The sequence below is a fragment of the Antedon mediterranea genome, chromosome 9 (assembly GCF_964355755.1).
Source record: "Antedon mediterranea chromosome 9, ecAntMedi1.1, whole genome shotgun sequence".
Taxonomy (NCBI): Eukaryota; Metazoa; Echinodermata; class Crinoidea; order Comatulida; family Antedonidae; genus Antedon; species Antedon mediterranea.
The window spans coordinates 19070038-19127394 of NC_092678.1; the positions used below are offsets into that span (position 1 = coordinate 19070038).

Sequence of the window (57357 nt, forward strand, 5' to 3'; positions counted from 1 at the left end):
ACACTTTTTGCTGTATACTGTGGTTACATGCTACATAGTGTATGTTAAATGCTACATACTGCATGTTACATGCTACATATTGCAGGTAAAATGCGAAATAATGTACTGTAGATTATATGCTACATACTATGGTTATATGCTAAATACTATACTATGTTACATGCTACAAAATATATATGTTACATGCTACATACTGTATGTTGCATGCTACATATAAAGTTACGAAAAGAAGGAAAGTATGTAAAAAGAATGGGATTTAAACCTCCAAAGAGTAAGACAACTGAAGATATATGTATTTACAGTGCACTAGTTGCATGATATGGGGCTACGTGCTATAAATGAATCATCACTATCAGCATCGGATGTTTGGTTAGTTTTCCTACTATCACTGGCCGTCCTTAAAATAGGGGTAGTTACAAAGGTCTATTGAAGATGTAAACACACATTCGGATCTTCCGGGTGCATTTTATACAAACAGTTGTTTTATCATTTGGCAAACAAATTAGGTAATACTACTTCTATATTTGGTAATACAGTTTTAGAAGGCCCAATACTTCCATCCATATTTGGTAATACTGCTTCTATATTTGATAAAGGCCTACTGTTCTCTTCAGTCGGTAGTGCTTCCTTATTTGGTAATTCGTCTTCTCTATTCTCTAAAGGTTATTTTTTTAATTAGTAAAAATAATTCTCTAGTAGAATAGATTTCTTAGGGCAGATGGTCTGTCTTAGCCAGTAGGGCTTACCTATGGTCGCGGGACGCTTTCTGTGGCAGTTCCAGCATTGTTGAATCCTTCATATAAATTTCAATGGCCGTGTGAAGTGACTCAGCTGAAGATTTTCTTTTTCCAACAAGCTTTTTTATTTATCTAAAAAAATGCCGGATTTCCTATTTTACTACACGCATTGAGAGCTTGCTTATAATTAAAATGCGCTATTATAAAAAAAAAAAACTCTTTATTTACAATTCTGAGTAAAAAATGATCAGGTATAATTTTGTATTGATACAGTACCTAATAAAGTATTACGTGTCGATTGTATAATTAATAATCAATAATTATAATTGTTATTGTTAATTTCATCTTTATTTTCCTTTTTTCAAATTATTAATCTAAAAATCTGGTTGAAAATGCATACTATGGGGCGCCGAAAGCAGCAAAGGTGTATGTGCGTTAAATGTGAAAATGGGTAGCCTATTATGCCTATTAGTAAAAATGTTATATAGGCTAGAATGCGATTGTGTTTTTTAAAGTATGTACATGCGTACATTTAAATATTTTATTTAGATATGCCTATGGGTTTGGTGTCCATCCCCATTGCGTCTATTGCTCAAGTTACGTGATATACAGTGTAGCCTAGAACTACTATTAAATGGACACCTTTCGACACAAGTGTCCTTTAGTATGGGTGTCCCCTGAATGAATGTTCCAATCTAACAATGCACACATCAAATATTGAGTTGTCACTTTTAGTTATAATGCAAAGATGTCTACTACGGTATAGCTTTAAATAATTAGTTTATAGGCTCTTCTGGAAATCTAAATATGCAAATGAATATTAAAATTGTTCTATGCCAAACTACAATATATCATTCATCATCATTTTGCAATATGTATTTTTGTGTTTTATTGCAAGAAAATGTACAATTTAAAAAAGAGCTAACATTCGACTGTATCAAAGGAAAGCTTACTGCAGAGAAAATAAAAGCAATGAGAGAGGTGAGGTAAAGTTCAATATTGACACTGATGACACATCATAGAGAGATTATGATTTATACTCTGTTTGAATGTCAAATGTTTTGTCATATCGAAACACCGAAACACCCTTTAAAACACCATATTAGGAGACACTTGCTTGGTTCCGAAGTGTGCGTTTAGTGGTTTTATCTATTCTATACTGTAGGCCACAAATTTGCGCTGATTGCTAGCTGCATTTGAGTGTGTTTCCATACGCGTTCGATAAATAAAAAATGAACGGAATATAATAATAATATGGCGAAGCGCTTAGAAACAAAGAAACTCGCAATTCTGAATGTGAATCTAGCTAGTGTGCAATAAGCGTCATTAGGCCTAAGAACGTGATTATTATTAAATAAATTCATCTGGTTCTGAATATAATTAACTGTGAAAATATTACTTTAATGTTGAACCAAAAGATATACACAAATGGTATAAATATCTTTAGTGACGTTTCGTTGAGAAGTGTCAACGAAACGTCACTAAAGGTATTTACACCAATATTGTGTATGTCTTTTTTGGATCAACATTAAAGTAATTTTTCCCAGTTAACGTATATTATTGTTTATAAGTATTACATAACTGAGCATCAGCTTTTTATCATTCGGTCTACAAGAAGGCTTCGGACAGAAAATAATAAAGAATGAATGCATAGGTCTACATCAACTAGCAAATAACAGTGACGAACAGATTTCCACCACCCAGATTAGTTTTTAAAACCAAGAGACTAAAAACCCAATTATTTTTTTTTTAATTACATTTGTTTTCTGTAATTCTGGCGAATGGGTTGTGTTGTCTAAGCTTACCGTTGATAAATCAACCAATTAAATTTGTTTTATGTTGTAGGCCTAGGTCTATAGGCCTACTAGGCCTATTCTAAAAAGAGGTTGATGTTGTATTTTGTTGATTCTTGCCAATGATACATCGTAAGCCTACGACATACTGTAGCTGTGATTTGATCTTCAGAAATTACTGAAACGCAAGTTTACCGTCTTAGATTTGCAAAATCAACAGTTTTTGTAATTAAAAATAGTCGCCAAAAAGAATTCTAAGTAAATCTTTAGAAAACACCTTTTCTATTGTTTTATTCAAATTGACACTCATGAATACCAGGTTCTGCATCATTGATTTGAAATAGCCGCGTAAACCACTGATTGAGTTAACGTCGGAAATCTGTACATATTATTCCAGTTATATGTATGATTTGTTGGTATTTTCTTTGTTTTGATTTAGCTGTAGAATGAGATAATATGAATGTCGATGTATTGTGGAATAACTTATAACATATTAAACTGAAGAATATATAAAATAAACAAACAGTAGGCAGAAGGACAGTGTTCCGTAGGCCTAACTGTCGGCCATCCATCGGAATTTCTAAACGTAATATTACGTCTTGTGGTAACTCGGAATACCTCATGTTATTGTGGAATTTCTGAACGTCTTGTGGAATGAATGCCTTCTCTAAAGGGAAAATGGAAAAGAGTTTTGTAGGCCCTATTAGGCCTAAGTAGATCAACTATTATTGATATACGGTCTCGGAAGCCTCCTGTGCAAGGTAGGATTGTTTGTTTGTTTATGCCGCCTCTGTAACGGACGTAACCGGTAAAAACAACATGCTCGTCATTTGAAATAATGTGTTCAATGTAGGCCTAGATGATTCTACTAGTCCATAGTTCACACTACCGTCCATATCGCTATCTATGATTGATAGTATTATTAATTTCAGTATTGTTTTCCGTATAAATACAGAATCTGCTCAAAATGATCGTCATTAGGCATATCTTATATTTGTGTTGCTGTTCAATCGTTCGTTTTCCCACTTTCTCCGTATAGTAAGCTGATAGTATTATTAATTTCGGAATTGTTTTTCGTTTCAATCTTTTATTTCGGAATCTCTGGTCAATAGAAAAGTTCGAACAAATAGCCTACAAGTGACCGAATACAGTATTTGTTGCTCTCATCTCAGAATACTATAATTATTATTCCCTCTGGAGAGATTTACATTGTCTAAAAAAACCTGTTAGTGGCGGTAATTTATAGCGCTATTGGTTTCGATTGAATAAAAATAAAAATAAAAATTTATATTGATCATACATTCCAATAATTATTGATCTATAGTTTGCCCTATGTTTCATAATTTTTGGGATTTTATTTGTGTCACACGAGCTTGTTGAAAATAAGCACTTATCAGTTCAAATTACACAGTAAAATCTCTATTCTTTTGTACACAAATTTTGTATATAGAAAGGCATTTTAAAAAGCTATGAAAAATAAACGGTGTGGTAAACAGTGTTATCAGATGACTAAATTTATTCAGCTTCAGATTTTTATTTTCATGCTATAGCAAAAATTATCCACCGTATATCCACCATCTTTTTTCACCTTCTAGGGAGTCACCAGACATATTAGGTTAAACTACTTAACTACTGAAAACAAGTTTTCCTGGTGTTTATGGCAGAATTTTGCCAAATTTTGTAGGCCTATTTGACCATATTAAGGGAAATTCATGTTTTTTCGTCTTGATTTCTTTTACAAATATTTGATTTATGTACAATTAACCAGATATTATATTTAAAATTCATGCCTGTATCTGAACTTTATTACATCTGGGTGTGGCATTTTTACGTCGAAAAAAAACTTAATTTCACCTTTCACTTTGATCTTTATTATTTAATGGAATTATTTCTGAAATAGTCGGCCTAATTCTATTGTTCTGTCTACACTATCAAACTAGTTTGACAAAAAAAGTGTGATGTGTCCAAATATGGTAGTGATATGACATCATCATGATGTGCATATAGGCACATAACATTTTTTGTCACATAAATTTCAGCCGATTCTCGGTACAATAGCTATGCCTACTACTTACAGTAGGTCTATTCCCGATTTGTCATAGGAATATTTGGTAAATACTGCATCCCATGTGTTTCACGTGTATTTAGTTCTAACCTAACCATAAACCTTACCTACTACAGGCACCACATGTGATATAAATGAGATGTTGTGTTGCAAAATATTCCTATGATACTTCGGAAATAGATAGTATGTGGAGATACAGCACTGGGAATCGACAGTGTAGACAGAGCTGTAAAAAGTAGGCCTACACGTTTATTTAATGCTATATGAACTGATTCTGAACAAGTAGACCTATTGCGCATCTATATATAAATTTACGTAAGGGCAAACTTCGGTAAATTGCGCCTTACTTCTAGAATTTGTACTCGATGGTATATAAAGTTGGTTCGTACTTTCGGTACTGATTTTAACCACCTGATGTAACCCTGTTTACTAATTAAATTAAGTTAGATAATTAGTTATTGACGATTAAAACGAATTTAGGTTCAACGATTTGCCCCAAATAGAGGTGTTTTCCGATCGTGGTATACACTGTCTAATGGATGTCCATCTTGAAAAATACCCGCCACAAAAATGCGAGGAGGCTTCGCATTTTCCTATCTCCTCCTACGATAATTGTTTTTAATAGCTGAAAACCGGTTGAACAGCTAGAGTACACCATCATAATGTTGAAGACAGGCCGATTTTCTTAAAAAAATACTATTTTGATAGATTTAATATACGTTTATACAAATGTATTGATTTGCGATGAATGGAACATCCCAATCTCTCAGTCTGCCAGAGTTTGGTTTAACACAAGTAGGTAAATTTATGAGCCCCTGGTTTAACACATACGGTAGGTAAATATATGGGCCCTTTGAGAATAAACTTGCAATACTTTGACAATACTGTAAATACCTCATTTGAATCGAAAATTTCTTACTGTGAATGTTCGTACTGTTAGATGTAATATAAAAATATATACAAATAAACTTTATTACTGAGATTGTGGATAGGCTGTACTGTTAGATATATAAACACATTATTATATACAAATAAACTTTATATTATACTGACAGTTCCTTCTCAACGTTTGTATTAATTAATAATTACCAAAAATATAAACGTCGTAGTGGTGTATCGTGACATGTACTTTAATATTTCAATCGATTATGACAGTGACAGTTTTAACAAAGTATTATTTATTAAATCTCAAATGTTTTACTGTATTTAGAGGTATAGTATTTATAGGCCTATAAAACAAGAACAAAATATTTCGTTACTGAGTTGATAAAGAATATATTTAAAAATTATTCCTCTTTGTACCTATCCGCTTTCCCATCCCTCAACCCTAATGTTACATACAAAACACAAATTGGGTTTCTTTAAATGAGGCCAAATCAAAAATTTGGACTCATTTTGATAAGTTTCTCCTTCGGAAGTAATTCACAGGGTGCTAATTTTAGTTGACTACATAAATCATCGTGTCTATTTATTCGTTTCTGTAAACGACAATGTATTATAGTCCTGCGGTACGTACATTTGAAATCACCAGTTTTGCTACGCTGAAATTACTGTTTATTCGAGAACCATCTGTGGGCACGACCTAGATGGTACGCGAGCGAAGCGAGCGTACCATCTAGTACATTAAATGAAGCTTTGAACTCAGAGTCCCAATTGCCGAAATAATTAATAATCATAAGGCGTTATTAATTCTTTCCATATATTTTTTAGGAATTTATGAATTAAAATACATCATGATTTTACTTTTGTACGCGTCCGATTTGTCAGTTGGGTCTAGATTGCCTCCCATGTGGTTAGGATATAACATTCATCATCTCCTTGTACGTGTTCATCCAACTTTCAAGTTTAGGCCTCGGTAGCATTTAGCATTAGTTCAATTCCCTTGCGGATAGTGGCTCAAATAGTTGATATTGTACTAGATAGTGACTCATGACAAGGCACTAGGCTACTAAGTAATATCCATATTAATACATTAGAATAGTGGTCTGCACCTGGGTATTTTTCTTGAGTCATCACGATAAAAAAAAAATTGACCCCAACAGTATCCGTCAAAATATTTAACTTATAAGCATCAAATTGTACAATTATTTCTAGTAATTCTAATACAAAAATTATTTAAAAACCGCTTCATCAAAAAAAAAAACACATGTCATTCTAACTGTTACGTAACCATAATTACTTTCTTTTGGGGTGGGGAGGGGGGTTGGGTGTGGGTGAGGGAGAGGGGGTGGGGGCTTAGGCCTACATATGTACAAATTTGAACTTCAAATCGTATAGGCCTAGACCTACTTTTAGAATATATAGGGTTTAGTGGGCCTCTACAACAAGGATATGAGTTTGATTGAATGCTTTTTTACAGAGAGAGGTCATAATTGTCTAATGCATTATGTTGAGGTGACGCTATGAGTCTTACATACAAATAATGCTATAACAAGGGCACCTACATTACATTGAACGTGCAATTAGTGCATATTTGAGCCAAAAATAAATTAGTTTCAATAAAGAAATTGCCATTGAAAAAGTTCAAGAACAAGTCGTTCGTTTAAAAGCTGCTTAAAAAAAGTTTATTGAGTATAATTATTATGCAAATTATACTCGTTAGCATATTATGTAAAATCCAGGGTAGCATTATGTAAAATCCAGGGTTAGCATTATGTAAAATCCAGGGTAGAATTAAATAAGTTAAATAAATGGTACCTAGATTGAAATATATTATCACGTAGGCCTATGCCTACATAAAAAAATAAGGCAAAAGCCTTATAAAAAAAAGCTTTTTCATACAATCATTCTACTTTCTACGCTTAATAGCCTTATGTTTTATTTGTAAATTAAACTAATGTTGAACGACTGAAACGGTTGAAAGAGACAGGTATGTGAGTTTAGGCCTAAATAAAGTTAAAAGCCAGAGCTCTTTCAGTATCTTCCTCTTAGGTTTCTCTTCTTTTTAACAAAACTTGGCTTCAAATGATGTGCACTTTATATTTTGCAGTATGCATTTCAGATTCGATATTTTTTCGAAATTTGAATTAGGAATAACAAAAGAAAAATCTCACAGAAATAAAAAATTAAACATTATTTTATAAAGAATATTTCATTTATTTTTGCAAGACACTTTTAAAACAGTCACTAACGTACTTTTTATACGGGACTGTACTTTTCATGCATAAGCTACCATACAGATATTTCATTACGATGTTATGTCTACACTTTCAAAAGCAAAATAATAACAGTGGTTTAACCATACTACAATGTAGTTAAGTGTACAAGTAGGCCTATGCCTAAATAGATCATCATGTGCACTTCTGGACCTGTTCTTGTGTTGCGTCGCTAGTGAAGTGAAAACTAGCTTTGTTTTTGCATCTGCCATCTCAGTGGCAACACATTTTTAAAAGGTGGTAGGCTACAAGTGAGGATTTTCTAAGAAATCACATTCCCATTTACATGGCCTTACAACATATGCATTTACAGTAATACTTTGTTTAAGTTACATAACATTTTACATACAAATCATCAACCAGTGATAGTGTAAATTAAGTACAACCATCAATATTTCATTTCATTTGTATTTAATATTAATTTTTTATTTTACTGTACAATGCATTGTAATAATAATACGAATTGTAAAATAGGGAGATAGCGGTCCGCGGACGGGTCTATTATCAAATAGGGGTGCTAATTTCTAAATAAATGAGTCCTTTCTTTGGAGAGAGAGGGCTATTTTTGGTTTATCCAGGAAATTGGCACGCATATACTACAAACTCTACCGTAATTTAATAGCAATATATTGTTTCATATTTGAAAAAAGTAATTAAGTTATCAGGAAAAATGCAAAAATATTTGTAGGCCTACATCCTTTACCGAGTTTAGATAATGTAACAACAGTACTTAAATAAAAGCGAACTTAAAAAAGAGAAGGAAAAAATAATATAAGTTATGTCCCCACCATTCCTTGAATGGATATTATAGATCTATAAATTAAAAGTACTGTTAAGCTTAAACGAAAATAAAAAGTACCACCCTCACCACCCTCCGAAACAATAAACGACAACACATATAAACGAAATATGATATGTTTTTATCGGTGTATATTTAAGAAATTAACTATTTCAACTATTTAAAAAAAAATAATTTTCTACTGTATCTCCACTCTGTCTGAAAAGTACCATTGGGAGTTATTACTACAGATATTCGTAATTGAGGAAGTATTTAGTCACTTAGTATTTATTCAAATCGTATATATGCCCGTTATACCAACAGAAATTAGAAGACAAAAAATGATGTATTGTAAATTAATTATTGCCTATCAAACTAATATGGTTTTTTGTAGGTCACATGTGAATAAGTCTCAAGAAATTAGTATAGCTTTTTGGAGGTCGATTATGTGAGTAAGTCTCAAGTTATAGGAAAGAACCTAATCATTATTAATCACTATTGCCGTATATTCCTCAATACTCTAGTTTGATTGCTCACGTATAAAGTTACAGTTAAATATTTTACATAATTTTATTTATTTATTTAATGAAAATGTAACGACTAATTATACATTGTAAACGTAAATTAGTTTGTTAGTTTATTTTGTGCCTAATCTACCTGGATAAACCGATATAGGCCGTTTCCATTCTGAGGAGGGGTAACACCACCCTACACGACAATGGTTTCGCCCTTGAGCAGCGACTCGTATAGACATACATTCCTCACGATTTAAAACGTAAATTGGCTTAGTAATCCATGGTATAACATGGTAAATTAATGAATATAATATATTTTAAAAATTGTTTATATAATATATAGTAAAACAAATCTCTGATTTACAGCAATCAAATCTGATGTAAACTATTTATACATAGCAAAACGAATATGTACCATATTTATTTTAAAATAACATTATTTTTAAAAATAAAATTTAATTGCATTTTCTGTATAGTTTAAACAATATTCTGATTTACAGTTATATATGACTTTTTACATATTTACAAAATATATATATACAGCAATTTTAAACAAGGTGAATATTCTACAGAAATACAATTTTATAGTTACTTACTGTATACATACTTTAGAATTATTAATCGTAGCATTAATGTTTGCTCATAACTTACTTGGATAAACAAAAAATGGCCTATTTTGTCTGATGAGTTACGATTACAAAAATAAAACTACCCTATCTATAAATGGTATACACTGTCATAAATCGATTAACATATCAATGAAATGTAGTAACAGTAGTATATAATAAAAAGGTTTGCATTCGATATGAGAGTGTTTGGGATCAGAAAGTATTACTGAATCTCATTGCTTATCTCAAAATCTATGACTCACAAACTCTTAGAGGGGACCTTGTTATTTTCCTTGATATATGATATAGTTCAAGAATGACCTAGCTTCAACTGACCTCAACCACTAAGAACATACATGATTCATGTTTGGGAACATTTTTTAAACCATGAATGCTAGATAGTTTCTGTGAATATTGTATTTTTAATATTGCAACTTTCCAACTGTTTGGAGCTTAGTATTTTTATAATTGCAAATTCTTTCTGTTTTAATAATAAAGATCCTCTGTTAACAATTATATCCTTGATAATTTAAATGTTAAGGCTCGACGATTTTCTATGTATTATTTTGGTCCCAAACTTTGGACTTCACTCTCAAATGAACTTTAAACAGAAATCTTCCTTTTCTAGTTTTAAATCTGATTTAAAACACAAAATGGTGTCAGAATATGCTACATAATTTTTCGCCGATCTTTTATCCTTATTTATTTGGTGGTGATACATGGCATTAAATCCTTCACCCTGGTATTCAATAATCTTCGCTACATTGTATCGTTATACTTGTTATTATACCATATTTAATTATATTTCATATTGTACTCTAATTGTTATCATTATCCCTTTTATCATTATATTATATAATTGCCTGGTTTATCTTAACTTCTATAATTTAAATTTTTTATTTTTTTTTTTATTTTATGTACTTTCACTATTATATATTCATATTTTAGTCTACTGTAGCAATGTTAGTATACTCATAGGCATACGGGAGTCACAACTTCAAGTTCAGTGAACTTACTGTGACTTCCATCTACCCACATTTAATATATGTTATGTAAATGTAAATGATATATATATATATATATAAGTGAGTGGAAAAAAATAAATAAACGAATAAAAAAACGAAAACAAGTTTAACAACTGCTTGTATAGCAATGATTATCCCATTGATACCAGCCTAGATATTATTGCACTGCCAAACAAGATCTATAATCGGGTGCTGCAGTAGTTTCGAACTTCAAGGTAGGCCAACTTTTGCAGAAAATCAGTTGGTGTCACTCTTTTTAGAGATGGTTCCCAGCTAGAAATTACTATATATTGGAAAACATGGTATCATTTTATGCAAGATCTTGTTTTAATTTGTAACATGATGATATTTTTAATTGTAAATTGGTTTCAATGAAGTAACATAATTTTGCGTGTCATTGTCAAAATGAAAATATTGTCATTGTTGATGAACCTTTACCTTTCTTTCACTTTCTATCAATTATGACAAACTCATAAAACGTAACATATCCTGAATGTTGTATAAACATTCATTTGGAAATGTGCCAAAATAAAAGACAAAAGTTTTGAACAAGTAATGTGCCACCCTTAAACTTTCAATTTCAATGACAAACGTTTCACAATAATTTCCATTTCCTTCAAACTACAATATGCTTTACTCATTCAAACAGTATAATTTGCATAATTTGCACATGATGAATTTTAATGAGCTATAAGCTAAGTGCCTGATCATAACCAAAAGTGTGTTCTTTGTTACTTCAAACGTTGTGATAAATATTACCATGATTAATTTAAGTTCTATTGCACATTTTTATATAATAATTAATATTCATTTTTTTTTATCATAAGAGTTTATGGCCTAAACAAAAAATTCTTTCTTCCAGTTATCTTGTTTTTTGTCTTTTTCAATAAACAATTTCAAAGAACGTAACTTGTGATTGACTTAAGGACAGAAATAATAAATTAATTAAATAAATGAAAAAGATAATAATATAATTATAAACCAGTTCTTCAGGCTATTTGTTTTCTAAAAATAATTTTGGAACTATTTTGTGCCTAGCTTTGTGGACTATCCCATTTCCAGATAGGGATATTTCAATTAAACATTTTTTTTGTTCTCTCACTTTTTGGGCTAATGTCAGTTTATCCAGCCATGTGGGACGCTTCCAACCCTACTGGTTGGTTTGTGAGATTTTCCTAGAAAGGCTTCAGCATTAGAAGGTATACAGAGTGCAAAGGGAATGAGCGTGTAAGGTGATTCTTTTTTGATATTATGTTGTATTTGTCCTTTATGCATTCAAGGTATTAAGGTTTTTCAAAAATTAAATAATTTCAAACCAGGTCCAATGTGGTATTCTTTCAATTTTCCCTACTATTTTCTGGACTAGCCAGCTAAAAAAAAAAATGTTTTTTACTCAAGAAATATGTTGCTTTATCATCTAGCATAGTATATTAATGTTATATGTACCAATAAAAGTTCTTTTTTTCCTGCCAAACTTATTCGTTTTTTGCTGGATAAATGGAAACTATTATATGGCACGCACAGTCTATTTCGTGCATAATTTCTAAGTCTCAAAGTAATCCTATGCTTAGAGTTGTTAGCGTTCTTCCAAACTTCTTCTTTTTTCTAGATAAATGGAAAAAAATTATGATTTGGCATCAAATGGTTTGAGAACTTCAAAAACTGAGTGTAGAAGAGATGAATGGAGTAGGCTACTGTTACGTTGCTGTTCATTCCAAAGCATGTCTTCAATGCGGAAGCGGATTTTACTAAACCAGATATAGCAGGATCTGCATTCTTCTTTGTATTTTGTCTTGATAACTCCTATAATATAAATAATATTAGTTAGTAGTGATGACACTTTTAAAATGTTTATTTCAAAGATCTATAATAAATTTTCTCTGATATTAGAATGTCTCTTCAATAACCTGCACTAATAAGTAATCACTGGTTTACAATACACACTTTAGAAAGAACAAAAGTATGTTTAGAAAGCTTGGTTCCCACTAGAACGTAACGCAAGGACGTAAACGCAACGCAAGCGTTTTAACCAATGACAAGCGAAGTTATAGACAGTTAACAATCACAAGCGAATAAGCCATCGCTTGTGATTGGTCAATTCACTTGCGTTGCGTTACGTCCTTGTGTTGAGTCGCTAGTGGGAACCACGCTTAAGTAAAGATATACAGTGTTACTACTGTATAATTTGAGAGAAGTCGTGGAGAATAATGGTAAACTGTAATGGGTATATTACAAATAGATGTTAATTGGACGAATAATTAATTTAGGCAGGTTGAATTAAAAAAAAAAAACACCAATGTAGATTGGCAACATTGCGAAGTACTAAAATGTTGTAGTACCTTTATGATGGTTCTTTTCCACTTCTTTGCCATACTTTTTGACCAGCAGCTGCACCAGTTCTACAGCAGCATCTAAGATAGAGTTGCTGCAGATATCAAACAAACGGTCCATCACAGGTAGAATTAATGCACTTAGTGATAATGTCCACTTTGCTCTGAAATTACAAGGCGACACAATTTCATTTTACTTCGGCTAAAATATGTTTATGTTTAGAATAAAATCTGCCAATCAGTGTGACAATCGAGCTCCTAAAACAACTATTTAGAAATTGGTGTTCATCAAATGTATTTAGAAAATCACAAGAAAAAAATTGAATAACTATAAAAAAAAATATATGAAATAAACAATTATAAAATAATTGTAAATAGCATATCCGTTTATTCAATGACGTAAACAATTACTTCCTAATCCTTGTCTCTATGAGTCCTTTCAACATTTTACAATATTCTCATGCATAAGTTTAAATCAATTTTTCCAGAACTCCGCATTTTTCCCCATTTATTTATGAATTTAAATAATACAATAAAGGTAAATCATTTTTTTTAAACATTTGCTGTTTACTTTTTGTATTATGTATTTGCAAATTTAGCTTCTATTTTTAGAATATTTTTGTGTGAACTAATAAAGAAAATTCATATATAATAGTAATTACATGAAGGAAATTATAATTGACATTATACATTAAAGTGAAAATCTATTAATTGGTAAACACTAAAAACATAAATAATGTTCTAACAAAATTAATACTATTAACATTATTAGGTGAATATAACTTCTGTAAATGCTATTAAAGTTTTATCCGAAAGTGATAAGCTGCAGAAAAGGCTAATCCTTCATATAATCCTCTATCCTCCTTGTCCATTTACTAATCTCAAAGGACAGTCGGTTGATAAACAAACATCCTAGACAAACTGGCACAATTCCACTTTATAACCTACATGTGACAAAGTTTCTCAGACTTTCGTCTCATTCCATTTGTTATGACTATATTCGATTTGTAATTTACCAATTTCTACAATGTTTATTGATTTATGAATAGTTTTAGTTATATTATTTATTTAAATTATGCAAATAAAGATTCAGAATGTAACGTGACAAATTGAAACAAAAACAGCAAAGAGATGAAATGAAGTTTTAAAACTTAAAGTAAAATGAAACCTTTTTAGAATTCTTTCAAGGATGTTATACAATTACCTATGTTATGTTATACATTCATTATTTGTTATATTAATTTATTTAAACTATGATAATAATAATAATATAAAGAAAGACATTTATTTTGTACCTAGAGTGGATACATACAATTCGTAGCATGGTTTCATTTTTAAATGGCAAAGAAAACAATCATGATGTTTAGTAACATTTTTCAGACAATTGAAGTACGTTTTTGAAGCAGTTGTGAAAAAAATTGTATTTTTCTTGTTACAAAAATAGTGAATTTGTGTTTAAAAACCTTCCCTAACCCGCAAGCATAAAAAGTCACCAATTAAAAAAAAATTAGAAAACAGAGATTTGTTTGAGAGGTATGACATGGTACGAAAGAACACGTGGGGAAACATGCGACAGGTTTGATAATTAACACGCATCAACACTGTAGAGTCTTATATAGCTTTGAGGTATGAATTTCCTGTAGAGAAGTTTTGCCAAGAATTTGGTTTAAGTTCCGACAGTGCTTGACAAATTCTTTCAAAAAGTTTCCACACATAAAACAAAAATATTTTTTTATGTACAGTATTCTATTTATTTTAAGCTGCTTAACTCTTTACCCATGTTTTATGTATTCCAGTGTTTTATGTATGTACATAATCATATCACAAATTACAATAATATACCATGTAACTGAGTATATTTCCCACTATGAGAATTAACAATCTGTATCCAGGGACCTAGCATACTTTAAAAGCTCTTCCTGATTTGAATAAACCAGATGAATAATTTTTCTAATACAAAAGAACAAATCTTGACAGCTGAAACAGGTTAAATGGCACTATAAAAAGTATAGATGGATTTTTTGTTGGAACGCTATCCAGTTTTCCTTGAGCAAGGTATAGCATTATAAGCATAAAGACGATATTATTGACTGACTTTTTTTTAATTAGCAAAAACAAGAATCTTGCCTAAAATTTAGTTATTTGGAAACTTATATTTAGAAACTTATTAATTATATGAAGAAACCATGTTGAGAAAAAAAAATAATACCATGTCACTAGAGAAGGAAGAAAAGAAGGAAAAAAATAAGAAAAAAAAAACTTCACAAATTCTATGAGACAATGATTTCATTTGTTATTTTTCAAATTGCTATCATTTGTTAGGACGCCAATGGAAACTTATTCTTCTGTGTAAAAGAATTGTAATTTTTGTACAGAAAAGATTCAAAATAAAACAAAGGCACATTCAATGCGTGCCATTTAATGGAACAGAGCAGGACCACATGTCTGAAATTACCAATGGGGCATAAATGAGTCATCCTCTGATATATGATATAATATAAGGAAACTATAATAGTAGGCCTACTGTATATGTCACATGATGCATGTTTTACACAACGCAACCACAAGTCAATGCTACAAACCAATGTCATGGCATCCTGTTACTTAATGGCATGACAACCTGCTTTTCTCGCAATATGTATTCTCACATATAAGACAATGTTGGAAGGCCATTTTAAAAAATAAAAGAGTTAGGATATTTTTTTTTTACACTCTTAATATTACTCACTGATCCAGTGTAGATGAATTTGCAATAATGAATAATTATTATTCGTTAGTGGATACTTTCTGTATTTAACATATTATTTGTATACTTTTGATGGAAAGAGAGAAGGAATCTCAGTGTAGTTGTAAATGAAATAAAATGTTGTAAGATCCAATACTGATCCTAGGTACCAATTGATCAACTTATATGTTTCATGTTTCCATAATGCTGCTGCATGGCCACATGTATATATATATCATGAGTAAGTTGATCATGATCAACTTTCTGAATGTGAACAAGTTATTACCAATAACAAATACCAATGTACAGTAGTTGACACTTTCAAGTATGTCATTTTAACAAATACAGTACTACATTTGTTTTAAGAGTAATTATGTACATGACAAGCATTTCATATTAATCATCCTTACCAGAGCATCTACAAGTGGTTGTAATAACTATACTATACAACTGTGATATGAGTCACATTTAGAAGGGTTCAACGAGAGACAGCTGTAATCAAAGGCTCTCCTCATAAGAGATGGTGCCTGGTGGTGCTAAAGGGCATTTGATCATTTCAATTAACAATTGAACTTTAAACTAAAGCAAAATTCAGTAAGAAATGTTAATTTATAAGAAAATTCACCCTTGCACCACCCCTATATTTTGTTAAATCAAATCAAATTGTTATCATCAGTGTAAAGGTATGAAGTATTGCATATCGCTCGCACTACATTTGTATAAGATAATATCCTTTTTATAAAGCGCTTAATGTTGTGAAAGCTCTAAGCATACAGATACCCTTGTCGCTATCCAGGGTTTGGTCTAAATTGAACCCTGGTCAGTTTTGATCATTCTTGTTTCAGGCCCAAAATACAGTTGCTGTTTAGCAACGACATCACTGCAACTCCTATGCTGTTATATGATATCAGAAAAGTTTTTTCAAACAATTAATGTTCATATTTTTAGCAACAAATATTATGATGGTTATAATTCTTTATTTCAAATGCCCAGATGATCAACTAGTTAATGCCACTAAACATTTGTTTGTAAAAAGAATTTCTTAGTTATGACTTGAAATTCATGGTTATTTAGTATCATAAACTACCAAGACATTTGGCAGATTAAATTAGATTAATTAAAGCTATCCCAAATGGTAGGAAGGGCTAGCCTTGTAGACAGAGGCCAACAAATAAACCCTGACAAAAACCAGTAAAATTAAATTATAGAAAAGATGATTGAATTAAATAAGAATTCATGTTAGCACTCTCTGTAGGCTGTTATGGAACACATGAAGAACTTGACTGGAACTTTAAATAGTTTGATAAAGAACACAGTCATACATGTAGGGTCGCAAATGCGTCATTCTCTTCAATTTTTATTTACAGACAGATCCAAGCAGGAGAGGTTTTGGAGGGGGATGTATCTGCAATGCAAAAGATAGACATCATTTAAACTATTTTTAACCTCCCAACTCTCCCGTATTTTGATTCATCTCTCAATCTAATTGATTGTTAATTTAGTGTAACTTCTCCTGATAGTTTTGATAAACCAAAAAATATTCCACTTTCTACTATTTCTACTCTCTATTCTCTCTATTACTCTATAAAGAAAAAAAAATAGGCTAAATATTGGTCCACAAGATGTTTCTATGTATTGTTTAATAAGTTAAATAATGAGTTGGGCATCATATTTTCCGCCTTTGGCATATCTGACATTTGTTCACTATTATGATTCCATTTATTTTTCTAAATAGTATAGTGTGATTTCCTAAAACCTCCCAAAATGTTATTTTTCCAAGTTGCGAGGTCTGTTATTTCAAATCCTGGAAACGTGGCAGGCTGAAGGCGCTTGACCTTTGACAAGATCGCCTAAATTTTTAATATAATATTAACTTTACAATACTTAATGTTGTATATTCTGGTACAGCCGCTCCATAATCTCTTTGCTTTTCTTCCTTATATCTATATTTTTAATTTATACTAACAAATATTTTTTTATTAATGTAATAATAATAATATATCAAAAATGTATTAAATAATATTCATCGCATAATATGCAATCTACGATAATTTAATTAATTGATATAACAAATTTATTAAATACATAACATCATTGGAATAAAAAGAACAAATCACATATCTACACATAATCATAACATCGTATACTCTATCTCTAACAATTCATTCAATCTTCTATCGACTAAAGCCGAAGTATAGTCGTTATCTCGGGACCGTTCTATGGCCACCACCAGGTAGGCTTACTTCATCAAAGCTTCTATGAATGGATGTACTGGTTGGGAGCAGAAAAACTAGTAGACCATACCCAGTACCGTTTTGATTACGATCAATCGGGAAATTACCTCACAACGCTACTAAAACAAACTCATCAGAAAATAACAAAAAAGTGTAGAAAACGGAAAATTTTACATATGAAAGGGAAATGTGAATAGACTGTAATACGTATGAAAAATTAAATGAATGAAGGTGGTTAACCACAAAAGAGAGAAAAAAAAAATTCTTCAGCCTACACAAATGTCAAAATCAACTTGATCTCTGCTTTACTTACAGATATCTTGCAAGGTCTTCTAAAATTGTATTTAACTTTTATTATAACATCCTTGCGCAATTTGCGGGAGGGTTTACGTAGGTCTAGGCTACTAAAAGTTTGTTAGATTTTTTCTGTCTTTCCAATATTGGTTAAAAACTTAATAGTGACAGGAACCTTAATATCACTAAGTTAGCCAACATGAATGTATGAAAAAAAAAGAATTTAAAAAAAACAAGTAATATACTTACTCATCAGAAGCAAAGACGCTTAGAATTCCACTAAAACCAAAAATATCTGTATCTGTGACCTTTTGAACACGTTTGCTTGCATCGTGTAAGTCGGTGAAGTAGAGACTTTTCGTTGAGGACATTGAGTTTGCACGAACACGTTTGACAAGTTTGTCAAATGTCTCGATCGCTTCTACACAACGGTCGTTAACCCAAAGAGTACAAATATCATACACGGCCTAAAAAAATAAATTAAAAAACAAACTTTATTATCGTAATTTAAAATTTTTCTAGATTCTTCAGAAGAATCCTTCATCGAAAGAAAGATGACATTTTCTATAATCAACCTTTTAAATGAAAACAAAATATTAATTGCATTGCATACTAGGACAACATATAATCTTTGGAAATTATGTAATTGTGGTATTATTCATGACACCTATTTAGCGAAAACAAATATGAACTACTTAAGCTAGCTATTTTAAAGCAATACCAACACCTCCATTCTCAAAAATCAAATAGTTTTCAATTAACATCATTGTTGGCTTTCTAACTTTCAATCTATTTTTCCATCTATTGAAAACTTGTTTTTTTTTAATGTGAAGCGCATAGAGGCTTTATGGATTCGTATAAGTCAAAATGTATCTATCACCTCTCGGGCTACAGATGTCTATAGCAAAATTGTTTAGAAAAGTTCAGATTTGATCAAAGATTTTGTGTACTCTTGAGCAAACCGTTTTGATATTGCAATAAGTTTATTTATGTCCAGAATTCAACCAATGGACAAAATGTTAACAATCCTTTTAAAAATAAAATAATTCCAATTTCTTTTTTCTAAGGTTTTGCACTTTTTAGTGGCATTCAGTGTACAAGTAAATGGATCATAAATCAAGCAGCTGTAGGCTTTTAATAATTTTGTATTTAAGATTTTTTACAGTAAAACATGAAGCAAGGACATTTCAAAGGCTGTTATTAGATTAGAAACAAAAGGAAAAAAAAACGTGTGGAAATCCAAGATTGTGAACTTGAGACTTTACAGTGTGAATTCTCAGTTTATGTGCCAAAATAGATTTTACAAAATTTCAATTTTGAGATAACATTTTATTTAATGTGACACCTTCATGCATGCGTCATTGAAACATTATGATGAATTATGATAACATAGATCATTCTTAATTATTAATGTGAATTATGAAGATTTTTGTTATAATTTGACCTTAACTTTTCAAAAAATCTCTTGACATTTCTGACAATTTAAAAAAAATCAACATGCAAGCAAACATAATGTTCTATTTTGTGTCTAGCTTACCTGGAAACTAACAATAATCTATTCTCCGAGAATGAGATATAACTAAAAAACAGAAATTTATATATATATATTTTTATTTTGAATAAACCCCCTATTGCACAAATAGTATAGTCTACAATGCTCTCATGACTTTCAAGACATGTAATAGTAGTACAAGTCTGATTTTTTTTTCTGTATATAATTTTTAACTTTTGAGGAAGAAATATTAACATAAAAACAAATACATCCTAAACAAAATGATTCAGAAAAAATGTGTCTTAAATTGAAATGAAACATTTTGAAAACCACCATCTTTAGAAACTCCTTAAAACATTCAGAACTTCAATCAAACTTTTATTCGATATATTGAATTGTATTCATTATGTGAAATGCTGATAAGCAGAACTTTCTATTGAATTGTTTTACACAGCTAAGCATTAAAAAAACTGTGCATAAAACATAACTTGATTATTGTGTTGAAGGTAATGTTTAAATATTGTGGATTAAAAGTCAGCTCTATCTCAAATCTATCTAAACTAAAACGTGTCATATTATGGGAAGTGTTGAAAGTATACATTGTTACGCAAGGCAGCATGCGGCAATATGAATTAATTTTAACGGTATTATCAATAGACCTAAAACATTGTAAGTCAAGAACAACAGGAAACCATCATATTAAATGAATGATCAGGTTTAGTTTCGGCAGCAAGCAATCCGTGAGGTATCTCTTGTTAAACAACTTCCTTTCAAATTCCCAGATTGGGTCATCCCAATGTCATGTGATATCTGTGTTTGTCTCCTTGCTGTAGCATATTGCTTTAACCCATTAAAGCAATAACAATAGAATAGAAAGGAAAATAATTTTCAATTCATTTATGAGACAAAATATTGTACTTTCTTTTGGAAAGATAAATACAAATAGTCAAGGTAAGATATCTTGTAAAGATTGTAACTAAATTTGGAATTAGAAAGTTCACAACAAATCAATAACAAGATACAAATCATCCAATTTGAAATAAAATGGTTAAAGGTCAAATATAATAGAAATGTTGTGTGGGACAATTGCACATTTGCCAATAATGAATTTGAAAGTAGTTAATGTTGATTGGCCGTAAGTAGAAAGGCAGGGACAATTATAACATTTCTGTAGTTTCTAGGGTATTTTGTCTAAAGTTCTGGTCGATGTGGAACAAGTCTTATCAGATGGGTAAACCCTGGCATTCTGCTTCAATTCAGCCATGTCAATGTTACAGCATTTTCCCATACCCTCAACCTCAAGATGTACTACCAAGCCCATGGACAAGGCTAGTATAATGCCTACTATTACTTCTGTTGGTCTCTAGTTTGAAAATTGCACTCGCAAAAAGAGAACTTTCCATGACAGGCTTGACTAATATGTAATTTCTATTTCAAACCAGTAGGCCTACCATAAACTTGGAACTGCAAACATGTTAGTTATCAAACTATAGTCCCACTATTTCAGAATATGTCAAAGCCAAATTTATGATGCATAATTGAAACTTTGTTTAATCAGTTAAGGTACTGATTTAAATCATCAAACATGAATTAAAGTATTAACTTTAAATGTATAGAACATCAAGATAGCCATTAATAATATTTTCTATTGATGTAGTAGTATTTCCTTTACATGTAACGACTTCTTAATCGAGTAATTGGTGAATGCTGATTTAAAGTTCTGAAAGATCTAGTAAAGGAACTAATAATTGGCAAATAGAGTTATAAAGGATTACTATTCAGAAATTCTATTTAACATAATTTTCATCAACAACTTGATAAGTTTAAAAGATGTTATACATCATGCAAAGAAATGTTTTTATTGAATGTTACAAAGATATAATGGAAATAAAGGTGCGTGTATCTCACAAAGAAGAAATGAAAAGATTACTTATATTCTTAAAACATATCCAAGTTTAAATTTGCAAAAAAATTGTTTATAACCTATGAATCTTTTATTATTTATTTATTATGACTAAAATTTCAGGCATTGACCCATGACAATACGACCTTAAAGTAAAAAGTGTCTTCCTTAAAGGAAAGAAATACGTCCCCTTGTGTAAGCTGTGTCCTTATACAAGTGTCCCATGGGTACTTGATGTCCTACACCATGTCCCACAGGGTGTCAACATTAAGTATCCAAAATAGCATGCTATGAATTGAAATGGTGCCATTCGGTTGACCTGCAGATTACGTGATGTCGGGACTTTTGAGAGATTCTAGACTGTTGGTCGCTCTCTTATAAAACAGGTCAGTCAAAATATAATTTAATATAATTTCTTAGTTAATTAGTATTATAATCAGCAAAAATTAAACACTGATTTTTGTTAATTTCAATGTAAAAAGTTTATGAGGCAATCACTGCAATATACAGTGTGTACCTGTATGACTAAAAAAAGTTATTTTTTAAATCAAATTTTCGTTTTTCATGAAGGTGAAAATTAACGTTGAAACTTACCAACGTTTTTTCAATTTTATAAAAAAAGTTAAATACTTGCACAAAGAGTAAACACAATATAGTTGCTGCAATAACTGTAATAAAATATTTTTGACATGACCACTAAACCATTTGCATCTAAATATATTTTGCCCTCAAGAAATAAAATTCAAATCTAATCAGATTAAATCTCAATTGATAGTTGTTAAAAATAAAAATATAGGAAATGTTTTATTAAAGATTAATAAACCATTTTAATTTGTAAAACCTCAAAATTGCCTCTGCAATATTTTGTTTAAATGGCAACATTCCAAATGTGTAGCAAGAAAACAGTGTTGATTCCTGAGGTTTTTTGATTATCGTGTCTTGAGGTATTTGGAACATTCATAATTTTAATTTAAAGACCCATTCTCTACAATTGTTGACGTTTTGTAAAAAGTATGCATATATATTATTTAAAAACATTAAACCAGGTCATTCCTAAATCTACGTTTACGGTAAATTATGATAAAAAGAGAAAAACAATGCACTACCTACATGCAGTAGCTTGTGGTGAATGTCATCTCTTAGATCTAAAAACTTTTCAACTAACTGCACCAACTTTTTTATGTGCAAGAAAGTTTTTAAAAATTTATGGTATTATTTGTTTAAATTGTTTAAGCAGATGTTATGAATAAAAAAATTAAATCAAATCTATGTAAAATGAAATTATCCAATAATTACAAATTTCCTTTTTACATTTTCTAATCTTGATAGGAGATTACAAATTTGATATTTTTTAAATGTCAAATGAAGTTCACCGTAAAAAATATTTACAATAAAATTAATTGCAACAGCCTTTATTTTAAACCAGCCTTTTGCTACACAGAATTATCCAAATGTTTACAAAAAAGTAAATATTTTATGTATTAAAACCATAATAAAACTGTTTAGTATAATAACATTGAATGGCACATGATAAAGAATTAACCAATCACAGGGGCGGAATTAGCATTTTGTATAATGAGGCAAGGAACATTCATGCCGAAGATAATGTAGATTAATTGTGTGTTTTTTTTATTTTCTAAAAAGGAAAATATACAGGGAAAGATAAAGGGCATGGTTGGTAGATGAACTCCCCTCTAAATCTGGCTCCAAATCCACAGATATACATACAGTAGATGTGTTAGATCAAAAATTCTTTATAACAAACATTTGATTGCCAACTGGCACTTTTTGGTTCTCCGGTACTTTTTATATTTTACTGTGAAAGAAAGCATTTAGATTTGGTCTTTATCGCATGGTTAGCAAATTAATGTTAGCATCTTTCATTTCGCTAAAGCATGGAAGTATTTAATTAACAAATTGCCAGGTTACCTAATCAGCTAAATCATTAGGATACGTACCTTAAATAAACCACAATGACGTCATGGTTTATACCCACATCAAAAACACGTCTTATGCGATAACAGCATTTGTGAAATAATGTAAGATTTATTCGCTAAATTTTGCATAAATTGTAGTTTTACTTCACAATCAGGAAAATAAAGGTTGATGTGTGGTAATTTTCTGTTACAATCAGGGTACAGTATTATGTTTCCAAGTGGGCATTGTGGAAAACAAAAACAAAATCTTTCAGGATGATAGGAATTAGCTAAATTATAATGTATATATTTATAATTTGTATAATAACAAACCTTCATATTTTTCAGTATGCTAAAATAATTTCTAAAAGCAATGTGTGTATGTTTGCTTTACAAATACAGTAAAAGAAAATCAACAGAAATGATTGATTGTTAAGCTTTATGAATAAGCTTTTTTGATAAAAATAAAAAATTACATTTAAACTTTATATTGGATGTGATCAAGGTGGTTGGAAAGAATTAAGGGAATGCTAATCCTGGAAGCTTGAAAATTGTTTTAAAGAGAATTATTGAGTATGTTAAATAGTTTAAAAGGGCTACGGAATATGATAGCCTGCTAGACTACCTAGATTCAAATATTACTCATGAAGTACCAATGAGGCGACGTTGAAAAGTAAGACAACACGAATCTCTTTAAAAATACAAACAGCCCTTGCTCTTGAGTGATTGCTGACTAAGTGTTGCATAAAAAATTTGATCATTAGCATAAAACAGGTGTAACAGCATAAAAACACCTGCAGAGTTCATTTGAAATAATCGGAGACAGTCAACTCATAAAGTATAAATTAAATTTGATAGAACGGTTAAATTATTTATGTCTGACGCCAATACAAACAATCTGATGTTATATATTAAGCAGTTAAAACCATAAAATATTCTGCCAAAACCAATTATATTGATTACAAACCACAGTACTTTTGGAATTATTGAAAAGATGGAGAGTTGATATTGAACACAAACACCAACAAGTACGACTTACAGTTATTTAAAGTTAACTGTATCTATCTATCTATACACCAATATAAGCACTTTTCATTTTCAAGGAGAGAACATTAGGACAGTGGTAACACCCATACACACCTCACAATTTCTTTTATGTCAGTTTATCCAGGTAAGCAGCATTTATATACTGTACTACCAAAACCACTATTGTGTAATTTTTTTCAGGACAACCTAAAAAAAATGTCTTACCTCTGTGCCTTCCATAATAGCATTAACTTCCATTGAATCCTCCTCTTGTATATCTGCAATCGGTGTCGTTTCTTCAGTCGATTTCTCCCAGAAGTTTGCAGTTCCAGCGGTAGTGGTATGATCAGGCGTACTTACCGTACGTTTCACGCTTATTCCTTCATACTCATATGGGTCACGATTATGCATCATCAATTGATGACTCCAGTCTAAATGACTTGTCCTCTCTAAACTCATACGCACATCATCCCCATTTTTATAATACATTGTTCGTCGCGGCTTTGCTGGAGGTCGACTAACGCTAGATAAACGCCGGCAAACTGCTGAAGTTAAGTTCATTTCCAATGATTTAGATTTCATTTCAATATCTCCAAATGCGTCCACATCAAATGACGCCTCACCGATATCTTTAAATGCTTCATCTAAAGACTGCGCAATTAAATTTTCAAAACTACTACTTAAACTCACGGTATCCTCAGTGACCTCACTCAGATCTGCATCTGAATAAAGTTCACTATCACGGTACCGTTCACGAAAACTTGCCTTCTTCCAGAGTTTAGTGAACGTAGGGGAATAGTCAGATATTGGAGAACTTGGAGGAGACGGTGATTTTATTTCGCGTTTTTCTTCACATTTTCCTCGTATTAATGCTTCAACAATGTCAATTTCGGTATATTCGTCAATAATTTCTTTCCCTTTACTTGAGTTATAAACAAACGATTTTTCTTCATTATCGTCCTTTATTTCATTTACAGAGAGAATTACACACTTTTCTTTGCGTAACCATGAGCTTGTACTGTCTGTCATGCCTTTACCGTTTCTATCATCATCGTCGTCCTCTTCCCTATGATGTGCTATATCCTGGTCCTCCTCAGCCAGTTGGCTTTCAGTTTCGGATTTTTCCGAAAAGTTTTTCTCATCTTCAGAGCTTTCTGAAGAAGGCTCTTGCGAAACATATTCCACATTATCGTAAAAGCTTCTTCTTTTTTCTTTCTTTTTCTTCGGTTTTTGTGGTTCAGATGGATCGTCTAACAAATCATCTTCAATAATAATAAATCTTCCGACCTGTTTAACACGAAGTTCGTCCAATCCTTCTGGCTGTGCCGACCCTGATAATTCCTGGCTTTCTTCAATGTTTTCAATTTTAAACACAATTTCTTCAGCCTTTCCTTCATTTATAGCATTATCCGCACGGAACTTTTCACACATATCAAAGTCAATTTCATCATCTTCATTAACACTGACTTTCTTTTTATGTATACTGTCATTTTTACTAAAATCATTTCCTATTGCTTTTTCAAGATCTGGTAGTGGATTTTTTATGTAGAATTTTGAATTTCCTCGAACAAGACAACCACCTGATTTTCGATCAAATTGTTTTTCACCTTCAAAATTTTGACTATCTTGATAAAAGCGGGAATAACTTTCAGCCTGTCCCATCCTGATGTCTGTTTCTTCGTCAGTATCTATATAATCCTCTGGTGGAAGGTCATCACTTTCTTTAATATAAACCCAGTTATCTTCTTCATCTGCTTCTACTTTTTCTAAATCACTCAAATTTATGGCATTTTCATTCCCACTCAAGTTTTCCTCGGAACCATAGTAACCTTCTTGACTCAATACTTCATGCGACGATTCAAATTCAGCTTCATCAATGTCTTCAGCCGGAATAACATGAATTGACGGAATAAACTTTTCTGATTCACCGGGAAAGGTTAAAGAAACAAGGGGCACTGGCCTATTATGAGCATCCCCGATGGATTTTCTAACTGCTTCGTCGTATACACTCTCACTCGCCTGACTAACAGCAGTGTGGGACTGCTTACCGGTTTCTGACACACTGCTGAGTGGTGATCCAGGGTTTTCCGATTGTTTTGCAATGCTAGGCTCCTCCCCATTTGGTTGATCATCTGTCAAACTTGTTGAGCTGGTAAATGCGTTACTTTGCAATGTATTGCTGTCAAGGTTGATCATAGGCCCACTGCAATCACTCATTTCCTCCTTGCCTGTGAGATCACTTCCTGTAGTCTGCATCTGGGCTGGAAACGCTAGGCCATTGGCTAGTTCAAGTTCTTTACACTGAGCCAACAAATTGCCTTGCATAAATCGCTGCAGCTTATCACTGGTACTTTTACTCTTGTTGTAGCTGCTGAGGTCTTCCGTTGATCTCTCGGAACTGGAATCATCTTCGTCCGAGCTGCTTCCTAAAAGTTCAAGACGAACTGAAGCACTGTTGGAGAATGTTACACGTCTGGGCATTGACCTTTGAACTCTGTTTGGTATATCACCCGTGGATACATATTTCTTTAAAATACCATTCATACAAGTTGGATTTATTTCTTTTTCAAGATATTCTTCTTCAAAAGAAAGCTTTTCGCTGTCACTGAAATAAAAAGAAAGACATATGTTTTAAAATTGAAATTATATTTACTCTTTTAAACATATGGTAATTTAAAATTCAATTTTCAAATTAAAACATAATTGAAGCTTACAAATGATACAAGAATTAACCATGTGTGAAACCATTTATTGGCAAAAATTCTTTAAAAAAAAAACTTATTTAGTAACTTATAGGAGAAAAATTGTTTGCGTACCAGTCTGCTTTTTCGTTGTCATTGTTACGGAAGTAAACACGCACTCTTGCAAGTTCTTTCATTATATCCAGGTTGCCTTTGTGAGCTTCCGTGACCTTGTCCATTATTGGTAGGGCATGGTCTTTGGTGTAGTCGATGACCTCTAGCGCTGATATGGTCAGTTTCTCTGCATCTTCCTCCTCATAATCTAAAATGTATAAACAATTTGTAAGCAATTCCAGTAAATTGAATTTGATTGAATGGCTTAAACGTTATTGCTATAATACATCATTTTATGTTATATCGTGGATTCAGGAATAAACCATGTCAAATTATTTTACTGCAGTTCCAGAATGTCAATCATTTAGGCTTGTTCTACACTATCAAAGTTTATGTGACAACAAAATGTGATGTGTCCATAATATACTGTATGGATGATGTTATATCACTACCATATTTTGCCATATCACTACCATAATTGGGCACATCACACATTTTTTTGTCAAACTAATTTGATAGTGTAGACAGAGCTTTAGACCTCAAGTACACATCATTCGGAAACTAATTTAATAATAACTAATTTCTTTACAACGTACTACACAATTTGCTAGTTATGTATACTGCCCTCTATTTAGTGAAACTGTATCATTCAAGTTTAAGGGTGATTTTGAAAGTCTAAAACGGATATAACTGAAGGAAAGAGCGGAGGCAGAAAGACTGCGCTAGCTGATGTGAGACAACCGACCAATCAGAAAATGCTTCAGGTAGTGGAGATATCGGGACATTAATAGAATTTAATTAACTAAGTTGACAGACGACTTTGGCTTAGGGCTACGGAATGATAAGCTTAAGAAGTGAAAGGATTAGAGGTTAATTTTTAAATATAATACTTCCAGTGGGAAGTTCATTTAGTTAAAATATGAAATATGATGGCCATTACAAATGATATTAGTGAGTGCAACATACAACGTGACAATGTATTAATAATTGAATTATGCCATTTAATTAAGTTTCAATCAAACTACAAATTCAAAGATTTTCTTTATTTTTCATGTATGGGGGGAAAATGCAGTATACTGTATATACATATAATTTGCCATTTTAATGTAACATAAAATATTCACCTCATTAACCAAGTTAAAAGAAGAGAGATATATATTTTTTTTTGGCAAAAGTTAATTAGGTTTCAATCAAACTACAAATTCAAAGATTTTCTTTATTTTTCATGTATGGGGAGAAAATGCAGTATACTGTATACATAATATAAGTTTCTTAAATGCATTTTTACTTTGAAACATTTTTATTTCTTTCTTGGGTCACAGGCAATTGAGACAAACACAGAAGGAACTGATCCATGTTTTTACCTTTAATTCTATTAGAGTTTGCTAATAAGATAGGCTATCTTGTGCACTTTAAAAATCCTACTATCTTTCGAGACGAGTAGGGGGTAATTACCCCGGTTTACTTCATACACAGCTACTGTCACAAACTCATCATGTATATATATTCACCGGGCGGTTTAGAATTTATTCTGTGCCTGTGATGTTTATATACTTTATATATATATACTGGGCCCTCTGGGAGAACAGTCTTATACTGAAGAGGCTACCCAGTATAAAGAATAAAAAACAATAATAAATCTAGACTTGTGTTTTTTGTATACAGAATTAACCCATCATACCCTGTTGTACAACCCAAGTTGACACAGAGTGCATCGTTGCCAGTACATTTGCAATCACTCGGCAGCCAAGTTTCTGTAAGACTTTATTGTCAAGGTGTCTTTCCATTGCATGTGTTACCACCTGAATTCCACTCTCTCTAACTGGTGCCTGTGGAAAACACAAATAAATATATATATTTTGTTGAGCCATTTGAATTCTGGAAGAATTACATTCATAATACAGTCAATAATCCCAGACTCCATGAAAACTGTTAAGAATTGGAATCAATAGCCAGACTTTTTTTGGGAAACCAGACATTGCAAACCCATTGGTTTTCGGTATTCACTTTGTACTGCAATATCAATGTTTTCTTTCATCTACAGTATGTGACAACTGAAGTGTTAAATAAAACATTTTATATAAAAGCTAAATAAATTCATGTCATTTGATTGGACGATCGTGGGTCACATGGCGTGCAATGTAAGCACTATTTAACAGTCATTGAACAGTACTTTTTTCTTTTTTTTTCGCATATGAAAAATAATTTACTGTGATTCTGAACATGAAATCCCAAAAACCCCTGCTGAAATTGTAAAACTGAAAAATAACATTTTAAATAAATTTTATTTATATTAAAAAGTAAACAAACTTATCTAAAATGTTTTACACAACTGTGCTATTGTATCATCAATTTCCAGTGAATTGTTTTTGATGTAAATTCATTCATGTTTACTGTCCTATGCAAACCTATTGCTATTTTTTTTTATTCATTCTATTTCTAATTTACATAGCGCCAGTGCGCCCTCATGGGCTGGCGTTGTTCGTTCGTGGTGGCTTTGATTTCCATGTTGTTGTATTGAGTTATTGATAGTATTAAAATACATTGTTCGCATTACATCTGTCTATGTGTGATCTGTGTAGAGTTTTAGCATATAAACATCAACCCTATTGGCGTAGTCTTATAATACTGTATTCTGTAATGTTATTGTGGAATAAAAAATATAAATGAATATTACAGAATGCCTGATTGCCAATTAAGTACAATCTTTAGTCCCATATATAATTATGTGACTAAATTTATCTTGGACAAAACAGTATGGGAAATAATCAATAAAAATGTAAAAATAAACATAAATGATTATTTTCAATTTTTATAGGTAGCCCTCACTAATCATGAAAGCACTTTGATAAATTAGACTCTAGTGATGTTTAAATTTAATGTGTTTTTTCATTCAATGCAACACAATTTCATAAATATATCTATTCAATGCACTCATAAAGAAAAATGGTGCATAAGTTTATTTTTATTTATTTTAATTATTGTTCACTTGTCTTCAAGAAAATGTATTTATTTGAATAGTTGTGTTGTAGAAAATTGTTCCATAATATCTTTTGGAATATTTTGTTATAATCATGGGGAAGTCTGATTTTTTTAGTACATCAGAGTTTCATAATAAACTATTATATAAACTTTTATTTTTTGAAAAAAATGACTGAAGCCACTTGTCCATGCCACATTGTTGCTTTACAAGTAACATTTTTTTATATAATTTAAATTAAAGTTGAAAAGATTCAATGACGCAGGCCTAACCTTTTGCTTTGGAGTTGGTTTAAACTTTGCGATATTGCTTAGCAATAGACAGCCATTTTCTTGTATTTCTCGCTGGTTAACATGAGCAGCCATCGCGCCCATCATGGTTGCCGCAACTTTCATCTTCACAAACACTTCAATGTTTTCTTCGACTTGACTGAGGACGCTTAATAATTTTACCCAAAGAGCATTGTGCTCAATCGGTTCCTATTGAAAAGAAAGATGAGACAAAATAAAACACATTAATAATAATAACATTAAATAAAATAATAAAATAAGATCACTATATCATTCTTGACCCACATTGCTTATTGATCCAAATTGACATGTACGTAATGTATGTGAAGGATGGCCCTATATAAAACATTTGCATCAGTTACAGTGTCCATATTTTGGTGGAAAAATCTCGATAACCTATATTTCAGTTGAGAATGCCAATCTGTATCAACATTTATATTATTAATATTTAAAACAAAACAATTAGATTAAAGAAATGCTTAGTAAAATAGAAAATAAATGTTAAAATACAAAATAAAAATTCAAAAAGCTTTAACGTTGTCTGTTATAAAGTTTATAGAGGACAGCAGACAGGTTTTGCTTTATCTCATATTTGGCATATTCAATTGGGAATTTTCTATTAAGTACTGTTTCCATTGAGTATATTTATCTAATGGAGAATTGCAATCACTATTAAGTAAATACAGATGTTATACAAAAATTCCCAATTGAAACTGCTAATTGAGTTAGTAAAATCTATTTATAATTGATATCAATCATTTCAATTTCAAAATCGAAAAAGTTTTAGGCCTAAAGATGAAAAATAATTTATTTTTTAAATAAGAAAAAACTAACAAATTACGTCATGTGGAGGAGATACAGTTTACAACAAGTGCATAGTGCTGTAGCCACCAGAAATAAAGTGGTGGGTGGTTGCAAGAAAAGAGAACAATCTATATGGGTTGTCTTTAGGCCTCTCTGTGTAAAAGTGGTCAGGTTGAAACCTTACCAACCGAACTGGTGGCTACAGCCCTGGATTAGAATCACAGACATTTGGTTAAAAGTAAGTCAAACAAGTTTGTTTCCTTTAAAGATGACAAGAATCAATTTGATACAACATGTCACGTTTTTTTACTAGGTTTTGTTTTTTAATTGGAGCTTGGTTGTTTTTAAGTTTTAAAAAGGAATTGCTAATTGGACCTCTAGTAGAAATTATCAGTTACTATTTTTCATTTATATATTATGTAAATATAACTGCAACCAATAGATAACAATCTACAAACAAGATGATCTACAAAGGTCTTTAGAAGTAAAAGTTGTTTTTTCTCATTAAATCATCATTATATCTAACCTGATTTAAACCCAGGTTCCCACAATTGATAGGAAGTGCCTAGCTGCAAAAACAATAACAAAGGACCTAATATTGAAAAAATTGAATTGTGTGAGTAAGAATTATGACAATACAATAAATAATACTTGAAGTTGTTATATATATATATGGATGATGACTAACTTGAAGCGATGGGCTTCAATTCCCGGAGCAGGTGGTTTCTAGTTATATTCCCGTTGGGAAGAAGCGATTAAAATCACAGATAATTTAACAGGGTTAAGAGGAAGTGTGAAAATAAAATTCCTAAATTCAAAAATTATGTTAATAATTATCTAATTAGAGATGTCTGAAATTCATAATTACCTGCAATTAAAGATTATTCTTTATAAACTGAACTGGTTCGTTTTAATGATTCAAAATTACAGAAGAAATTATCTTTAAATAAGCTAGCTGGCCGCATCAGTTGGAAAGAAAATGGTTTTGGAAAGTTAGACACAGATGATGCTTGAATAGTTGTTTCTAAAAGTTTAGGTAGGTTTAGGTTCAGCAAAACTACTATCATATTTAATTGTTGATTATGCTTATGACAAATATAATATCACAAAGAAATTAAATAAATCTTACTACTAAAACTGTTTTGTATGATAAAAAAAAATGAATTTGAAAATGAAATGAGTTAGTTGTGATGTCATAACAACCCATCATTCTTTGTACAGTTACAAGGATATTTTGATATCCTTTTTAAATAAATGGCAAAAGTCATTAATACCCAAAAAACACAGCTATATCCATGTGTATTGCTAGTGGAGTCATGAAAAAAGAAATTTTTGGAGTAATATAATAATAGTAATACTAATAGTTTTGTATTCATTATTACTTCTATTGCACGTTCAACTGTCAGAAACACCATAGCCAATTAAGTGTGAAATTTCTTAGCTGATAATGTTTAATAATTTTATTTCCAAAAAAAGGTTAAAACAATTAATCGAAAGGAAGTGAATATACAGTAGTACATTATAATATTAATCTTTTAAATATCTTATTGAATTTTATGTTTTTTTTCACTTTTATTTGTACTTTAAAATTTGTAATACTGTTATACTCTGAAAATAATATAAACAAAATGCCATGACATATGTAAATGCATAAATAAACACATACAAAAAAATGAGTTAAAGAGTTTGAATGCTATGAAGCTACAGTAAAGTTGAAGAATGGAACATGATAACGAATTCACACAATCAAGGGTTTCCAGAACTGCAATCAATTTCTGAGTGTTCCGTTGCATATGTTTATTATCAACATTTAGAAACTTTTTCAAGTACTTTCTCTCTTAGATGTAAAAATCAACATATGATAATAATAATAATAACCAACAACAAAAAGTCTTGAGTCTAGATATTATTAGTTACACCCTGCTTGTTCACGGAATACGGGAAATATCTACGTTCTGGTTCCATATTCCATGAGGCCGAAGGCCGAATGGAATATGGAACCAGAACGTAGATATTTCCCATATTTCGTAAGAACAAGCAGGGGGCAACAATTTTATCTCTTAGAATACATCAACAATGCGCGCGTAGAAACATCAAAAAGGTAATACGGGATATATTACCCTTCTGATCCGCTTGACTGAGTAAATGGGCGTAATACGGAATTATATCTAATACATATTGACCAATCGGATTACAGAATTCACGTACACTAAGAGATAAAGCTCTATATCTATTAAGGTACCTACTAATAAGTAGATTTTAGGCAGATTTTAGATAGGTCCTAATAGGTTTTACCTCATTAGCATAATTCAAAACCCCTACTAATAGTATTAGATAGATGTTTCACTATTTTTAATCTGTGAGTAACACAGTTGTATACATCTATCTATTGTCTACTTATAATAGCTATACAATGGGCTACCAGCAACCTATTAATAGACATAAACTGATAATAGCCAGTAACTGTTAATAAACTATCTATTTTATACAATAGATAGATATGGACTACCAGATAGCTATTAGAAATCTATGAGTATCATATCTATCAACTGTCTACTTATAATAGCTATACTTGGGCTACCAATAACCTATCAATAGACTGTTAACAAATAATTAATAGCCAGTAACTATTAATCAACTATCTTTTTTATATAGCTGGGAATTAAGTAGTCATTCCATCGTCGTTGACTTATTGAGTTAAAATCCTTAGTAGGCGAGATAAAAAGGTCTACTTAAAAACTATTAGGGCTACTAAAAATAGAGCTATTTCTACTTACGACTACTTAAATCTACTAATTTTTTTTGCTATGGGAATTCTTTACACATAATTTAAGTAGGGCTTATATTCTATGATAAGTAACACATCTATATTTTCAAGCTTACACTATGAAATGTGTTGCATTGAGATGCAGAAAAAGATTTAAGAAACCTACAAGTACTGTAAAGGTATTCCTCATGCCACTTTTAAGATAGGTCTCTAATGACATCATATTGGCACATTTCTTCATAGCTGCACATCTAATAGCTTCTTCCACTGTTTTTATCCACCATAAACTCTTTTGCCATTCTTCCTTTACACTCATTTTGTAAACAACACATCAGCCTTCTTTATATACAACTTTACAGCAAATGTTTTTCACACCGACAAATCAAGTCAAACAAGTCACCTCTTTTAATCAAACTTTTGAACAATCTCCTTTTCTAATTTTATCTTAAAAACTGTATTATAATAATATAGTATGTGTACTGTGTATTACAATGTTGTATTTTTCCATTGACTTTGTTAGGCTTTCAGAACTGTTTTTGTTTATCGAAAATAAATTTACCTAGTCGTCGAAGCATGAATGATTTCATTTTCCATGCCCCATATTTAGTAGCTTTTTGTAGCATAATGTCTACTAGCAAACTATGGGAATGTAAGATAATTCAAAGTTAATTATAATCAAGGTTATAATTTCCTGTCATACAACTTTCATTCAATTGCACCCGTGGTGTGCCATATTTACTCAAATAAACTCTGACTCTACACTTTCAAGTTTCTAAAACTATACAACTTTATAATAAATAAGTTATGTCTACTCTCCTACAAGACTCTCTGAAGAACAGAAACTCTACCAAAACTTAAGTTCAAAAGATTCCAAATCCGTTTTTTACCATAAAAACACATTTTTTCAGAGAAAAAAAAGATTAGGCCAGCCCAATGGTGTCCGGTAATGGGACTGTAGACTGTAGTACCATAACTGTCATCGAAAACTGCTAATTCTAAATTTGGTAACCCATATGCAATTTTTCATTCATTTTCAATAGTTGGCATAATAAACTTTGACCTGTTTTTTTGTTGTTGGTAGTGATGGTCAGGGGTATAATATTATTACAACAAAAAAATAATTTGCATACACGTTTTTGTGAAGATAAAAAAAATCAGAAAATAAGAGTTGGAATTGAACAAAGGACTATGAATTGATACATAATGTCAACCATCAATCCACAGTTCTGCTAGTTCATAGAATCCAAGGATTACTGTACATTTAGTGGAAATCCTTGGTAAAATAATTAAAAAAGGAAAAACATGATAATTTTACCAGTGAAAATTGGAGAAGGTCCAGTAGAAGTTTAATGACTGGAACATCAAGACTAATGTCATCCCTGTTTTGTGATGAATTCTCTAAAAGATGAAACTCCTTGATAAAATGTACCACTATTGAATTATCACACTCTGCAACTTCCTATAAAAACAAAGAAGTTATAATTAAAATATATAGTTGTTGTATTTTTATTTATTTTTATTTTCTGCCTAACTTACCTGGATAAACCAACATAGGCCTTTTCAGAACAGAGTTGATGTTGAGGTATGTGGGTGCGGGTTCACCCACTTAAAGGTGCTAGTCATAGATGATACCAATGTCTTGGAGGGGTGTTCACAACCCTTTTCCAATAATGTTCTCTTCAAAAGGAAAAGGGCCTATTGGTACATTTATCCAGGTATAGTGCACTCAAGAAACTAATAACATCATTACTTGTGTTTATATGATCAGAAAAGTGTATTTAAAACACAGTACTTGTAGCTGGAGAAGTATTCGCAGATTATTGGTTGATTTTTATATCAGAGTTGTCACACGCAATTATGCAATTGAATATTTCTAGTTTCCAGATGAAGAACTATAACTCAAGTTTTTATTTTTACCACACCTAGGCCTTCAACTTTTTGTGAACCAAATGCTAAATAGTGACATAGGCCTATATTTTTTAATCAAATCAATCACTTTCAAGTGATTAAATTGTCTAAGTGAGTTTCTAAATTTTAAGAAGCAATCATTCTGAGACTTTCTCATGCATGACCACTCCCCTGATTAGGATGGGCGTAAACATTGCTTGTTATGCATTTTAAAATTAATAATTAAAATGTATTACGTAGCTGCAGTGAGTCTATTGTCTGTCTAATTCATCCAAAGTGTAGAATATAGAACTATTCATACAATGGTAGGACCTGTGTATATTTTATGCATATTTAGAATTTGAATAACTATTTAATGCAAATAAAATTAATTATTTAAATGAATTCTCTGACTACAGTGAGTTATATTGTGTTACTGTATCTAACAACGATTAGATTTTGACAACATTAACTTTAATTCATCTAATGCAAACACTAATAAAAGTATTATAGTGTTTAATATTTATTTATGCAAATTTTTAATTCAAATATTAACTGAATAATGCAAAGATATTAAGTAATAAATGTATTGTGGCTGTATAAGTGAGTATTGTATAGCTGGAGAGTGAGTGAGTGGCCGAGCGGTTAAGACAGTGGAACCGTAATTACGTAGCCATAACATCGGTAAGGGTTCGAGGCTCACCCACTCCATGGTTCTGGTGGTAGAACGAGTCTTCTCGGATAAGGACTATAAACCGTAGGTCCAGTGTACACAACTAGCTCGTGTGCACTTTAAAGAACCTAGTACATCTTTCGAGATGAGTAGGGGGTTACCCCGGTGTATTAGTGCATCACAGCCACTGTTCACCAACTGGGCCCTCTGGGAGATCAGTCTGTGACTGAAGAGGTCACACAGTATAAAAATGAACTAACAAACAAATAACAAACAAATAACTGGGAAACGTTTATTCAGAAGTATAGATTTTACTAAAAATTATAATACAGCAGTACTTTTAAATACACAGTTAAAACTGTGTTTTTTACAGGAGTATAATTTATGTAAATTCATAAATTGAATACTAATACATGCAAAGGCAAATAAATATCGCCAAATCATTCAAAAAATGGTTTTGATTATTATAGCAATAATATTGAAGCAAACTAAAATTAAATATAAATGTGGTGACCCAGAAACCTGGTAAATGTCACCTAATTTTATTCACGAATCACCATGGAAACCATTAATAAATAAACAGAATATGAACAGCTTAAGGAAGGCTTGCGGAACAGGTGATGCATGTGGGTAGAAAAAAAACCAAATTGTTACTTCTTTCAACGCAACGATTAACAGCTGAGGAAATGAGATCATGAGGTACGACGATGTCTAGAAGTAGTAGACAGCCAATCATAACACTGCATCAGAGTCATGTGACAGCTACTTAACTTTTAAGTAGTAATATAACTACTCAGGGGAATGAATGAGCTGCATCATCGAAAAATTCCCAGTTCGTTACAAATTGATGATTTAACGAATATGAATATTAAATTTGTTTTCAAAATAATCAACACATGTTTATCAAGTGTGAATGTTCTCTTAGTATTATTATCAATTAGTCTTTGTGCAAAAAAAATTGTAATAACGTTTGAGAGTTACACCTTAAAGATGTATTGTCCCTTTGTCAAATTCCAAAAAAATAAAAATTAGAAGATTTAAAAAAAAAGTGGGTCATTTTGAAGTATCATAATAGTTATTAACTTTCTCCAAAAATTAGTCGGAAAAAAAAATTATTTAACTGAAATATAGACGTTTTTTAGTTTTAAAAAAAACTGTGACTTCCAGTCAAAGTTTTCGATCAAAACATATCTCATAATGCAACGCGCTTGTTTGGCTACTCTGTATGCATAATCATAAACTTCCTCGCGATCTGTGTGAAAACACCTTCTCAACCGTGACGAGTTGTAAACAATCCTAATTAGGATCATGCATAATGCATACTCTTGGTTTGAAATCTTTGTTTACTTTCTCTCGTGACGATTTTCCAGACGAAATGTAATCAAACTAATTTACCTGTTAATTACGTAAAATTGTTGTTTTTGGCACGAATTTTCGACTTAAAGTGAATAACTTTAATATTACTTTGATATGGCCAATTTAAATTTAGAATATTTTGACTTTCATTTTTTTGTGTTTCAAGGGACAATAAATCTTTAAACAAATTCAATTTCAACTAGTGTTTAACTTCAAGCTTAAAATGTACTTTCTTGTACTTGTATACTTGTACATGCTTCAGTTTGGGCATTGGAATACATAGAGAGGGCCTTCTTTGTGTACCACACACTTTAGCAAGTTTACCCAGAGTTTTTCGGAACTAGAGATAACTGCCATGTGTTGCGTCTGGTCAGATGAAAGGGGCTACCCGAAAATTGTATAGATGTTGTGCTGCTGCACAATAATTAAAAGATGAAGGTATTAGCAAAATGACCAGGTACAATTACTTTGGCTAACATGCAGTGCTTGTTGAAGGCATGGCCTGGTGAAGGGATTCGTACTGGTGTACATGTCTTGAGCTGTTATGTTCCCTCTGTGCTTGGAGGATGACTGTTGTTGGTAAAGGATTCCATACGGGGAATGCATCCTCTCACCTACTGATTTTGATGTTGTAAGTGAATTTTGGGATAGTGTCTGTACTCACATTGGTCATGTATGTGGCATCGTTGTTTGTCTATAGTGCATCTATCTGTCTGACGGCTTAGTTTTATCAACTATGACCTTGTCTTGATAAAAACATAAGTAATAAAACTCGTCCTAAAACATGAATATCTCTCTCAAACTAAAAAAAATATTTTAAAAGATTGTCAAGTAGAGAATTACTGCAACCCGGCAATACCCTCAATACAAGCTCACTGAGCCATCCAACTCGTCGATTCAATCGGGTTTTACTTTGTATATGAATGAATAAAACATATACCTAAGCATTTTAACCGACCAATTAGCATGATCATTTTGAACTTTGTTTGGGTGATATTTCCAAACATCCCAATGCTTCCGAAGACATGCCGAAGATGACGTACTTAAATAAAATAATAAAATTCACTTTGGCTCAGATATATACTGTTTTGTATGTTTTTTAGCGTTTCCAACACTCTTAAAACCATTCCAAAATGCTGGCTACAACATAAATATCTAGGGAATTTTAGGTCATTACCTGATTTCTTTCTACAAAAGTATTAAGTGTGTCCTGTGAAAGCTTTAGTTGTGTCCAGCGGTGGTTCCGGGGACATTGCGTCAAGAGAATGTGAGTCTTCAGCTGTTTTTGCTGACTAAGTTGACAATCCAGGTTTCTCAAATTCTTCAAATAATCTAGCTTATTACTCTTATGATTCTCCTTATTTTGATACCACACACTTTGGCAAGTTTGGTGACAAGGCTGGCTTAGGAGTCTGTTTTCAGCTGTTTGGAATTATTTTGCTGACCACAAAGTTAACAATCCTCATGGTTCCTACCCTCATGCGTTGCCTTGTGATCTGACGTGTGGTACACGTTAGCAGTTGGTTTCTTAAACTGTTTGGAGTTCCACTTCGTTGTTGACAAACCAGTTTCTCCTTCATTCTGCCATGTGGTACACATGTTGCACACGTGTCATTTAGATGTCAATCTTTCTGAAATCATTGAACAAAGTATCTTACCTCTAATGCTCTGGCAATTTCATCAACAATTTGTGGTGATAGGTTGACATTTCTCTGTATCAAAAGTCGTTTGTTTATCAATCCTGATGCAATATTTGCCATCTAAACAAGAGCAAACAGAAAAATAATAAAGTATAGTATAATGTCACTAATTATTCATTTTAACTTTTATTTATTTAATTATTTATTTATTCGACTTCTCACTAACTCAGTTAGTGAAGGATCTGGACCAACAGGTGGTAAACACCTCTAAAACGACCCAGTCCCAATTTGCACAGTGGCTGTGTGTGACAGTGGCTGTGTTTGTGTGGACTAGTACACCGGGGTAACCCCCTACTCGTCTCGAAAGATGTACTAGGTTCTTTAAAGTGCGCATGAGCTATGTGTACACTGGACCTACGGTTTATAGTCCTTATCCGAGAAGACTCGTTCTACCACCAGAACCATGGAGCGAGTGAGCCTCGAACCCTTGCTGATGTTATGGCTACTTAATTACGGTTCCACTGTCTTAACCGCTCGGCCACTCACTCACTCACAGTAACTGCTTGTCTTGTGACACTTGTAGTTTTTTAAAAAGTGCAAAATCAATTTCCGTATGTCCTTTAACTACAGGAAGGCAATGCCCCTACAAGAAAACTGTAGTTGGACATACATAACATTCACTGGTTTCTTGGAGCACAAAAATATTAATGTTTAAAAGCATCCTAGTCTTCTGCTTAAAAAAAAGTAAATGATTCAATCCAAAATAAATGACTTCTATAGCTAAGAAAGCCTACTATTAGTATTATTTCTTTCTTACAGTAGGTGTACAGTATATTAGGCCTAGGCGTACATGTCTCTTGTATTTCTTCACTGGGCCTATTCTTACAATAAGAACTAAAAACTAATGAGGTAGTGTTAAATACAAATATGTGGCTCTTCAGACTTGCTTGCCATTAGCCACTCATGCTAAATACTCTATAAGCTACAAAACACTGGAGTTAGACCGAACAACTTTTAAACGCTTTGATTTCAATTAATGCAGTGCAACGATAGCCCTAGTTTACTGTATGTGTATCTATGTATCTGCCTGTTGAACACTATCATGTCATCTCTATTCAAGACACTGGAGTTCGAAAAAACCCAACCACTCTTAAACTGATTAGTGCAATGTAACGATGTTACAGTTTCTACTTGTGTGTACGTACTGTCTGCTTGTTGAACATTGCTGAATAAAACATTACATGTACAGTATGTCAATAATGACAGTTACAATGACCTTTTACAAGCTAAATAAACAACACCTGCAAATTATTGACATATTATGTCACAGTCATTATATATGTGACAGTGAATTATAATTTCTTTCCACTACAAACAGGCCAAATCAGTGGTGAGGTGGTCGCAATTGAAAAGGTAAATAATCTATGTAATGGCCACATGTCTGCCTCTCTGAAAAAGTGGTAGGGTTGAAACCTCACCAACCGTACTAGTGGCTATACGGCACTGCAAATTTTGTAAATTATGCGAACTATAACTTTGTAATTAGAAAAAAGAAAGTCAAAGGTCAGGAAAATGAGCTGCAAACAGAATTAAAGAATGCTATTTTTTGCTATAACTAATGGAACAACATCACATAGTTTTACTAATATTATCAAACCTATATTTCTAGGGTAGGCTACGATAGGGTACAGTACAGGCATCCAATGTTATGATTATTTTTATAAAGGTTTTTGCATTATGTCTCCCTATCTAAGATTTATCATGCATAATTTAATGGATGCAAACATTTGTTTCAGACATTTCAATGTTATTAAATGTAGCTTCAGATAGCACAGTCAGTAGAAATATTAATGTATGTTTCAGAATGTTATTGCAAAAGGAACTACGTCTACATGCACTGACAGCTTTACTACACAAGATTAATTTGTTCCTGTGGTTTTATGACTAATTATCATTAGATACACTAACATTAGTAAGATGTCTAAGTTGATGTTAGAGGCAAACTATAGGGTGTTTCAACATTATCGTTAATTTATCGGCAAACATTGCATTATCTTGTTGTTGTTCAATTACAGTACTTCCTTTTTTTCAAATAAATAAATGTTGAAAAAATAATAAAATCATACCAATAAAGGACATTTTTTTTAAAGTATAGCCTAAATCTGACAACATCTAACACTTTTTTGTGTTACGCCTCTGATGTCATGAAGGACCATCAGGCTACAAAGCTTTGCAGGGAAAGAGGAGGTTCTGCAAGTATAAATATTTCTCAATGGATCCTAGAGTGACGTGCCAGCTAAATCTGTGGTAAAACATGACTGAAAGCTGATCATTCAAAATACAACATTTAGGCCTATCCGCTAATATCTGAGGCTGACAGAAACCCGACATATTCACTAATTACACTTCGCATGGAAACACTTAGGCCTACCACTAAAGTATATACTAAAAATTCACCTAAATGAATACCACTTTTTTTCAGAGAGAAATCCTTGTTATTGAATTAAGAGAGATACTACAGAATTTAATGGAAATATGTTACGTAAATTGTAATTGATGCCTTGAACCAGTATACTAATTCCAACAGATCTGTTAAATCGCACGTATAAATACTTAATGCGTAATAAATAAACAAATTACCTGATCCGGTGTTTTAAGCTGATGCATAAGTTCATAATCTGTTGCGGAACGTGGTCGAAAGCTAATAACGCTGCCGCGTACATCGTCGTCTAATAATTGAGGCTCCGATTGTCTATTTCCTTTTTTCTTCGCCTTCACCTTTTTCTTCTTCCTTAACCCGTCCATTCTTACCCTCGATCAAGATCACAGTTGATTGTTTTAATTGTTGCGATCAGAAACAAATCAAGAGATAGTTGTCGAAACTGTACAATTTATTCATCGCAGTTCACATCATGTTGTTACTTTCAGTCTAGTGCATTTGAGAATTCCTGAAAATATAAATGAAACCAACCCGATCATTTAACAACTTTTTATATTTTAAATGTATTGGGGTATATGTTTTGCTTTTGCTTGTTACTGAATTGTTTAGCTAAGAGGACACCATTTAAAAGAATAAGTCCATCATCTGGACTTTCATGGGACTATTCAAGAGAAAATTATTACATATGAATAAGCAGATTTTGAAAGTTCTACATATCATGAAGAAAATCATTAAAGTAAAGTTGTTATATATTCATGAGGAAAAATATGAAATACTCATGAGGAAAATGATTACATTGAGGAAAATTATTACATATTCATGAGGAAAACAATTACATATTCATGAGGAAAATAATTACATATTTATGAGGAAAATATTTACATATTCATGAGGAAAATCACTTTCTTGCATATCTTTGTCGATCAAAGTTTAGAAAAAGATTATGATGAAAATATATATAAATTGTCTTTTTCAGCTTGTTTAAAGACTTTAATGTTTTGTTGTTTTTTTTGTTGCTATTTTTAATTGTAATGAATATTAATATGATTTATTTTCAATGGGTGATGCACGGCCATACTGCGTTGAAACACCGGTTCTCGTCAGATCACCGAAGTTAAGCAACGTTGGGCCCGGTTGCGTTCTGGATGCATGGAGACCGTCTAGAAATCGTGGCGGGTGCTGTATATACTGGAGAGTGATGGTGTAATGGTAATATCGGACTAGCATGTGATAGGCATGGGTTCGAGGTTATCTGTACCATACTAATTGCATCCTTAGGCAAGATGCTTTACTCTCATTGCCTAATCTGGTAGGCGCTGCACTGCTGGCTGCCGTGGGTCCGTGGAGGGCCTAATCCGAATTTCCTCACTGAGGACAAATATTAATACAAAATACAAAAAAAATACAAATGAATCAAATTTTCCAATTAAAAAAAAAAATATTACTGTTTTTTCATACTGATTTTTGCATTTTTAACAATATAATGTATTTAAACACAGAAGAAAGCATTGATTAGCTATGAATGAATGCTTTGTTTTTAAAGCTGTAACAAGTGTATATAATGTCCATTTATTATTATTTCCAAACAGATGGCAAACATTTTCACTGATAACCAAATAAATCATATCAAATTGCCAATAAATTCCTAATGTACCGGTATTGTATTTTCTCAAAATGTTTACGGTATTATGTTGTACAAATTTCGAGAAATATAAGTCATCCAATAAAAAATAAGACACATAATTTTAAAAACTATGACTTATAATATTAAGTTAGATGATAATGAATATGAAAAAAAATGTAGGATTTAAAAACAATACATTAAAATAATAAAATAGATGATAATGAATATGAACAAAAACATGTATTTGAAATCATGAACAATACACAGAAATGACATGGCATAATATTCTATTGTACTCCTGAAATGATTAAATCAAAAGTAAAATTGTTATAGCATGCAAAACAATTATTAATATATTAAATTATTATCATGATAGCCATTTATGCTGTTATTATTATTACACATTTCGTTGATCAAATTATCAAATACTGAAAATGAAAACAACCTTTCTAATTGCTAATCCAAAAACAATTTTCATTTGTTCTGATAAAAATGACAAAGCGTATTTAAAATGATTATCAATAATAAGATAAAAAAATTAAAATACTCTGGAAAGGTCAAGAACAGATTTATGCGTTTATTTTCAACACTGATGATCAACCGAAACATTCCACGTCACAAATCTGTTACGTTTTTACTGTGATTTTATAATCGTATCGAACAGTTCGTTTGTGACCTTAAAAAATGTATATTTTTTTTAATTGACCTTAAATACTTTCAGTAACACAATTATTGGTTTCTCTAGGAAGGCTACATTGCGTAATTAATTTCCCCCTTGGGAAGACCCCTGATACATTAATTATATCCTATGATAACTAATCGTTTTCCATCGCACATACTGTAGTTGTAATGTAGAGCTGTAAAACAGCATATGATAAGTAGAAGGGACAGTTGGTGAATTAGGTACAGTATGTTGTATGATACAATCTGTAAATATAATGCCTTTTTTAGCCATACTCAAGAAACATTACATACTGTATTCATGAAGAAAATTATTACATATTCATGAGGAAATTATTATATATTCATGAGAAAAATTATATACTCACAAGAAATATTATTACATATTCATTAGGACAATTATATTACATATTTATGATAAATATGTCTACATATTCGCATGAGGAAAGTTATTACATATTCATGAGGAAAATCATTACATATTCATGAGGAAAATCATTACATATTCATGAGGAAAGTCAATACATATTCATGAGGAAAGTCAATACATATTCATGAGGAAAATTATTACATACTCATGAGGTAAAATTTGTACAATCATGAGGAAAAGCATTATTTTTATCAGGAAAATTATTACATATTTATGAGAAATGATAATCTTTATATCTTTAATCATAAATGTGAAAGACGATAATTTCATTAAAAAAAAACTTAAAAATTCATTTTAGTAGAATGAAAACATGTGAATACATGACATGGTAAAAATAACAGAGTTTATAGAAATGTTATTCTACAGCATTATATGTACATTTTGTTTACTCTAAGTTAGCAATTTTAACTCAAGATAATCATAATCATACTATATTTATTACAGCGAACTTGCCTTTTAACTGCGTCGGAGAAGAATAGAAAAATAAATAATATAGTAGGGTAGGAAGGAGGGGTTACCGTGCACCCCCATGATGTATTTTTTTAATGTACATTTTTGTAATCCTGAATATATGTAATTAACATTTTTTGATGTTCCCAAGACGAAATATTGTCCCATGGGGTTTTTTGAGGGCCATTTTGGTGGCCATCTTGGATTTATCAAAATCATAAATATAGACGGTACTTGACAAAGACTGATCATAGAGGTCTGATTTTGGTCTTAAATTGTTCAGAATATGCACATTTCTATGTACTATAATGAAAAGTTTTTGTTCAAAATGGCCGTAAATGCCACTTTTGACCTTTGACCTTGTTTTTACATAAGGGTCATATCTTGGTAACCCCTGGTCATAAAGATTTTATTTTTGTCTTAAATTGTTCAGAATATCCATTTTTATATTCGCTTTAATGGAACATATTTTTGAAATTTGACGGTAAATATCATTTTTGACCTTTGACATTATTCCATAACGATTTTCGCAATAATTTAGGTTATTTTTGTATTCGACCTATATCTTGACAACGAGTGATCATAGAGGTTTGATTTTGGTCTTATATTGTTCAGAATATGCACTTTCCTATGTACTATAATAAAACATTTTCATACAAAATGACCGGAAATACGACTTTTGACCTTTGACCTCGTTTTTACATAAGGGTCATATCTCGGTAACCAATGGTCATAATGATTTTATTTTTGTTTTAAATTGTTCAGAGTATCCATATTTATATTAGCTTTAATGAAACATATTTTTGAAATTTGATGGAAAATATCATTTTTGACCTTTGACATTATTTCCACCCGAGGGTCATATCTCGGTAACCCCTGGTCATAAAGACTTTATTTTTGTCATAAATTGTTCAGAATATCCATATTTATATAAGATTTAATGAAACATATTTTTGAAATTTGATGGAAAATATCACTTTTGACATTATTTCCACCCGAGGGTCATATCTCGGTAACCCCTGGTCATAAAGACTTTATTTTTGTCATAAATTGAGACAATAACAAAATTAATGTCAACATCTTCATAATCTTAATTTATTTTGGAAACAGTACTGATAGACGGCTACAAAAATACATTCTAATCAAATTCTATTCTTCATTAAATAATGGAAAATTTAGGGAAAGAAAAGGGGATAATTGTATTTTACACGTGGATGGTATTCTTGACATAACACTGGATCTGAGGACAGGTACCTTCCACCCATATACACCAAACCAAACAATACGCCATTATATGTACATCGTGAAAGTAATCATCGGCCACCAATTACGCAATATACCACTAGCAATAAATAAACGACTCTTCAAACATCTCATCCGATGAAAATTCGTTTAATGCAGCAATACCTCAGTACCAAGAAGCACATAATGGATATGAACATGAGCTACACCTGAACAAGCAACCAAAAAGAAAACCCGAAACAGAAACATCATTTGGTTCAATCCTCCGTACAGCAAAACGTAAAGACCAATATCGGACCCAAATTTTTATATTTAGTGGATGAGTGTTTCTCACAAGGCCATAATCTCCGAAAGACTTTTAATGTTGGCATTGATTGCTGGTGGTATCTACAATATCTAAGGTTACGCACGGTATACTTATGGTCAAACTTTAGAGGGTCTGCCAGGGCCAAGGCAGGGTACAGATAGTTTGTAATAGGTTGGTATTCCTTACAATGTGCTAAATCATATAACATTGGTTGCTGGTGGTATCTACAATATCTAAGCTAGACTAGTTGGAGGAAGAGGGTCTCTAGTCAACATTTAGAGGGGTCTGCCAGGGCCAAGGCAGTGTACAGATAGTTTGTAATAGAGGTCATTTGGTATTCCTTACAATGTGCTAAATCATATAACATTGGTTGCTGGTGGTATCTACAATATCTAAGCTAGGCTAGTTGGGAGAAGGGGGTCGTTAGTCGAACTTTAGAGGGGTCTGCCAGGGCCAAGGCAGTGTACAGATAGTCTGTAATAGGTCATTTGGTATTTCTTACTATGTGCTAAATCATATAACATTGGCTGCTGGTGGTATCTACAATATCTAATCTAGGCCATTTGTGGGAAGGGAGGTCTCTAGTCGAACTTTAGAGGGGTCTGCCAGGGCCAAGGCAGTGTACAGATAGTCTGTAATAGGTCATTTGGTATTTCTTACTATGTGCTAAATCATATAACATTGGCTGCTGGTGGTATCTACAATATCTAATCTAGGCCATTTGTGGGAAGGGGGGGGGGGGGGTCTCTAGTCGAACTTTTAGTCTGTCGTTACCCATTTAGTATTGTATGAACACAACTTGTTCATTTGGCATTAATTTTGAGTGGTACCTCACTCAGCTATGCTATCACCATTTGTAGGCCCTCCCTCGTGGGGGGAGGGGGGTCTGGTGGGCCTATTGCAGAGGACAAAATGTTTAGTGATATGATTTTGGTATATAGGTTGCAAATGGGCATCCCATGGTGGTGAAATTAGGTGGTATCTCTCTCATCTAATTGGTGCCGATTTGTTAGCACCTTTCGTGCCCCCCGGTATAGACGCAGCAGGGGGTACCCGGCAGACTTCCATTTACATTGACTTCAAGTGACCTCCAATTAACACACTTAAATAGTCAGATATTGGTACCTAGCTCATCTAACCAAATGTATCTGGGCTGCCTGTCTACAGCCATTTACTGAGTATTCAGTACAGTAATACAATAAATACTAAGCGGTCAGAAGATGCTACTAATCAATCAATCAATCAATCATTCGATTTATATAGCGCCATTCCAACAGTCATTGCTCATGGTGCTACCAAAAATATCAGAAAGTGTGAGTTTTGAGTAGTGACTTAAAGGTGCTCAATAATGATGTTTGTTTAATGTTCAAAGATAGGTGGTTCCAGCAGTACTGAAAGTCCGGTCTCCCCAACTATGTTTGCGCCTCTGAATGTCCAGTAGCACCTGATGACTAGATCTTATTTCTCGCTTTCTCTTATTGATTGTCGATCATTCTGAGAGGTATTTGAGAGCGCAACTATTTATGCATCGGAGCACCAGCAGGATCTTAAATTGAACACGCAAATCCACTCCAAATACGAATGCCTCGGTCTTTTCATTAAGCTTGAGGAAGTTTAAGCCCATCCATGTCCTAATCTCAGCAGTGCATGCTTCTAAACGTTTTACGGCGGTCAGAATCTCAGTCTGACGGGGCTTGACAGAAACATAAATTTGTATATCATGAAGTTGACCAGGAATATGTCCTCTATACATTTGACCTTAGAGGGTTAGATGAAGGCACTTCCTCTTATTTGGAAATTTCCTGATGTAGGGCGTGCCAAACTGTCATTTAATCATTAAAACAAGATATCACACTAGTATGAATGAACTACAAGGGCATGGTGACAGGACAGTCTGGTCATGCAGTCCTATTCTTTCAGCCCATCTTATTGATCTAGTTGAGAAAACGACCATGGAGTTGAAAGAGTATGAAGATGATGAACAAGAAATTGAATTTGAGGTGGACGATGACTGAACATCTATTGCAGTAACTTGATAAATGGGTTTTGAATGAGTAGTTATGTAGACCTACATATACATAGTTTTATTTTGAAAACAGAAACATTCTTACTATATAAGAATTCTGTGAAAATTGAGGTCCTCACTCCTGGATATTCTGAACAATTTATGACAAAAATAAAGTCTTTATGACCAGGGGTTACCGAGATATGACCCTCGGGTGGAAACAAGGTAAAAGGTCAAAAGTTGTATTTCCTGCCAACTTTCAAAAATATGTTTCATTAAATCTTATATAAATATGGATATTCTGAACAATTTATGACAAAAATAAAGTCTTTATGACCAGGGGTTACCGAGATATGACCCTCGGGTGGAAATAATGTCAAAGGTCAAAAGTGATATTTTCCATCAAATTTCAAAAATATGTTTCATTAAAGCTAATATAAATATGGATACTCCGAACAATTTAAAACAAAAATAAAATCATTATGACCATTGGTTAACGAGATATGACCCTTATGTAAAAACGAGGTCAAAGGTCAAAAGTCGTATTTCCGGTCATTTTGTATGAAAATGTTTTATTATAGTACATAGGAAAGTGCATATTCTGAACAATATAAGACCAAAATCAAACCTCTATGATCACTCGTTGTCAAGATATAGGTCGAATACAAAAATAACCTAAATTATTGCGAAAATCGTTATGCAATAATGTCAAAGGTCAAAAATGATATTTCCCTTCAAATTTCAAAAATATGTTCCATTAAAGCGAATATAAATATGGATATTCTGAACAATTTAAGACAAAAATAAAATCTTTATGACCAGGGGTTACCAAGATATGACCCTTATGTAAAAACAAGGTCAAAGGTCAAAAGTGGCATTTACGGCCATTTTGAACAAAAACTTTTCATTATAGTACATAGAAATGTGCATATTCTGAACAATTTAAGACCAAAATCAGACCTCTATGATCAGTCTTTGTCAAGTACCGTCTATATTTATGATTTTGATAAATCCAAGATGGCCACCAAAATGGCCCCCAAAAAACCCCATGGGACAATATTTCGTCTTGGGAACATCAAAAAATGTTAATTACATATATTCAGGATTACAAAAATGTACATTAAAAAAATACATCATGGGGGTGCACGGTAACCCCTCCTTCCTACTAGACTAATAACAATATCACATGCAATGCTATCCATGTCATTATATAATTATAAATAAATGATTCTACATTTTATTTATGGCTGCAACACGAAACAAAACAACCCTGATGTGTTTTCCACAAAACCTAAATTTTTGTTTTTGTTTTTAATTTTGTGTTGCGGAAGTCCCAAGTTGAATAAAAAAAAAAGAAGCTTTAGGAGCTTAAACGCATTACTAGCCAATCAGGAAGGCAGGATATGCATTAGAAATCAGGGAAACCTGCACATGTTTAGAGAACTTGTGCATGACAATTCTGACCAGTTGATTCATGAGCAGATGTTTAAGCGGGTATTGCTAAACACCGCAAACCCCGCAAACCCCCGCAAACCTCCAAAAAAACATAGCAAACCCCATCGAACCAACATAAAAGTGATTGAATCATGTAGTGTACAACCCACTGGGTATATCCATGTAAAAAAAAAATTAAATTTCTACTGTTAACAACTTATTTTTGGGGTAAAACATCATTTTTTGGTCAAAAATGATTGCTAAACCCCGCAAACCTCCAAAAAAATATAGCAAACCCCACCGAACCAACATAAAAGTGATTGAATCATGTAGTGTACAACCCACTGGGTATATCCATGTAAAAAAAAAATTAAATTTCTACTGTTAACTATTTATTTTTGGGGTAAAACATCATTTTTTGGTAAAAAATGATGTTTTATCCGCAAAAAAGTAGTTAACAGTAGAAATTTAATATTTATATACCCAGTGGGTCGTACACTACATTATTCAATCACTTTAATGTTGGTTCGGTGGGGTTTGCTATGGTTTTTTGGAGGTTTGCGGGGTTTAACAATAATATTTGACCAAAAAATGATGTTTTACCCCAAAAATAAGTTGTTAACAGTAGAAATTTAATTTTTTTTTTACATTGATATACCCAGTGGGTTGTACACTACATGATTCAATCACTTTTATGTTGGTTCGGTGGGGTTTGCTATGTTTTTTTGGAGGTTTGCGGGGTTTGCTGTGTTTAGCAATACCCTGTTTAAGCCTACTGTTTTTAAATCATTAAGTTCCTGGATGGTTAGAGGGGGAATCCACAACCCATGTGATGAATCATGCTCTCTAGACTAATTCAATTAAGATAGGCCTACAGCTTTTAGTTTACACTTAATAGATAGTGAATAATAATAGTAACTGTATGTATAAGATAGCTTACTGCTAAAGAGTAATGTATTTAAGTCACTTGAAACAATTATTTTTATAAATGTATGAACTGAACTGTAAAATTGTAAAATAAACAAAATTATAATATATTATTTATATATTGTAAAGTCCTTAATTATTGTATAGTAAAATAAACAATTATTAACACACAGTCACATTCAATAATATCGAACTACCATAAACATTAAGTTTAAAACAATAATTATAACACACCATCCTAGCATTTTGATTGGTTATTACAGTACTCTAATACCTTCGGTATTAAGTTCTATTGCATGGCAAAAGTTCAATTTAATGGTTCTATTGAATACTTCTATTGAATGGTTCTGTTTAATGGTTCTATTGAATGGTTCTGTTTAATGGTTCTATTGAATGGTTCTATTTAATAGCTCTATTTAATGGCTCTATTTAATGGTTCCAGTTAATGGTTCCAGTAAATGGTTCTATGTAATAGTTCTAGTTAATGGTTATATTTTGCAATGGTAGGCTGATATAGACCGACCAATAATGTGTGCCATTTATAGTAGGCAGTCTTTTACTCCACAGCCAAACAAATTTAGAACAGTTAAATTAATTATTAAAAATTAACATTTCTATTCGTTGAAAGCATGGGTACCTGTATACAAAAAATATATTTATTTTTTTGGAAAACATCATTCCTCTTTAAAACAAAATATAATGCAAATGGACAAATCTCAAAATTATTAATCATTATATATTTTTTATATTAAAGTAATATCTTTACACTATAAATACAGAAGATATAGAAATGATAGTAACAGAAAGACTGATTATGATTCAGAGACTGTATGCAGTTACTGGTTCTTCCTGTATTTCCTTTATTTGTAAGCCTACAAATATTTTCCTCTTTTAAGTTTACCGCATACAGTACTGTAGGCTTTTTTTCAGTGAGGAAAGATTAGGAATCATGAATACAATTTAGAAAGAGGATTGCCTGTCCAATGGACGTACAGAATATGGCCTAGAATTACAAATATATTGGTTTAAACATATTATAACATAGCCAAATGGCTAAGAGTTAATTAAAAGGTTCCTTAGTTCTAACGATGTGATTAACGGTCATGCGGTTAATCAGGAGATAGAGTAACAAATTGCAGTGTACTATTTTTCTAGTACAGGCAGGCTTACAGTAGGCCTAGGCCTAACTATGGGTGTAAACAACAATTATATGGGCCTAGCCTAGCCATCATACTGCATGATACTAAACATACAGTAGTATTTGTTTAATGCAGTATCTATATAAATTTACGTAAGGGCATAATAGAAATTGAAACTAATTGTGGCAAATGTGATTAGAAATCACATGTACAGTAGCATACTACAGTAACATACCAATTTTCCAAGAACAAAGTCATATATTTCTAAAATATATCCAGTACCGTAGTTATAAGCAGTAAAAATGTCTGTATTTCCAAAAATAGACTATAAAAAGAAAAACATTGTTGTGTTGATTCAGCTACGAAATCAAAAGGAACAATATAATAATGTACAAAAGAATTGTTGAACTCCTAACAATGATGTACGAAGGTCAACCTGACTGATATCAACTGCTTTTGATATTATTATTATATGATTTGCTATACCGGTATATTTGAATATTAAAGATGTATTGTCCCACAAAAACATGAAAAATGAAGATTAATTAAATCAGACTTTGAATAGGTTATTTTGTAGTTTTAATAAAGTTAATCACTTCCGTAGAAAAAAAAAGAAAAACAATTATGTTTTCACTAATATAAAAAAACAAAATAAATGGTTAAATTCAACTAATTTGACTAATTTTTGCTTTAAATTACAGTTTTTTCAGGTAAATACATTTTTTTTAAATCTAATTTTTGGTCAAAGTGGATAAATATTATGTTACATTAAAATGGTATATTCAACAAAAACATTTTTAATCATTATTTTTTCAGGGGGACAATACATCTTTAATATCAATATGTAGTAGGATATAGTGATACATTTATGTATATCTTGAGTCAGTTTTAAGTTATTTAAATGTATTGAATTTAAAATAATGTAGCTCAAACTGTTTATAAATTGCTGTGTATTCAATGTCAATATACAGTATTTGGATTTTGTTAACTTTTTTGGATTAGAAGTGTTTTTATAGTACACAGTAAATTAATTAAAAATTAATTTAAAAGTAATTAAAAGCTCACAAAAGGGAAAAGGAAGCCTTATTACAAAATTGAATTCATGAACCTATTTGAGACCATCCTGTATAGTATTGTACATTACAGCAGAATATGTTCTGCGTAAATTGGGTAGGGGCGGCGCCATGTACTCTATGACGGGTGCTAAACGGGTTCCAGCGGAGCGAACAAAATTTCTATGTTTTTTTTTCTTTAAAAAAATGACAATAAATGATACATGACTTGACTTAAAAAAAAATAGATTAATGAAAAATATTTTTTATAAATATCTTTTCCTAATTCTGGATTTATAACTATGTGTCGTTAAAAATCATCTTCATGTCTTTCATTTAATAAATTAATAATAATCAAATAAAAATTAGGCACAACATAAACAATAAAATAAATTAAATGAAAAATAATTCTTATCTTTGTCTATAATCTATGTCTATAAAGTCTAAAAAGCAAATGGTGACCTATAATAAAAAAAATACTAGAAAAAAACCTAAATACCCACCAAACGTTTGAAAATGATAGTGTCCACACAGAAGTAAATATAAAATCCTAGAGCATTCGCTGCAACAGAGTTCAAACACAATCTGTGCAATGACTCGTACAACTGTCTGATTTGCGTGTCACCGTTTTTGCCCGTGACGTGTAGGGATTGCCGGTGATAACCAATACTTTGGCACGGGGGAAGTGACCCGCATAGAGGAGAGAAAAGCAAGTTTCCTGACGAGACTAATACGGCTGGATAGAACTTGAAAATTAACGTTTTTGATTCTCAAGGTTTTCTGAACCTGGAACGCGTTGAAAGATCGTGTTGCTGTGGATTTCGGGAAATAAAGTAATGAGATCAGAAAAATCAAAGTACCCGTGATTGATTTGATCACTCATCAAAAAAATAATAACAAAATGAGTAATGATAGTAGTTCTAAGAAATAAAAAAAAAGTTAGTGCAGTTAAAATTGATTATGAGTAAACGATTCATGGTTAATTTTAATTTGTTTGTGCAATTTTTCTTTTACGGGAGTGAATGAATTTTAAATTTGCAATAAAATAGATAACTTTTTTTCTCCGAAAGTGGCCTTCTATAAAGGAAAAAGTCTACTTAATGGGACATAGTATCAGTGATTGTAAAATGAACTTCTGAATTTAACATAGGTCCTATTATTTTGGATTTCAATTTTCAAATTTATATAATAATTGTATTCATAATTTAAATTTTTAAATATCAGGTTAAAGAATTGACAATCACATGCTCATGTCACTAGGTCAACGTATTACTGAATATCATCTCATAATGTAACATCTATCCCGTGCTGTGTAGCCACAAGAAATAACTGAGTGAGGTGTGGTCGCAAGAAAAGAGATCCCAGCAATCTGTTTGCTGGCCATAGGGTTGTCAAAGGCGGCCTTTTGTGAAAAAGTGGTCAGGTTGAAGCTTACCAACCGTAGGGCCTGCCGGTAGCTATGGTCCTGCTCTAGCAGTTAGCGCTAAAACAACCTGTTTCTGCTTAAGTAATACATAAACAAATTAATTAATTTCTATTGCCCAAAATAGGCAGATGAGTCAAGTAAATCAAGAAATCTAAGGACAAGATATTTTACAAACTATCCTGCCCAAAATATAACTGACAAATACCTTGTTGGAAGGTGAAATTCCTTTTTCTTTGTTATTTAGAGAGTGGTGCACTGATGTGGTTGTACATAACAGACTAGATAATGCAACAATCTTAGAGAATTTTGAACAGACTACAATATCTTCAACAACAAAAACCACAAAAACACATCTAAAAATAAACTTATTTATATGAGTAAAAGGAACCCAAGTATTCCTTTGCTTAATGAGCCTACATACTAATTACATTGGTCATGATGAAAGCCTTAGGGCTATTGCAAATTAAACCCACACAATTATCTGCTATTATATGATGCCTTAAAGCAGACACAGGCCTAGTTGTATTTGCTAAAGAAAAACAAACATAAATGTGCTGAAAAACTCAGTCTTAAAGGGGAGATCCTGGTTTAAGATTTCTATTGTTAATTATAAAATATATACCTTAATTGCAACAACATTTGATAAACTTAATTTATTTATAAACAGCGGTGAAGCAAATAAGCCATTTTTAAAAACTGGCTGCTATACATAGGCCTACAGGACATTTTCGTAATGTAATATTTAATAACAAAATTCACCAAAATTAACTAAAATATATCAAATTTTTTTATTTGAAGATTAAGAACAAGGACAAAGCTATTAAATTGAAGAAGTGAAAGTTAATAATATGTTTTTTTAAATAAGACACAAAATATAAAATAGTGACAATATTTTAATAAATGTGAACAGCTAGTTTACAGATATCAATTAGAAGTTGAGCCTGCCTCATTACATGATGATGCTTTACCTAACCAATGTAGGCATATATAAAAAAATATAAAAAAAAACATTGAAAATCAAATTAAGAACCAATTCTTTGGTTAAAAAACGTAAAATGTAAAAATAAAAAACATCTCCTTACATACTGAAAATTTAGTGTAAACTCGTCTTCCTGGCCAAACCCTGTTTTGTCTAACGAATTACTGATTTAATTACCATAATGACACTTATTTGTACAATTTTACTTGCGTATATGCAGTACTGTATGTACATTTACATGGTATTATAAAAAGATGATCTTTTTAATCTGGAGATAATCCTTACCAACAAGCATACCGTTCTGTTAGAGGTCATCACAACGCCTCTTACCAGCTGACCCCCAGCTCTGCTGGGTAATCCCACTTACTGGGTTTTTCCTCTTCCTATCCAAATTTACATGAGCTATTGAAATTGAATTAATCTTTATATTATACTAGTCCTGAATATCCAATTTATTCGGCTATTAAACGGATAGTTTAGTTCTATGCCTCTTTTTATACGTACCTGTTATTTGAACGTAATAACACATATCCATGTTTCTGTTCTGTTTTCTTTCGACAGTCACCTGCTTTTGTTTCGAGTTGCAGCGCCCCCTATGCGATTACCGTTTACGTTCCCTTTTTCACAGGTTTAAAGGAGCGGTCCAGGCAAAACCTTTCTATTGAAAATTATCGATGTATCTACCCCATGTTACATAATAATTATTGTTTTGTTAATAAGCTCAGTGCGGTTACTGGTTACTAAGGATTTGTATCGGTGATGAAACAGAAATAGAAAATTTCACATTCATTTTGATTCGCTTTAACTGTTTGTTTGTGTATTTTATGTGTAAACTGACTTTGGGGTTGGGTCAACCGACTCAGCTACAGTGATTAGGTTCACTTAGGTTGACCCTGGTCTCCCAAATTTCAGGTTTTTTTAAATGTATTTTACTGAAATAGACCGAATAAATAATGAAATGAAACAAAAACTGACGAAAACAATTTTTTGTTTCATACAAGAAATGTGTTTATTAAAATAAACAATTGTTTTGTGCTAGGGTGCGAATTTACTAAAAGAAAATATTCGTCATTACGTGTAACACTACAGTCGCTTAACCAAGCAGTTATATCTGGTGAGGTAAGTTGCAACATTATTTCAACATTTCTGATCCCTTTTCCGTTTCTTATTCATTTTTCGTTTCTTATTCATTTTTCGTTTCACTTTCCTTTTCCGTTTCTGATTCTTTTCCGTTTCTTATTCTTTTCCGTTTCATATTCTTTTCCGTTTCTTATTCTTTTCCGTTTCATATTCTTTTCCGTTTCTTATTCTTTTCAATTAATTTTCTATTTATGCTTTCTTTTCTTGTTTTTATTCTTATTGACTTTTCTAGTTCCGATTCCTTTTCTGCTTTCGATTCCTTTTTTTGCTTCTAATTTCTCTTCTGCTTCCGA

The 57357-nt window shown here is 31.8% G+C and overlaps 1 protein-coding gene across 2 annotated transcripts; it reads right to left on the reverse strand.

The window, feature by feature from the left end:
• Positions 1–9635: 9635 nt before the first annotated feature.
• On the reverse strand, positions 9636–56460 carry LOC140059033 (uncharacterized). Of its 2 annotated transcripts, none has more exons than XM_072104848.1 (11): positions 56429–56460; positions 42429–42736; positions 39807–39908; positions 35548–35691; positions 30644–30850; positions 29073–29220; positions 27413–27599; positions 24822–27201; positions 18509–18726; positions 13016–13170; positions 9636–12479 (listed from the first exon to the last, which is right to left on the reverse strand). In XM_072104848.1, the coding sequence occupies exons 2-11, from the start codon at positions 42591–42593 to the stop codon at positions 12301–12303; spliced, it is 3885 nt and encodes a 1294-aa protein (XP_071960949.1). In that variant the 5' UTR covers positions 42594–42736; positions 56429–56460; the 3' UTR covers positions 9636–12300. The 2 variants fall into 2 exon arrangements, with proteins under 2 accessions (XP_071960949.1, XP_071960950.1); XM_072104849.1 differs by lacking the exon at positions 56429–56460 and adding an exon at positions 54023–54075.
• Positions 56461–57357: the final 897 nt, after the last annotated feature.

What these genes read in the sequence shown, in the direction of transcription:
- LOC140059033 (XM_072104848.1), bottom strand. Translation starts at nt 42,593, where the DNA reads ATGGACGGGTTAAGGAAGAAGAAAAAGGTGAAGGCGAAGAAAAAAGGA. An exon ending in AAATTGCCAGAGCATTAGAG is followed by an intron (nt 35,692 to 39,806) that starts GTAAGATACTTT and finishes TTGTTTTTATAG; the next exon opens with GAAGTTGCAGAGTGTGATAA. An exon ending in CTATTATGGAAGGCACAGAG is followed by an intron (nt 18,727 to 24,821) that starts GTAAGACATTTT and finishes TTATTTTTTTAG; the next exon opens with GCCGTGTATGATATTTGTAC.